The 70,849-nt window shown below is 48.4% G+C and overlaps 2 protein-coding genes across 3 annotated transcripts; both read right to left on the reverse strand.

Moving 5' to 3' along the window:
• Window positions 1-337: 337 nt before the first annotated feature.
• ETF1 (eukaryotic translation termination factor 1) lies at window positions 338-28,377 on the reverse strand. 2 transcript variants are annotated; one of them, XM_082490042.1, is made up of 10 exons: window positions 28,180-28,377; window positions 12,626-12,801; window positions 11,663-11,802; window positions 8,298-8,436; window positions 7,151-7,341; window positions 6,493-6,622; window positions 5,567-5,722; window positions 4,909-4,973; window positions 3,518-3,665; window positions 338-2,479 (listed from the first exon to the last, which is right to left on the reverse strand). In XM_082490042.1, the coding sequence occupies exons 1-10, from the start codon at window positions 28,263-28,265 to the stop codon at window positions 2,397-2,399; spliced, it is 1,314 nt and encodes a 437-aa protein (XP_082346168.1). In that variant the 5' UTR covers window positions 28,266-28,377; the 3' UTR covers window positions 338-2,396. The 2 variants fall into 2 exon arrangements, with proteins under 2 accessions (XP_082346168.1, XP_082346169.1); XM_082490043.1 differs by lacking the exon at window positions 3,518-3,665.
• Window positions 28,378-34,487: 6,110 nt separating this feature from the next.
• HSPA9 (heat shock protein family A (Hsp70) member 9) lies at window positions 34,488-56,275 on the reverse strand. Its single transcript, XM_082489945.1, has 17 exons — window positions 56,123-56,275; window positions 54,902-54,960; window positions 53,426-53,513; window positions 53,128-53,309; window positions 52,484-52,608; window positions 50,843-50,916; window positions 50,649-50,755; window positions 49,664-49,826; window positions 48,901-48,993; window positions 46,989-47,198; window positions 44,318-44,545; window positions 43,393-43,497; window positions 42,234-42,351; window positions 40,255-40,349; window positions 37,907-37,999; window positions 36,040-36,180; window positions 34,488-35,271 (listed from the first exon to the last, which is right to left on the reverse strand). Exons 1-17 carry the CDS (start codon window positions 56,207-56,209, stop codon window positions 35,212-35,214), a joined length of 2,028 nt encoding a protein of 675 aa, XP_082346071.1. The 5' UTR covers window positions 56,210-56,275; the 3' UTR covers window positions 34,488-35,211.
• Window positions 56,276-70,849: the final 14,574 nt, after the last annotated feature.

Here is a 70,849-nt window from a genome sequence, read left to right on the forward strand (position 1 = left end):
ACACCACAAACGAAAAAACCCAAAACAAACCTCAAAAAACCACGCAGGAATCTTAACTGCAAGGTATTTTTCCTCTGCCTCGGTTGTTCAGAAGACCACCCCAGGTAACGCTCACAGCACAATTTTCTTTGAACTTGGGTTGTTGGGTACCCCCCCTTCTTAAGTTAGATTTCTCCCGCAGCTTAAAATACCAACTCAGTATGATGAAGAACCGCGACGTTCAAGCCCAACTACGAAACGGCTACCTCGAAACTCAAGTATTGAGCTGAAGCTGGCGCCGAGCTGAGAGGAAAGCAAGCGTTTCCTGCACTAAAGAAAATAAGTCAGGAGTCCGTACTATATTCTTAAATATGGTTTAATACTCTTCTCCATTTCTGTACATCACAACACCAAGATATCACTGCTTGGGATCTCTCTGCAGAGGCTATATAGTATGCGAAGGCTAGGACTTTTCACCCCCGTTTAACGTGTTTGTATGTGTAAGTGTAATACATATCAGTATATATTGATATACACATCAATATATAATGCAATATATATCACCGAAGAGAACACATTGATTAAAGAAATACAAAAAATTTGGCATCATTTCCAAACTTAAATAGTAAAAATAAAAACTACAAAAAGGAGCTGCATACCCTAATGTATCATGTGAAACAACAAGCAGTATATTCAAAAATGTAAATTTACATCCAATTTTTTTTTCTGGTCTTGTCATGTCACATTAGACCCATTTACAATGGCAAAATCCAGAACATACTGCTGTGAAGACCGCAAATGCGCTCAAACCTGGGTTTGCACAAGTGTACGGCGGACCCAGTCACACCTTCCGTGAGAGATTCCAGCTTAGATGTGAAATCACCGGCAAAGCCACCCGCCAGGTTATAAACCGGGGTTACAAGTCGTATTGCTCACCATGACAGTAATTTTGGACCTCAAAGAACAGCGTGGCAGAAGTTTTACGACAAGCTCCCCCTCCATTCAAGTGAAACAGGATTATCAGAAAAATAGGCAGGTATGCAACTTGGAACAGAAGCTGCTTTTGATGGCCGCACCGGGAGTGATGGAGCCAGTGAAGAAGAGAGCTGACGGGCACTGGGATGTGGCAGCGCCCGTCAGAAAACCCAGTAACCCCCAAAAAGAAGCCAGCCCTGTGCATCATCTCGTGCCAATGTTCCCTCCACCCTCCGCCTGCCAGACCGTCTGAAAAACCCTTAGCCGTTTTCTAGTAGGTTGAAATGCATTCTATATAGCAGGCGTGACAAAAAAGCTTTCTCGAGTCTTGATGCAACCAGAAGTTTTAACCCCTTAAGGGCGCGTTAGAGTTCAGCATCAGATTTACAGGACACTTGTGAGCCAAGACACCAGACTGCCTTAGTGCTGGGAGATGGATGTCCCCAGTGGGTTGTGCTAACATTCAGCGTATCGGTATCGAATGCTCCAAATGCACCAGCACTAAGGGTTCCGTCAAGGACTCCCCTCACTAATTATTCCTGTAAAATACCCGCTTCCGTTAAAGAACTGTGGGTTCAAATTCACATAATCAAGGAAACCTTACGCAGTCCTAAAGCAAAAAGGAAAAACTTAACTGAGAAACAAAACAAAGTGTACCTTACTTCACTTAAATCATGTTTATTTTTGTCAAGACTGAAAAAAAAAAAAAAAAAAAAAAAAAATATATCCTGAAGGCTGCACTGCTCAAATCCCAATTAAGCCCAAGACTTCAGCAGCATTTTCCTTGCAATCAATGAAGTGCGTTTCCTAGATTGTAAGAGCAGGGCTTCTGCAAATAGATTAAAGCACGTTTGGCTGGTAAGCCTCCCCAAACCATCTGAATTTGCAAGCCACACGTTATAAGCTAGCACTCTAGGTAAGTGCCTTCTCATTCTTTTGAAAGGAATGAATGGCTCCGGTTTCATTACGTTTCTTCTTCTGCAGTCTAAGCTGAGAATGCCATGTAAATGGGTCACGATGCTGCAAAATGCAGCGATTGATTTCTCCAATCAAAGTAAAAAGAAACAAACCAGTAGGATCTTACTTCTATTAATTTTTTTGAAGGAAGAGGTTTACAGCAGTTAATGTATCATGAAGGTTAAAAAAATCATTTTCATAAAATACAAGAGCAACCAATTTCACCATTGAGTAAAAGTAAAAACTGGGATTCTTTTTAAATTAGTCCAAAGTGGCATATAGGAACTTAGTAGTTTGCTGCTGTACTGACACTATGACAAATCAAAGTGTAGGGTTTTGCTTTTTTAAATCCAATGCTCGTGGATCAAGTTCTGGAAATGTTCCAATTCTAAGGCAGGGATCTGTTGTGTTTTCCACCATGAGTTTGCTCCTTGGGTTGGATGCTGGAGGGGCGAGGCACGTTTTGCCGGACCCAGGTCGACTACCTAGTAGTCATCAAGGTCAAAAAATTCATCGTCTCCTCCTTGGTATTCCATTCCCTGGAAGTCCACTCGGTACCGCAAGATACCTGGTAAAAACAACACGGTTTAGCTTCTTCAAAATTCAAAGACGTAGAAAGGCATTTTAAGCAGTTTACCAAGCCCTGTCTTGCACATCAAGAGTTTCTCAATTAAATTTGCAGAAGCTGACTTAGCGCTCGTATTGCACCTCAGGCTCAGACTGACGGCAGACATAAAGCTACGGTGAAAACGCCACATCCACGGTACAGCCTGATGTAGCTTATTGCCAAAAGGAAGAGATACCTACCTGCCCAGCACAGACCAGCTTTCTTCGGCAAAAGCTGAGCCTGTTCTGGGAGGACCGTATCTCCAAAACCCCAGTAACGGATTATTTAGCCTAATATAACCGCTCAGACGAAGGCCTACCAGTTAAATTCAGGAGGCAGCTGGCACTGAAGTAATTTTTACAGTGGAGTAAAAGCAGTATTTAGGGGCTGTCTTCCTGGACTCTCCCCACCCCAAACACCAACCTGTGTTTCTGGGAAGTTTTTACCCCTGAAAACATTTACTTAGGTGAAGGGTATTCAAGGAGTGTTCCCTTCCAAGTCTACAAGGACTGGAGCATAGTAGGAAAAAGCATCCCACCATGCAAAGAGGCTGGATCTGGCGGGACAGGAAGGAGTGGAGTGGAGCATCTCCCTTATGAGGAAAGACTGAGGGAGCTGGGTCTCTTTAGTTTGGAGAAGAGGAGACTGAGGGGTGATCTTATTAGCGTTTATAAATATATAAAGGGGGAATGTCATGAGGATGGAGCCAGGCTCTCCTCAGTAGCAACCAATGATAGGACAAGGGGTAATGGATTCAAGCTGGAACACAAGAGGTTCCACTTAAATTTGAGAAGAAACTTCTTCTCAGTGAGGGTGACAGAGCACTGGAACAGGCTGCCCAGGGAGGTTGTGGAGTCTCCTGATGAACATGATAGTTTCTTAAACTGGTATCGTGACTAACAGGAGTAAGATTAATCTGCTTAGCTTTCCACTTGTGTTGGCACCAGATTATCATGTCAACCATTAAAAAGACAAACACATTTTTCTCTCGCAGTTTACCTCCAATTCCTCCAAATCCTTTCACAAATTGGGATCCTTCCTGTGATTTGTCTGTAACAATTTCCAATGTTGCTCCAAATTTCTTGTAGTTGTTTGCAAACCACTCCAGAAGGGGCATACTTTCTATCAGTTCATGTTCCTGGCCAGTCTATGTAGACATTTGAAGGGGGGGGGGGGGGGGGAGGGGAGAAAAAAAGTTATGGTCACTGCATGTTAGGCACTGAGAAAATTCCTACCAAAAGTTGTCTTTAGCTTAAACATCACTCCTCTTTTGAGTCTTAAGACAGAGACACCACCCTTCGTGCTCTGCAGGCTGGAGCAGCCCCACACGCTTGCCAGGGTCCAGATGGGAAGCATTCCTGACACATGTATCAGACAAGCGCTGGCACAAGCAGAAGGCTCCTGGTGCTAAGAAATTAAATACTGACAGACCTTGTTTTGGGCCTCCATGCTACAGAATTTAGAGCAGAAGCAAGAGAGAAAATGCCTTGTTTATTCCTCTGCTCAACTGTCACCTCAGGCTACACTCTTAGTTTTCACTGTTTCTTTGGATTTGCTTTATACCCTGCAAACAGTCCATCGCCACTCATCTAAGCAGGCAGTGTTTACTCTAGGAAACACTGAACTAGGCAAATACAGAGGCAAAAAGTAGAGTTTTATAAGCAGAAGGTCAAGTGATTATTGGCATAGAAACACCACATTGTTGCAGATAACATTGTAAAACTTCCGTGCACAGAAGGAATTAGCAGTTACCCCACCAGGAGGGAAAACAGCTGGCAACGGCTGCCCTGGCAGTCCTAACCTCAGACAGAACCACCCTTTTTACAAGGGACAGGCTTTTTTGCCCAGCTTAATCCACAAAGTAATACAGACCCCCCCTGCCCCACGAGGATTTTTTTGACCTGTACAGGCAAGAAACTCACAGGCAGTGAATGACAGATCCACATTTCAAATATACTGAGAAGCAAAGGCTCCCTTGCGCTTAAATCCATGTAATAGTTTCTAGCCTCACAGTTGTTTTGTATTGAGGAAATCAGTACACAATAAGCATGGAGTAACAGTTTGGGACCTTAGCCTGCATGTTGCGTGGTGGCTACTGAGATGTTCTAGCAGATGGTTTGACGGCAGTCAAAAGCCCCATATTGCCTGTCACTTCAACTCATTTACACAGCTTTGGAATTGGCAGCAGGAAATACTGGAGAAAAGCAAGCCTAGAATTCAGGGGTTACGCTGAAGGTGAACAGGAAGAGCCACAGGCTACAGTCTTGAAGGCTCATCTGAGTGCCATAAAGGTCATCACGCTCACGCGCTTGCAACAAACTAAGCTCAGATATTCAGAATGCTGCACCAGTACACTGAGAATAAATCTACAAGCCCCAAAGCCGAAATACCTCTTTATCTGTGAAGTGGGATTTATCCTTCTCTTGCTCTGGTGTCAAATACAGAATCTTCTCTTCTGCAAAGGGAGAGAAAAAAAATAAATTACATTGGATAAGACTACCAGATGTAGGTTCAAGACTGCAAGAGACTGACAACAGTCAGCAATTACAACAGAGAGGGTTTGGTCATTGACACTGCCTTCCTTCCAGCTGAAGCTCTAAGGGAAACCAAACAGGGCACACCAGTAGAGAATAACTGTAGTGTCAAAACCAATAAAAAAAGGCAGAGGTCCTGCTGTAAGCCTGTGGTTTGTCTACAGCCAGTAAGAATTGTGTTTCTGGCCACCGGGGTCAAGTCAGCCTTCCCTCTATAATGCACTGGTAGTACATTTATACTTACACAACTGAAAGTTGGGCTTCATGCTAGCTCTGTGACAAACTGCCACCCCAGCACGGCGATTCTTTCTCCACAGTGGAAGCTTGCTAGTTTCAGACTTTTCCCCCCAGAGTAGCTGGGAAGCTGCAAGCTAGTGACCCGCCTACACAACATTCCCTTGATCTAGTCCTTCAAGATCTACTTAGGGAATTCCTCCAGCGTAATCTACCCAAGTGAAACGGCTTAGGTGTTAAACCCTCATGGACCTTTAAGTCCGGCAGAAGCGCTACCTACCCTCCGTGCCTTGGCAGTGCAGAACGTATCTCATTATATCCAGATTTTCATAGACTATCAGTATCTCTACTGCTCCCATTTCCAAAGCTTTTAATGTATCTTCAACGCCAAAACAGTACTTCCCCGTGTCCTGACTGATTTCATCGAAGTATCGTCCTGCAGCCAGGATAGAAAGAATGAGATTGTCACGAATACTGACCTTGCCGCATGGATTTTTAACAAGCCTGATTTGAATGTGAGAAGAAACTGGAAAAGGAGACTGCAATGCTGCTGAAGGAAGCACAGGATATGATAACATGTCAAAGCATGTAATTTAGAACATTCATCGGCAGAAAGTCAACTCCAAACACTGCCCCGTTCAGGAATCTCACTCCATTGAAAGGCTCACCTTCGCTATGACACAATCAATTGGACTAACCCACCAGAAGGCACTATTTAACTTCACTCTTTTCAGCATAAGGTAGCTACTGTTACTACTGCCCTCTCGTGCTTTTAAATTAGCAACGTGTGTCTGCTGACAGTCAAACAAGAGACCATTTCTACTGCCATCTTAATGCAAAAATAAATCTTAACGCTCATCTTGCTGAAGATGCAAATGATCTCAGGAGATACTTTTTTCCCCTCCCACCCAAAAGTCACCTAAAGGCCTGAAACTAAGGAGATCTCTGATGAAAAGGCAAACAGAGAAGATCCAAGAAGTTTTGGGGAAGGGGGAGGGGGGGGACAACAACAAAAATCCCCACTCCTTTAAGTCTCATTAAGTCCTGCAGCATTTGAGGAGGAGTCCATGTAACAGAAAGAATCGCTACAAGTCACGCTCTGTCCAACTCAGAAAGCATCGCAGGGCTGAGGCAGCACACAAAGGCATCAGCATATCTAGTCAGGCATATTTGGCTCAGGAGAAGGCTGAGCGTGTAGTCACATACCTATTAGTTTCTTCTCTTGAATGAATTTCACATTGGAGAGGACCTCAGTTGACAACTCAATTGCTTGATTGAATCCATTTTCTCCTCCATATGAAATGTCAACTAGTTTGAGCACTTTGGATTGCAACCGCTGAACAAGAAAAAGAGGAGACATGAAAAAGTCTATTACACAGCACTGCCACAAGACTACTTCACAATGCCACAAGAGTAAGTACCTGGCAAGAGTCACAGCATTAATCTATTTTGCTTCACTTGCAAGCAGAGGTTCTGAGTCAGAGGGACCTCTGAATGCTTAATACTGAAGTACAGTTTTCAGGCAACAGGGACACAGAGATTAGGTTTAGTAGAATTAAATTCCAATACAGCTTCTACTTTAGATTTGGGAACACAAAGAATGTGAATGCCAGTTCCGAACCAGGGAGGACAGATTTCTTATTAGCACTGTTATTAAGAAAACGAGATCTTACCTCCTCACAGTGGGTACTAGGAAAGGGAGATCTCTTTCGGATACATCAGATTTTTAGTTTGGATCAACTTGCTTAAGACACCAAGATTACGTTCCTCCCAAGATGCGTCTTGTATCAGAGCTACTGCTAATATCACCATCTTACTACAGACAGCTTAAACATTTGGGCTTTGCTCAGAAAAGGTCACTCACCTGATCAAACATGTCAGATTGACTTAATTCAGTTTTGAAGTCAGCTGATCCAGCTAAAACGAGACCAGCCACGTTCACCTTGTCGCCAGAAATGAACAGTTGCACAGCCGTCTCTGCTACCTTCCTTACGTAGTTGTGTCGTTTTTCCATTCTCAAACGAGCAAAACGCAAGGCAGACTGACCTCCTCTACCTTTATGGAAGAACAGACATGAAGGTAGCAATTTGGAAGTCATTTCATTTCAGGAAGGTTATCAAGTACACGGTCCCAACTGGGCCCTGAATAACTTGAAGGCAAGGGCAGACGCAGCCTTCAGAATTCATTGGCCACAAGCGGAGCCGGGGGCACTCATTGAAACAGCAAGTGAATAAAGAGGGTTCATTCACAACAAGAGATTTTTCTCCATGTATCCCACAGAGGGAAATATGTTAGAAAAAAAAAAAAAAAATCCCACAACCCTTTTCTACACACTCGCATCTCCCTATAGAAATTCTGAACATCTGTGCACATTTTCTATGACCTGTACCTTCATTAAAAGCCATTTCCTTTGTTACACTGCCCCGCATACCTTTCTTGTTGATGCAATGCATCCCAGCAGTCTCTGCTGCAGAAACTTACCGGGGGAGACGTTTCTATTTCATTTTGTCCCATCCTATTCTACAGAGAAGGACAGTAAGCCAGGAGTAGCTAACAGACTATCTGCTGAATTCGTCAGTGGCTCACTACAATACAGCATCAGGTAACAGAACTAGAACTTCGCTTGCTCAATTAGGCATCTGGGCTTCTTGCAAGCAACAGCTTCTTGCTTTTCACTGCAGTTTGCACGCAACACCATCAGATGCAAATTTTACAGACGCTACCAAGCGGTATTACTGCTCGTGCTAGTCGTATTTAGTTAAGACTGTCCCAAAATCAAGTAAAGGGTCACACGCGCCAAGAAATACAGTGCCACTTTAAGAAGATCAGCTGCATATTACAGTGATTCATTAATTTTGACAGAAGGCTCAGACTAGAAGCTTTGCTGTCAGATTTGAGGGGAGCAAAGAATTGAGCAGAGCTAAACACCTACAGGCCAAGTTCCCTGCTTCTACCCTCACATCCCACCCCACGATATTCTGCTGCAGTCTAGAGAGAGACTAGTGCGTTACCATGCTTCTTTGGAAGATCCACAGTGAATTTGTGCAGGACTTCTCTTGTGTTTCCTTGAAGAGTTCCAAAGAGTGCACCGCTACCATCTATTACAATAAAGCCAAACTTGCTGTCGTCGGAAAGCAGCGCTGTAAGAGCCTGGAACAGAAAACGATGTCGTCAGCAGCAAGCACCAGTTTATTAAGGACCCGGGTTCAAAAAGGCTACCAGAAACAATACACCTCAATAAATTTTAGTTCCATAGATGTTCACCGCTGTTTTTTCTTTTTACAAATAAACTAGAGGAAGAGCAGCAGATTCAAAAGTTGAGACTATCCAAGATTACTGTCTCAAACAACGCTGCCAAGAACAGAAAGAAAACTAATGTTTAAGCTTGATAACTATTTTCGCAGCATTACCAGTTCATCGCATGATGTCACAGGCAGGTGTCAAAGCAAAACCCTAAAGATTGGCTCTGGAACGTGTTAAATGAAACAGATCACACCTCTACAAGGCTGCATCACCTCTCTGGTTGGCAAAACTGGAAAAGTAATTTGCCTGGAAAGCAGAACTTGCTTAATTCGCTGATCGGACTATTTGTCAGTTCAGTTTTATACTACAAAGCACCAATACAGACCCGCTTTCAACTTGCCAACTACCACAAATACTGGTTTGCTGCACCTGCTTCAAGAAGTCCCAAAGGTAGAATGACGAAATCTACAGTGGCTATGACAAATTCAGCCTTACACAGCAGAATTAAGTTACGGCAGCAGTAATTATTCTGTGCATAACTGGCTATAGAGAAGACAGCCGTAATATTTGCTGGAAAATGAAGCTATCCTTCAATCTTCTTCCCTTTAAAGGCAGCAGCTAAATTCAGCCTGTAAGGTCACTTAAGTTGAGTAACAACTAAAGCGCTGCTTAGTATCAAGGCTTTTGAGTTACTTTTGTCCAATTTCCTGTCCAGCGAAGATTCTGGTGGAGTGGGACATCCCCAAGTACCCAAACTCTGCATCCTTTTTCCAAGGGAATCTGTCAGCTACTGCTCCCTCAAGGGCAGGTAGGCACATTCAGCACACATGCCCAACAGACGTAACAGCAAGAATCCTCTTTCTGGCTGGCAAAACTACATCAGCAGGACAGAGAACTTGCCAAATTCCAGATTGTTTTAAGTCACAAGTTTAATACTGAAAGAGCGATGGCGTTGGTTTACTGCACAGGACCTTTAACTGCCTGCATGCCCGATTATTGGGCTGGATGGAAAGAATAAAAACCATCAGTCATCTTTATCCAAAATCCACACAACCCAGTCTACAGCTTTCAAGCTTAAAAGAAACAGACACTAAGATTTAAAGGAATCTACTGGCCAAAATAAATATTCTGTATTAATTCCTCAGCAGTGGGATGAATGAGAGGAGGAAGTGGCATATTACATTGCAATCTATTTAACTGGGACAGAGCCAAGCAAATCGTGTGACTGGAATGAATGCTCCAGCCAAGGTATCAAAATAAGTCATTGTAAATCCTACCCTTCAGACACACATCAGGGTTCATATCCCTCTTGGGAAGTTACTTTGGTTTCACACAGGCAATAAAATATCTAGAGGAATTCTTATCAGATACTCTTTCCAAGCAGCAGATGACTACAGCTCTGATATTCCCGATTCCCTCTTATTTTAATAAAGTATCCAATGATCATCAATTCCCCCAGTTTCACCTTCCTTAATTCTAGGTCAGCAATTTCACTATTTGACCTATCAAGCACAAAAAAGAGACTATTGCTTTTATTCTGTTCCTTCAGCCTGGGCTGAGTTTCCTCTTCGCAGCTTCAGCCTAAAGGTGAAGATCATGTCCTTTTTCTGCTCCTTGACATGTCCTCACTTTCATAGGAAATCTGTTGATGTACTGAGCCAGATGCTCGGTACATCATGTTGAGTTCTAGTTGCACAGTGAGGGGAATCACTGGGTGTAAAGCATGGCTCTACAACCAAACGGGACAGATATCATGTACTCAAAAGACACAGGAGAGCTAACAGCCCATGGAGAAAGATGCCATTAGTAATCACATCATCAGTAGTAACAATTACCACAAATTCCTCTCAAGTTATTGTCACTCTCTTACTGAACAATGCTACACACCAGCAAGAGTGTATGTACAGCTGCCTCCTGGGAACAGCCCGCTGGGCAGCAGCTACTTTTTTTTGTTGTATTGAACCAGTGCCCCGAGGCAGTAGCTGCAGCCAAGACCAAATTAATGCCTTTCCTGATAGGGCAGAAGGCAACCTACCACTGTCCACCCACTGCCAACAACTGTAAAGACAAGTATCCCACTTGGCTTAGCACCTCTGGCTCTCTCCCGAATTCTCTTATTTACCTCTTGCTTTCAATTACCTATGGACTTATGGGCTCAGCAGAACTCAAGGGCTGTACCTGTGCACAGTTTTGTTATTCCTGCTAGGTCAAGCATGCATTGGGATTCCATCCTTGGTGAAGAGACAGAATAACAGGGACGTACCTCCCCTGCGCAACAAGCATACCTTTCCTTCCTGTACTCCTACCCTTTGAAACCCAATCATGGGTCAGACCTCCAAAAACCCAAGCAAACAAGTAAAACTACATCACTGAAGGGCCCGTCGAGCCCATGTCATAGGGGTTTGATCACAGGCAATTAAGTCTCAGTCCACATATTCATCGTGGTGAACGTCATGGACGTGAAAGGCAGTCAGTCAAGTCATCTGCCACAAATATTGAGACCTCCGCAACTGCCAACACAGCCAAAACAGACTTACATGCAATAAACTGACTTCATGCAGTCAAGACTACTGTAATCCACATTAATTTAACTATGCCTCAAACCATTCATTTAACTAAGATAAGTAGATGTTGGATAAAAGTAATCCCACTTTACCCCAGATAGATTAGGCACACGCCAGTTCTCCTTCAAGGGTCTCAGTTAACACATCTGATATCAAGACTGGCAGCACTAATATTATCTTGGCATTACGTTAAGGCCTGGCTTGGAATAAGCTCTATGGGCCTCCAAGGTTAAGAAAAAAAAAAAAAAAACAAAACAAAACCTTGCCTCTAGTTAGAGAGAAAAGCTCATGTCTGTGGGTTACACAAACTCAGCAGTTACAAGCTGGGCCATAAAGTCAGCTTTAGTAGGAGCTGGACAAGATCTCAACTCCTTTCAACAAATATCACACATTTCTGAATAGTGGCCAGTCACAAGCCATCCAGTGGCTTCACCAGCAGGATGTCTTAATTAAAGCCTGCTGTTCTACAGACCGTGGCCTCAAGCACATCAAGGATTGTTCCAGCAAGTCTAGCAAAGCAGCCTGACTTTGACTACTGTAAGACCAGCAAGCAAGAGGAGACTTCTTACCTCTGTGTGGAATTTGTTGTCACACAAATACAACGACGTATTGATTGGTTTGAAAGGTTCGAAGTCAATGTTGACTTTCTTCTCTTTTCCTTCTTCTGTCACAATTGTTCCACAGTAAACAACCAGACCATTTGGAGGTACTATAAAGGACACAATGCAATTTTAGATCACTAGGAAATATTGCAAGCTGTACCCATCAAAAGCTAACTACTAGGCCTTGACACTTAAAGCAGAGTTGAAATTCAATTTCCCAAGTTTTTTTTTTTTTTTACTTTCCATTTCCCCCACCTCATTCCCTCCCAGATCTCTACAATGGAAAACAAACTAATTTAGTGCACCTATACTGAACAGCTTGGAGCAGGAAGCTAAAAGGTAACACTGATGGAAAGACTTGCAACAAAGCTGCAAGAACGTGTACCTGTCTGTTAAACCCATGAGCTTGCATGCTCACAGAATCCAGGAAAAGGCTGAACATCCCCGTGAAGCTTCCCTAGTTCTTATACAGCAATTTATAGACTGACCATCTCAATGAAAGTCACTTGACAGTGTAAAGACAGTAATGATGAACTCTTTTTCCAGTACTCATTTTAGATGGCCAGGGTCTATTTCCTCCCAAAATGATGGTAGCTGCACAGCAGCACGCATAAGGCATATGTAAGTTTGTGCTTGATGCAAACCCACTAGTTTAATGCACTAAACTACAGCTCTTAAGACTGGCCAAGTTTAGAAGAATCAGCACTGCTAAGGACAGAATTGCAACCCCGCTTAATACAGCCAAGGACCATTCTAGTCTCAAGGTCTACCCCTGAAGTAGCCATCCGTGGGCAACATACCTGGAATATCAGTGCAAAACAGCAGCACAGGCCAACAGATTTGATTAGCAGAAAAAGTGCACAATGCAGGAACTTAAAGCTGCTTCCAAGTAAGGGAAGTTTGCCAGCATCCATACAAGCTAGGAGTTACCTTTGTTATAGAGTTTCAGTCTTTGCTGTACAGATGTAATGGCTCCCAGTACTGAAAGGCGATTCACTCGAGACTTAATGTTGGAGGCGGTGCCAAACTCATCCGCTAACATTTTTGCCACTCGCGAAATCTGGTCTTTGGGGGGAATGATCAACGATATCATGCTGGTACCATTGCTGAGAACGGAAAAAAGAGGGGTTGTGAGCAGCCACCAGACAAAGCAACAAGTATATTCATACCATATTCCGTGCACGCAGCCGTCCCTCCTCCCTCCCCCCAAGGATGCTCCACTTCACTGTTATCTGCATAATTCCCCTTCTGCTGGAAAATAATGGGAGAGAAAAGAAAATAAAAAACACACTCTTCAGAGGATTTGAGTCCATAACCAAGTGTTCACGTTAGCCAATACCAAGCAGGTCCTCCAAAATCTGCTCGTCTGACCTGGGATACTACTCTGGGAAGAAGAACATATGTACAAGTTAAGGGCTGCAAGCTAAAGGCATGTAGGCAGTCCCCAGCAGAGATTATTTAAAACAATGCATCCACATACTTTAAGGACATTTTAAAGCCCGTTCCATTTGTTCTCAGACAGCTGGAGCACTAGCCAGCCCAAGTGCTGATTTAACACTTTGTTTTCCTCAGATTAAGACAGAAAACCGAACTGGAAGGGTCCTTTTGGAGCAGTTAGTCTTTTCTACTTTCCCACTGGCATTCTGCTTTATAGACAAGCTCACCCACTCTGGCAGCTGCTTTAAATAAAGCGTGCTTAAGTACATGACTGCTAGCTCAGAAGCGCCAACCCCAGGCACAGAGTCAAGAGATAAGACACCACAAATCACAGAACTGGCTTAAAGTAAACGGGAGGGGGGAAGTAAGTTTGATATTAGTTTTTCCTATGGCTTTGGGGTGGGTCCTGCAGAGGTCTTAATCCCCAAAGTAGCCTCATGGTTCAAATCCACCCAAAGCCAAAATGAAAATCAGGGAAGTTCCTGTCTGCCTTCCAGCAGGTACCTCCCATCTGCCATTGAGTATCCCAGATGTGTGAAGTGCTGCTTCTGCATTGTCTCAAATTTAACCCAGACCTCATACTTCACATTAGAGTAATGGCATAAAAATCAAATACCTCATCGTGTCCTCCAGCACTCTCAAGGGCAAACCACCTAAGCTCTGTGAAAAGACCTCTACTCATGATTCTGAGTCAAAGCACCAAAGCGCTCTTCAGCCATAAAAAAAAAAATAATATGGGTTTTGCTCTTTTACATTTCTTACAGTAGGACAAGACTAACACAGTACCTGCCTGCTGCTGTTTCGGATTGTCATGCACTAGCGTCCTGAGTGAAGTGTTTGGGCTACAGAGACAGCAGGGAAGTGCTTTAAAAAGCATCACTTCATTAGCCTCTTTACAAAAGTTGTACAGCCCTCTTCCAAAGATCTTCAATTCAGGCCAAGTTGAAACGGATGCTGGTAGGTCAAATAAGTCCCTGACCTTAAAGACAACTAATTGGTTTTAATATCCAAGATCCCCATACACACTAATCAAGAAAGTCGCAAAGAGACACTTGCATGCATTATTCCCAGAAGGAGCTTTGAGCCATGCTGACAGTTATCAGACTTCCAGGTCACACCAGCCAAGAATACTCCATATACCACTCAATTAAAGCAGTTAGCTACCCCAGTGAATGGCACAAGCCTTAGGGGAGATATAATGGCCTATCATCCCCAGCAGGCTCCTTTGAGTAAGAGGCTGATCAGAATGAAAGCAACTCTTCCTGACTTTTCTGAAAGTAGCACTCTTGAGGTAAGCTCACGCAGCTCATTTCTTCCTCTGAAAGAAGAGATTCTCAACCTTCCCAGAGATTAGAAAGCTCTGCACATCACGCTGAACTTGCTGCGTGAACTAAAGGCATCCCCATGTGGCATGTGGGGGACGGGACCGTTATGCCCCTTGGGCGCTCCATGGCTCGCCTGCTAGGAAGAGATTCCATGCAACTTTGCTGTACTGAGGGTAGAGGGGAAAAAGAGGGGAGCAGGTCACAGTAGCACAGAGGAAGACTGGGTGTGCCCCCCCAAGACCAATTCTTCAGTAAAAAGGCACTTGTAAAAGTACATTTAATTAAACACCCCTCAAGTCCCAGTCCCCGGCCTCCTGCTATGTTCCACTGCCCCAGAAACACCGGCACTAACTGAGCCACTGGCCAGAGCACAGCTCTGATTTCTGTGAGCCGGCGGGATTGTACCTAACCCAGACCTTGAAGGGGCCACCATAACCGGTGATTATTTATATTACACACAGCGTCTTATCTATAAGGTAGAATCACGTGTGTCCGTCAAATCACCGTTCCTTAGCAACACCCTGCCCAAAGCACCCTGCCCGAGGTAATACAGCGGACTTCGCAAGCCCTCGTGATTTATTACTGCAAACAAGTAAATGAAAAGGGTCTCCTAGATGATGCATTCTCCCTCATTTAAGTGTCAAACTAGTTTAGCACAGCACAGTACTGTTCTTGGCCCAACCCTTCAGCAAATTCCAGCTTGGATTTATATCCAAAAGCACCTTCCATTACCAACATCAAGTGCATTTCTTGGGTTTGACGTGCTTTAGCCACTATTTACTCAGCCAAAGCTATTTTAGGCACTAACCGATTCCTGCAGAATCCAGCAAAAGAGCAGGCGTGCAGCTTGCCACGGGAGCAGCGGCAGCCGGAGGAGCACCTCGTGGCACCTGAGGATGCCAGAGCCTGGAGCACAAGGAGTCAGCAAGCTCGTCACCCCGTGTCCCCAAGCACCTAGCAGCCCAAGGGGGCAGCCCCCGCTGGCATGCTGCTGCTGCCGCCTGCTGGGTACAGCTAATCCACCCAGCCCAGGAGTTCGTTAGGCAACCTAATTGAAGGTAACAGTCAGCATCCCCTGCTCATCTCCCTCTTCCTTAAACAGGCACATGGTCAGAATCTGATCACTAAATTAAGACCAGTTGAGACCAGCAAGGCACCAGCTGAAGCAGATCTGCACACAAGCTACCAGGATGGCTGCAGAACTCTCTTGCACACCACGAAGACCATTTTATCCTACCACAGAAGAGTGGGTTTTCCCCTCTCAAAGCAAGCTTGTACCTGTATGTGACCTTTCCACAAGATGGCAAGGTCTAAAAAAACAAAAAAAAAAACCCAACAACAACAAAAAAAAAAAACAACACCCACACACCAACAAAAAACCCACAAACAAACTAACAACCAAAAACCTGTGGTTGCATCTGCTAAATTCACCACAATGAGAAAAAAAACATAGCAGAGAGTTTCTAAGGAGGCTGCTGTTCAAAAACACTTTGAAAAAATAGGTTATTCTGCATAGTAATACAATTTCCAGGTTTCCTATCAGTCTTCGCAGCCACTGTGCCTGAACAAGACGACAGGTATTTCTGCAAAATCCCATGCCTCCTCCTCCTCCGCAGCCACTAGATGAGCTGCGTGCTGGGTTCTAGAGTACCTTACCTCTGGGAGCGAGGCAGGGGAAACCATTGCTGACTACGGCCACCAGAAAAGGGGCCTTTCCAAACAGCAGACCTAGAACCACCAGGCTCTGCATGAAGCACATGGGACGTTTGCTGCCTGGCAGGCCACCGCCAACCACCAATCCCCCGGTGAGCACACTGCCAGACAGAACTTCATTACAGAATTGTTAGAGTGAACAATTAAGTAATCAATCCAGATTAAAGGCAGTGCTCACACTGGCAGCTTGGGAATCAGACGCGCAAGGAGCCGGTTCTTCGCTGTATCATCCCCAGCGCTCCCCCAGGATGGATGGACCTGAAGCACTCCAGATTATCTTCTGCTCAGCAGGATCCTGATTTCAAAATGAAGCATTGCTAAGAGGTTTCCCCCCGCAGTTTCAGTGCACCCAGGACAAATTATACTAGACCAGCTGGAAGCTAATGCTTTCAGACTGAACTGAGCCAGGGAGTTTTAAGCAGCTAGAGACAGTTGCTGTCCCTATTCTGGGCTAAGGAGTGCCTGCAGAGCAGCCAAATAGCTGCCGTTGTAATGCAAGTACGCACACCAAGACCCGAAATGCTGGGAGAAGTTTGCTTTGTGAGAAACCGGCACCCTGGCCCACAAGAGCACAACACGTGCCACTGCACAAGAAACCGGAGAGGAGAAAACAATTAAAGGCATTAAGGGCACATGTTCACACACTACAAAGAAACAAGGGGGCAATTAAGTGCCAACCTCTGGAAAGGTGGAAACGCTTCACTGTCTGGGTACTGTGGTTACTACTCACGCTGTGCCAGCCCTGCCAGTAATTGGCAATTAGCTCAGATTTAGCATGGCCTGGAAGGTATCAGCATCAGGCATCTCTAGGATAGATGATGATGATGATCAGGGCTCCGGCTTTGCTCCCAGACCACTGCAAGTGGGCTCCAACAGCCTGCCAGAGAGCTGTTTGGGGGAAAGGGAGAAGCAAAACCAAGCATGTTTTCCTCTCTCGAAACAGCAAGTTCTTTAGAAAATTGAGGTTTGTGGGTAGGACAGCCTGTTCTATTATTAAAACTTCAATGTTACTACAGTTTGAATTTCAGACAACTGTAGCACAAAACAAACAGCCCTCCCAGTCGCGGGCAGACCTAAGAGCAAACGTTAACAAGTTATCACAGCGAGTGGCAGTTGTGTACCATGCCGAATCATCACTGACCTAGCCCCGAGAAGCTGAAGGAAGCTTTGCCACTACGCCACGCGCAGTTTTGCAAGCAGGTACTACAGCATCCAAGCAGCTCATTTTCTCTGCAAGATCTTCCTGCGCTGCCTAAGAGAGATCACCCGACAGCATCTCACCGCGCCTTACAACAGCTGCGGCACTGCAGACCAAGAATGGTACTGTTGGGTTCTTTTCAGAAGAGCAGGGATTTCACAGGAGACACTTAGACCAGCTGGATTGCTGCGCCGAGTCCCAAGCCACGTTTGGCACCAGGCACGGTGCCCACTGTGTACACATTTTATGGTTCAGCATGAGGAAGCCACCACAACAGAAGGCAAGTGCACAAAGCGAGCAGTGTATCACATTTGAAATAAGCTGCCAAGTATACCCCACGGACGGTTTTCATTACAGCCGACAGTTGAGCCTCCTGTTCTGGGTGGCCACCTTCATCTACTGGGATTCGGTTTCTACCCTTTTGCCCGTCAGAAGGAACAGCTGAGCAGATCCCTAGACTTTCAGCTTTCAGCTGAAACTAGAAACTGGTCTAGTGGTTTTCTAACTCCTGCCATCTTACACAGCGTTATGTCAGTAAACAGTTACCTGCATGGCAACACACCACACAAAGCACCAAACGCAGCAAGCACCACCGTAGCATGGCTACCCTCGACTTGACAGACAAGAGCAATCCCAACCAGAAGTCTGAGGAGGAACAGTCACCCAACCTGTCTCCTGGAATTTGGGATATGTGCTGGCAAGGGAGAGCATTAATTTAACAGACGTGCCATATAAATAACAGTAACTGGCCTATCCTGTGGTATCAGAGGAGACTTGACAAACAGCAGCTGAGCTGTAGTTTTTCCACAATGAAGCATTTTACACTAATAGCACACTGTGTAAAGTGGAGATACAGAGGCATGGAAGGTCAGCCATTCTCTATGACTCAAAACGAGCTCATTTTTACAGGGCACTAGCTTCATGACGTCCTGCTTTCCCCAAGAACCAAGGGCAACACAAGGCCTATATGCAACTGCCAGAGACTGGCAGGAACACGGAGCAAACAGATAATCCGACCTTAACCACATACCACAGGTAGGAAGCTTTCTATGAAATAATTGTTACCACATACCGCTTCAAGCGATGTTACCTTCCCAAGGTAACATCTGCTGGTCTCCATCTAAGAGCATCACAGATTACTGGGCAGCCATCACACGTACTGAGGAGCCCAAGCTGCCTGGACAGCCAAGACTACTGGAGTTAAGCGATGGCTAGGCCAGTTCCATCACTGACACATCCACAGCCAGCTGCAATACCTATGTAATCCAAGACACAACTTCACCAGGCACATACCACAGGTCCAAGATGAGAGCGCTGCTTCTGAACAAATACCCACATAGTCTTCGCTGAAGTATCATGCATCTGTAGGGCTAAGTTTAGAGCACAGTCCACAGAAGCAATGATCCACGTAAACAATATTTAAGGCTTTTTTGATCCTATATCCGAGCAGAGATGTTGGATGAAGTGCTATAAAAAGTGAGTGTCCTTTGGTATAGGCAAGTACAAAATTGCAGGTTTGGGTTCTCTTACAAAACATAGGCCATTAGCCACTCCCTATTCATATACGCCCTGTATGCAACAGCGTTGACCTTGCCGCAGGCAAGTTCCACGCATATGCTCTTACAACTTACAAATTATGGCTGTGAAGTACATAGACAGGTCATAGCTGTGCCCTTTAAAGACTTTTTATAAGGCAAAGCCTTCATCAAATAGGAAGTGGCTCAAGTCCACTCGATATGCCAAAACTAAAGAGACAACAGCAGATGCAAAAGCTACATAACTTTTCCTGGAAATCCCGTCAGCCTGCTACAAAATAGCAGAGACAATCTCAAGAGCCTAGGATCCCATCAGTGCTTCAGAGCCAAAGTCATCTGGAAGCTTACCCAAAGACTGCATTGCCTGCATGTGAGAACATCGGCTGAATGCTTTGCAAAGAACACAGCCAACATGCCTCAGTCTAACTGTTCCTTGAGAAGCAACAGCTTTTTGTGATGTCTCCATCAAAGAAATGAAATGCCACTCGCTGTTCAGATGGTGTGCTCAAAGCACAGCTCGAGCAGGAGACAAATGCTGCACCAATACCTAGACAGAGCACACAACACCGGTTGGCTGACGATAGGACGTACCATTAGCTCCTTTGAAGTTTAATGTAAAGTTGAGCTGAAAGCCATGCTGTTGGCAGTACTTTTTAAATCATCATTTCAGCAAGAACCTCACAACCCCCATCTCAGAGGCATTCTGCATTTCACAGCATACACCAGAACTCTGGATCGTCTCCTAAAAGGCGACATCAATACAAGTTGTTCCTCAAAGGCTTCCAGGTCATCCAAAGAAGGGTATGAAGACAAGGAAGAGACCGGTTCCCAAGCAAAAGAAAGGCAGAGATGACCTCTCTGGATACAGTGCCACCTCAGAAGCACAGAAGAAGCACAAGAAAGGGGCAGGGTGGATAGGAGGGGAGGATTGCAGAGCCAGGAGATCAAGTCATTCTTTCCTGAAGAGCACTTTTCAGCATAAGCATTAATTGTAGAAAGTGAGCACCCCCTCCCGAGTTGAAGAAACACTCCAGATAGCTAATTCCCTGTCAGTCTTTGAATGCCACCTCTGCCCTGGACAAAGGAAAATCACTTAGCTGCACAGCGTGAGGCCGTGCAGTTATTGCCACCACGGCTCACACAATGCCAAGCTCTCGCGCTGTAGTTCTATCCCAGAGCCCTAGACAGGAATCTTCTATCGCATCTGCCAGCATTACAGGAAGATGATACACAAAAAGCACTGTAACCAGAAACAGCTTGAACACGGACATCAAGACTGTCCTGAAAAGGTATTCTGCCCTCCTACTACTAACCCACTGACCTTCTCAAAGAGGAAAAGCCCCCAGATGCCAAGCAAGCTTTCCAAGGGCAAGCTAGGGAGCGAAGCACCAAGCCAGAACCCACCCTGGAAAACAGAAGTGAGCCTGCTTTCCTCAGCGCACCCCCTGCTTCGGCAGCAAGGGAAACCTTCCCACAGGGAGGCAGCACATGGCTGCTTCAGCAAAGGAACAGAGGCAAGACTGGCTAGCGTCTCACCAAGGGTCAGGCAAGGTAGTGCTTCCCCCCCACCCCCCCAGCAGTCACTGGTCCTCTGCCAGGACCTGCCTCCTGAGCTCAGCATGCATCACTCCCCAGGGACAGAAAGGAGGTGAAAGAAGAACCAGGTCACAGACCTCTGTTTCTCCACATCGCAGAGAATTTGGCCAAGTATCACATGTCCGGAGGCTGCAGAGGTAGCAGTAACAGTGAGCCCTTGCCCATCGGTCCACCACGCGCTACCTGTGCGGAGGCCAACATAAGCAGCTCCACGCTTCCTCCCATCCTCAACTGGAGCCAGCTCCGACAGCGTGGCCGCTGCTCAGGCAACCACTAGCACTCAGATCCCAAATCAGTTCTGCAGCTCCGGGAGCAGATCCCGACTTCATTCTGTACTGCTGAAGAGCACTGAATCAGCACGAGTGGATACTGCACATCCCACAGGGAAGGTGAATCAATGCCACTCTGAAATCCTTGGATCAAAGGCAACACATCACAAAACATAATTGTGTAGGCATGTTTTGAATAGGCCTTATTGGCTGCATCTGACCTCATGCAGAAAGCCCGGATGCCCAATTACTGGTAAGTGGAACAGACATTTCTGCACTTCAGACATTTGTGACTCACTGGGAGGCTTGGTTTTGCCACAGCTCCCCAGCTCTCCCCCCTCCCTCTCCAATTATTAATGCTCCAAGTTTAAAAGACTTGTTGCATTATGCTAATGGGCCAGTTGGGTACAAGATGTACACTGAGGGACTGAAGCAACAAATCCAGATTTGCTTGTTAAGATGTTAATGCCTCAGAGCTACATGGGAATAGGGAGCTAACAGGAGGGAGAAAAAAAAATCCAGTTGCCACAAAGCCAAAAAAGTCTGTCCTCTTTTGAGGTGCTCATTCCCATCTTCTACCACGTCATTTGTCTTCACTAGTCAGGGGCTCATTCATTAGCTCTATGTGAATGATGATCTGTGTATGAATCACACTGCTCACTAATGATTCACACGGTTGTAAAAGAGGGTATCAGGCTGACAAACTACCAAAGGCTATAAAACACTTAGTAGAGTTCTTGTCTGACACGTAACCATTCTCCCAGATCAGGTCATTTTCTGCCACTTGCTAGCGTGTATTCTCAAAACAGCACTCCCTAATTGTTGCTGTAATTCAAAAGGAACAGGTAGAGCAGGCGGATGAGAAAGCCCGGGAAATGTTTTATGACAATTAGAGACAGGCAACCAGCAGGGTGTCAACAATCCTTTGGAGATTCTCCCCTGCTCCCGCTGCCTTCTCACCTGGCAGAGGGAGAGGGCAACTTGCTCAGACCACCCATCCTCGACACCACCAAAACACAAGCTCTTCACAGACGCTGCCTTAGTCCGGAGAGGTCTGATCAGCGCCGCTCACATGAAATCCACGTTTGGCTTCCAACCCCAGCACTATGGAGAGTGGCAGCCTGCAGAGACTCAAAGAGTCAAAGCGGGGAATTGGCGTGTACGCAGCTGCAGTACATCCTATGCGATTACCTGCCACAGAGCCCTCAGGTATCACTTCTGCCCTGGACTATTTCTATTCTGGCCCCTCTCAAAATTGTCCTCCTTCTCCTCACACTACTGGAAGCAAAAGGTAGTATTAATACTATAGCCTTCACCTCTGTAACAGAAACATGACCTCCTTTAGAAACCACCCTTAAGACAAGCGGGCTGAGAGCGCGCTACTTCGAGGAAATAATTCGGCTTGGGTAAGAACTTAAAACACAACCTCTTCCCTAAACACTCCACACTTTAATGATGGATCATAAAGCCAGAGCACAAAACTCACTGGCAGTAAAGATAAATTCTACATGCCACCCCACAGATGCTACTCTTCCAGTCCTTGCCCCACTCATCTGTCTCACATTCCCCACAGAGCGAGAAAACTGCCATTTACCCCATGGCTGGCCCAGCCCAGCGTCCAGCAGAAGCAAGAGACTTTTAGCAAAGGCAGGTCCACGGGAGACATCAGCTTGCTCTGGAGAGATCCTCAAAGCTATCCCACGACTGGCACTAGTATGACATACCAGCACTGCAACCTAATTAACACAGCACAAGTTGGAAAACCAAGCAGTACCTTGCCACAGCACTGCCCCTTCACAGATCGACCAGCTCACCCAGGCCCAGTTCAAGGTCTCCATCACACTCCACGTCCTAAGGTGAAAGCTTCAGCTCTGCAGAAACAGATCCTGTATCAATGCTTAAACTGTTTCCCAGAGCCCAAACCCAAGGCACAGCCACAACGACAAACTGATCCTGATCAAGAAGGTAGGGGAAGAGATCTGCTGCCAGCCTGGGAGTAGGGGAGGGAGCCTCTGAACCCACACATCTCTGGCAGCGCAGCCAGAAACCAGTCACAGCGATGAAAGACCACACCAAATCCTCCTGATGTATGACATCACTTAAAGACAAGATAGTTATAGTGGTACTTGCCTAGACATGGTGGTATTGTTACACTCACATAAGGTAAAGTACACCACTATATATGGTGTACTACACCTTACATGCATATATGGTGCAGTAGAGGAATTCACACCAGAGTTAAGACTCAACTATTCAACAGTTACTCCAGCCCAGTTACAACTTCAGTGGAACAAAGCTGTACAGCACCCGCTACCAGCGGAAGCGGCCATCTACAGTCAAGTGCTGCAGACGCTCCCAGGAGCGACTGAGTATTTGCACTGCCTAATTCAGGAGAGAAATACAGCTCACCGACGCAGTGCAACGTAACCCCCAGCACCACCAGCTTCCCAGCACTTCGTTCAAAAGAAATCAGGAACAAGGCAAACCCGTACAGGACATCTACTTGCAACTGACCCCACTCATTCTCTAAATGCGTCCCAGCAGCTAGCGCTGCTGCAGCATTCACAGCTGCAGTGTTAACCCACAAGAATGTGGGCTTTCAAGTCACTTTTGGAAAGGCCCACCACACTAACAGTAAAACAGGCCAAGACTGTCTCGTTCTCCAGAACCACCAGGTTGTCCAAACAAGTCTCAGCCTTGCCAACTTGCCTGGTCACAAAAGCGGAATCATCCCAGGACACCCCAGAAGGAGGCGCGGAGGTGCGCAGCCTACCACCCACCTTCACCCAAGCAACCTCCCATCCCTGTCGCACAAGGCTGGGAAACAGCAGCAGCTCGAGGCTAATTCCACAGTTGGGCCCTTCCACCAGGAGACCAGCAAGGTTCCAGACGGACTGCAGGAGAACACAGCTGCCAATGATGCTTCCTGCAACACAAGCTGTACACATCATTTATGTCTAAGCAACAGGTCAGTTTTTCACCCTCAAGAACAACTGTATGGTTCACTTTGCAGGAACTCCCACGCATTTTCAAGCCTCTGTCCTTCCTGGTAACTTTTTATTTGCCTCACGTTTGGTTTCTCCCATATAGCGGATGAGAGTCTCAACTTGGCAGAATCTAAACCCTAGCAGGAAACTGCATCGCTTTGCTTTCCCATGGCTCTGGAGACACCAAGACTTCTCCTTCTCTGCCATCTCTGCATTCTCCTGCCTCAATACGTTTCTTCCAGTTACAACCAGAATAAGTTACTTGTTCAGACTTAGTTTCTGCATTTACTCTGAAGCCTGCACATGCCCCCACCTTCCAAATTAGTTTGGAAAAATGTTCTTTGACACACTCTGTCAACCTTAGTCATGCTTGCAGACAGAGCCTTCAAAGACACCACTCTCTTTGCCTCCTCCTTCCCCGTTTCAGTAAAATAACTAATAAGGATTACTGCTCTGAACAGGAGTCTAGCCCTGCCTCTAAGTTCAAGGCAGGAGAGATGTCTCAAAGGAGCAGGTTCCTGAAGGTTTTACCACCCTAATGCAGCTCCGCACCCTACACCAGCACCTGCTGCACTCTCACTCAGGGTCAGAAAGTCCACCTGCACAGAGGAGTTAGTAAACAGTTTCCAAGCAGAGCCATTTGCAGGAAGGAAGCCCTCATTTCTAAGACTCTGAGTTTTCCAAACATGATTCGGATGTGACACCTCGGGCCTAAGCCTGCAAGGAGACTGCTAGTTGTTGCTGATACTTGACTTTGCCAAGCATTTACAGCTTAGATTAGCAGAAAAAACTGACCATAGCTCTGCTAACTATTCAGAACTGCAAAGACCAAAGGAACAAAGAGTGATTGTCAGTTTAACACCAACACTGGAAAACTGCATGAAGCAACAGCAGAAAAGCCCCAAGAGAGCAGGGATAAGGGGAAAAACACACTGGTTAATACAGCTTCTACTTGAGCTGCTGCAACATCCACATGCAAAGACATGGCTGCAACTTTGGGGGGGGCACAGTCTTTCACCAAGATTCTGTTTTACAAAAATCTAACTGCAGGCTGAAAGCAGAATCCCTTTGTAGGGGAGAAGCAGAGATGCTCAATGAAAGTCTGAGCACTCCAAGCTACCAGAGATGAATGACAAGGCTACACTTCTCACAAGGGCTTAACTTGTTTATCACCAGCCTTTTACCCTCATCTTCTTCTGGCTAGAAAGGTTAATTGCCTGTAGCACAGAACTTGGGCCCTTTTGCTCTCCCTCGTACATACTCTGCAGGTACCAGCTACTCCCCCTTCCCCTCTCACCACATCAGAAAGATCAACTCATTAACTTTGTACAGCATCAGACAGTTTGCAACTCGACTTTGGAAGAGCTAGGAGGAGATAACAGACTTCTGTTTTAGGAAGCAAGATACAGACAAAAGCTCCTTCTACTCCCTGCCAGCAGAGATAGGGTTTTGGGGTGGGTTTGGGCGTTTTAAAAATTATTTTTCATTGTTCTGATTTGCCAGATTCTTGCTATCCAGAGATCAGCGAGGAAGCCAGCTTTCCTAAACAGGGCTGGAAAAATAACATGGGACATTCTTGCTAGGACATTACATTAAAGTTTGAGAAGCAGTCTTACCCTCGCTGGCCTCTAGCTGATCTGGTACAGCTGAAGCTCTAGTCTTCTCCCTTGGTTTTCTGACCAACTGCTGCCACTTACCTCATCTATCCCAGACACGATAAATGCATTTCCTTGCTCTCACGCTCATTTAACATTTTGATAACATTCTGCAGATTTCATTGAGATTTTCCCAGAATAGCTGGGTAACGGGAGAGGTGCCTGAGCTGCCACATGTGAATTGAATGCCTAGCTCCAGCTTCCTCCATTTCCCATCCCTTTGATCCACCGCGGGAGCAAGCAGCATATGAAACTGGGACACTGCTGCTGGGTCACTATTAGGAGTACATGAGTAAGGGAAGGTGGAGACGCTGAGGACTCCCTGGCCGTCCACATCACTGAATTTGAAGGCTTTGCCCCCTAACCCACCCCAGAACAGGTCTTCCTACTTCACAGGAAGAGGAAGCGACTCTCCCAAAGGCCGGAAAAGCCTGTTTCACTGCCTCGCACCTCTTGTGCCAGGGAGCCTAATGCTTCTGGTGACAAAAGCCACAGCATCTCTTCCCCTTACTGGACCCAAACAGACTAGGATAATTTTAGCTAGGACTCTCTAGAAGCATGACGTGCATTTACACATAACCAGCATAACCTTGCTTATAGCAAGGATTGCTAGCATCAGCAGCCTTCGTCAGGTGGCGGTTTAGCAGCTAGCACACATATTAAATTAAGGAACAGCAGTATCACGACATCTACAAGATATGCTGGATCCAGAGGGCTCAGCTAAACCTCCTACACGTATTTTATTGTGCTTGCAGCACCTTTACCATGAAGTAGAGATGTGCCAGGGATCACTGTTGGGGAAGAGGGCAGACACCTGGGCTGTGGCCCCAGGAAGCTGTTACCCCTAACAGCCGCTTGCTCCAAGCCAGCCCTTCAGCCTCACCTCTCCCAGGAGCTCTCCAATACCAGCTTTAATCTTGTTCTCTGCAACATTCACCTATTATAAACAACACGAGAGCTGAAGCTGCTAAAGGTAGACACCTTTACCTTGCCACCACATTTTGCATCTGGGAGAGCCAAAATGCTAACTGTACGTTTCCAAAACACCGCTCGGCCTCCCTCAGCGCTGTTACAGGGACCGATAGCCCTTTTCACAAACTGCAATGGATATCCGTAGCTCCTCAAGTCCTTTCAACTTCACGGCAGAAATCATTTACATGCTCCTATACTTGCTGGGACCTCCCCACGAGTACAACGCATGCTGTCAACACTGTGTGAAGGCACAGCTGAATGATCAGCTTTGGCAGCCAAAGTCCACTCTACTGCAGGGAAGTAAAACCCTGGCTCCGCACTCCCGTTTCCCACACCCCCATCCCTTTCACAGCTACATTGTAAATCAGATTAAAAAAAAAAAAAAAACCAACTTATGGAGACCTATGGCTTGGGTTCTCCTCCTCTTTCCCCTCCTGCCTGGGTTAGTTTTCCGCTGAACAATTCCCCTGGCCTACTCTACACACAAGAACAAACGCCAGCACTACAGAAAGAACAAGACAGCATCTCGGCTTACGCAAGCTGTCCAAAGGCAACCTGCCTTTTGGGTGGCCACAGTATGATGCCAGCAGTGCTCCAGGTAGATTAACACCGGTTCAGATGAACCTATGGAAACTGGAGTGACATGGGTGGCTAAGGAGTCACCCTTCGTTTTTATTTTATTGCATTGTATACTGAGACACAGACTTTCTTTGGTATTTTACAGCTCCACTACCTATAGTTCTTACAGTTACTCAAGCCCGACTGGCTTCCCAACCTATGCAACAAGCCACTGCTGAGTTACCCGCAGAAACAGGCGCTGTGTCACCTTTGGCATGGGGCAGGCTGTAAGAACATCCAGCAATTTTACATCTGGTGGGAAAAAAATAAATCAAAGTCCCAGGACGACAGAACTGAGATTAAAGACTTTAAATTTAACGCTATCCATACTGTGGAAGAGCTTGCTTTCAGGGAAATGGAGCTAAGCACTGCCACTGGAAGGTGAAGGGGTGAGAAAGATCAAGTAAGTGTCAGTAAGAGAAGTAATAAAGTAACCGCTGCCTCGGCCCCTGCCTCCCTGCCCTTACCCTCCTGCCTTCCCCGAGCCCGCCGGTCCCCTGGGAGGAGCCCAAGCCTGCACGGGGGCCAGAGGAGCCGTCTACTCCAGCTGGAATCCGCCGTTCCCCGGTGCCAGCTGGCACGGGGCGGCCAGGGGGCACGGCCAGGCCGGACGCGACGTGGAGCTGGGCAGCAGCGGGGCCGAGGCAGGCACCTGTGACACCCCCGCGGGGGCGGCCGGAGGGAACTCATCCGCTTGGGGGGGGTATGAGGGGGGTGGAAGAGCCGACGAGCAGAGGCCAGGCCGAGGCCAGCGGGGAGCTCGGAGGCAGCGTTGCCCTTTTCCCCTGCGGGAAACACGGTCACGCTTCCTCTCTCCGGCCGAGCCTTCCCCGGTGTCCCGGGGGGAGGACTAGGCCCTCCCGGCCCCGGTCGCCGGGGTTCACACCCGCTGTTTTCTCCAAGCCCCTGAGCGGCCGCGGGGACCCAGCCGCTTCACCACGCGGCGAGACAAAAGGGCACCGGGGCCCGGGAAAGGGCGGCCGGGCCGGGGCTACGCCTCGCCCTCCCCGCGCCCCCGGGACCGGCCGGCAGCCCCCTCGCTCCGCTTCCCGCTCCGCTTCCCGCTCCGGCCAGGACACCCCAACCCTCCCCCCCGTCCCAACCCCGCTCCCGGGGCCCGCCGCCCCCGCTGCGGCCCCCCCCTACCCCCGAGGCGGCGGCGCAGGCCCCGCCGCTCACCCGCGGGCCGCTTCCAGGCTCTTGATGAGCTTCTTGATCTTCCAGATCTCCACGTTGCGGTCGGCAGCACTGGGATCGTCCGCCATCTTCTCCCTCCTCCTCCTCCTCCTCCTCCTCCTCCTGCTGCGGCGGCGGCTGCGGCGGCCTGCGGCGGGCCGGCGGCACAGACACAGCGGTTAGACCCCGGCCCCGGCCCGGCCCCGCCGCTGCCGCCCGCCCGCCGCGCCCTCACCTCAGGCCCGCTCCCCCCCGGCGGCGCGCGGCTGGCGGCGGCGCTGACGTCGGACACCGGCTGCTCGCGCTCCCCCTCTCCGCGCTGCATGTGTTGCAATCGGCTCACATGGGGGCCCGTGACATCACTTCCGGGGGACCGGGGCGGGGGGCGGTCGCCCGCCCCGCCCGCGCGGGAGCGGGGCGCCACGCCATAGGCCGCCCGCCCGCCCGTCACCGCCCACCCCGCCCGCGCCTCTATTGGCCGCCGCTCCGCGCGGGGCACTATGGGGCGCGTAGTCCGGGGCGGGGCGTAACGGCGGCACCTCGCGAGAGCTGCGAGACCGTCCCTGGGCCCGCTTAAAGGGCCCGCGGCGGGCGGGAGCAGCGTGGCCTGGGGTTGCGTTCCTGCTGCGGTACCCCCGGCCTCGGCCCACCCGCTGCTGGGCCAGGGTCCGCGGCAGCGCCCCGCTTGAGGCCTGCGCGACATCAGGGCCTGCTCTGCCCCGGCACCGCCACCCCGGGGCCTGTGCCACCTCAGGGCCTGCCCTGCCCGGGCCCTGCGGTTGGCTCCGGTGTCACCCTCTGGGGACACCTGTGTCACACCTCATGCCACCCTCTGTGCTGACAGCCCGCCGGACGGGGAGTGGAGCGTGCGTCCCCCCTCCCGGGTCCCCTGGGCCACCCCCCCCTCCCCGTAGTGCCCAGCATTGCTGGTTTGGGGGAGCTGCAGCCATCCCCGCACACATGGGGGGCTTCTCTCCCTCCCGCCAGGCCCTGTCCCTGCGGCAGCCGCTGCCCCACGGCACGGCCAAAGCCCACAGCCCGCATTTGGGAAATGCCTGGTCCCTCCTGGCCCACGGTCACCAAGGTGTGGAGGAAGCCAAGCAGGGCAGGAGGCCCAGAGAATGGAGATGTGGGCACACGGAAGTATTTTATGGAGCCACAAGTTATCTCGCGTTTCTCCTTTCCCTGGAAACATCACCTTTCTGCTGTCCTTACCAGTGCCACAAGCAGGAGTGACATGCGATGGCTACAGAAGTCTTGGCCAAGCTCGGATGTGAGCTCAAGGTGCTGCTGGGAAGGCACCCATGAAATGGTGGCTGTCTGGAGAAGGGCAGCGAGACTGGCCAGAGATTTAGGCGACGGTGGGGAAATGGTACCCAGAAGAGCCCCGGGTGGAGGTGGTGGTGGCTGGCGGGGGGGGCAGACGGTGCCCCCGCAGCCACGTTCTGGAAGGGGAAGATAAGCGCCGGGCTGGCTGGCGTCCCTGCGCAAGGGGTGAGGGCCTCCCTGCCCCAGGGTATGGCTGCAGTCTGGCCCTGCAGCCCTGCAGCCCTGCGGCACCCTCCTGCAGAAACTCCTTTTCCCAGTCCCCAAAGAGTGGGGGGCTCACACCAGCCCCTCCCCGGGGAGCAGGGTCTACTGCACCCCTCCACAGCACCCATGGGCTGCGGCTTCTCTTACTAATGCATTATTTGAGGTGACTCATAATGGCAGTCCCTGGCTCTTGGAGAGCACATCTTGGTTTGGTGACAAACTCTTGCCAGGACAATGGGGCTGTGCGGAGCTGACCCCCCTGCGCACATCTGAGCGCACCTCCAAGAACCACTTCTAAACACACCCACAGCCTCGCTGCCTGGGTTTGCAAACCCACAATCTGCCTTTTTTTGTCCCAAAGATGCTAGGCAGTGGGTTTGGGAGTGCTGCAGCCTACTGTTTCTGCCTCATGGATAGCCCAAAATGGGACCAGCTGGAAACGCGGTAATTAAATGATGCTGAAGCAGTTTTTTTGTGTTGTTTTTGTTTCTTTTTTTTTTTTTATTAGTAAGTGATAGCAGAGAGGCTGCTTCCCTGCTGCCACCCCAGAGCTGACACTCTCCTGGTGATGCTCAGCAGGCACCAACAGCTGGATAATGGGGGGGGTTCGTAGCCATGGTGTCTCCCCCAGCCCCAATCTGCCTCCCTGGGACATGCCATCAGCCTGGTCACCACCCCTGCCCTGCCCAGGGAGAGCCCGGCCCCTGTGCTGTGCCATGCCATGCCGCAGGGGGATTGTGCTCCTGGGATGGCAAACGCCACCATAGCCCGAGCCCGCTGCAGCCTCCTCTCTCACCTCTGCTGCCCCCGGGTCTGGCGCGGCCCCCTGATAGAGCAGCATGGAAGCCCTGCTGGGAGCTGGGCACTGGGCACAGCTGGGCAGCACGGTCACCTGAGCAGGGATCCGGCTGTGACTCAGCCTGGAGTTGGGTTTTTCTATCAACAGGGTCACACTGGAGAGACGCTGTGAATTTCTGAACTGCCTGGTTGGAGTCCCGTTTCTCTGCTGGGGCTGAGCAACTATCAGTTTCAACCCCATCAGGTATTGTTTTTCCACGTGCATCTGGTCCCACACAGCCCTTTATAATCCTCCTTGAAACAGAAGGATTATGCCTGGCTTTAGGAGATGATCTGCTGAGATGGAAGTTTGTGTCATATCCCTGATATGACAAGGCAGGGTGTACAGAGACGAGCAGGCAGACAACATCTTACCCCGTGCTTCCCTGGCAATCCCGCTTTTCCTATCTGATCCAGGGACTCTGCTCCAAAAAGCACCCGCTGAGCATCCCAGACCGATGCAACCACTTTGCCCTGGCACTTTCTGCTCCAGCCTCCCCGACGCGACAGACGCTGCCATCGGTTCCCCCCGCTGCTCTCCCACCGGCTGGCTGACACAGATGCCGAGCAGCGCCTGTCTCCGGCAGCCGGCACAGCTCCGCGGGAAGGAGGAGGGAGCCAAGAGCAGCGACGGGGGCAGAGCCACTGAATTAGAGAGAACTTTTCCGATAGACAGCTGCACTATTTAGAGAGGTGTTCTAAAAAGGAGCCGTGCCTTCACAGCGCGCTGGCAGTCACAGGCTTGCGGAGAAGGGGGAGAGACCCCATCTCGTTTTCCTCCTGCCGTCCCTGGGGACGCCGAGCATCCTCTGCCTGCGCAGGCAGCGCAGCAGGTCCCCATCCTCAGCAGGGGGAAACACACTGCGGCTGTCCTCAGCCGGAGGAAAACACTTTTAGGAAAGGAAAAGAAGGCAGACAAGCAGAGATAACATGCACCAGATTGAAATCTCAGCCTTCCCTCCCCTATTAGAGTCAGGCAGGAGCTGTGACGCTGGAATCCACCGTCCCAGTCCTGTTTGTGTTACTGACCGTTATTATTTTAAGGCATTCTGACTTGCAGAGCGCAAGGACGCTGTGCCTTGCGCTGACCGTCTCCCACCCGCAGAGGACACGGTGAGAGGATGCAGGCAGGTGGAAACACGCAGCACAAACATCCCTTGGTCACCTTTTTCCCCCAAAGAACACATGCCAAACTTTTCTTAATCACTATCATACACAGACCAGCAATTTATTCCAGACCTGCAGCACTGCTGGGGCTACGGGCTTCCTAAGATGAGTATCGGCCTACGTGGGAAATGACAGCGGGCAATGAACCCCAAACGCCCTTTCTCCTGGTGCTGACAGATGCTTTCCCAGCGGCAGGACGGCAGCAGTTACTCCTCAGGACAGGAGTTGCTCCGTCTCCTGCCTTCCCGGCACTTTTTCACAGCAAGAAGCTGTTCTTAGCATGACACGCATCACCCGATTTCGCTTTTGCCTCCCCAATTCAATAATTTAGCTTATAAAGGAGGAGCTAAGAACAGCTCATTAAAAAATAAAGATCATCTATGAAAGATGCATTTAAAGTGTGATAGGGAAAATAATTCATTGAAGAAGTAAAGGCCAACCCCGGTCAATGATTCAGGACCCTTGAGGCTGCGAGATGATGATCCATCGCCTTTGCCCCGACTACAAGCCCGGAACAGAGGTAAAAGCGTGCGAGCGGCAGCAGCACTGTCCCGGGCTGCCCCCGACTCCGCTGCAGGAACATCTGGCTGCGGTTTCAGGCAGACAGCAGGAAAAGCTTCCACGGAGGATGGTTTTTAACCTGTTTCACTTAAGGACGTTTCCTTTCAGCACCTGACATACCCAACTGGCTTTGCCGGAGAATCCCTCCTCTTTTTCAGACTGTGGTTTTATACAGGGGATCAATTTTGCCAGGAGCAGCAGCACAGGGAAATTCAGGACAGAAACCACCTGCGGCTGAGTTTTGCAAAGGAGATTATTCTGAGGAGAAGCAGAGCCAAGTGCTCCCGACCATTACCAAACCCCCGTATAGGACAGGAACAGGGCTATGCTGTGACAGCATGAAACACGTGGTTTCACACATAAGGCACGTGCAGTTGCATACCTAGATGGCACAAACAGCCCTTGGGAGCAGCAGTAGCTGTGAACACGCAAATCCTCGGCCACATGTTCCTCAAAGCACCCAGGGAACCATTCTGTCACGCGATCCAAGTATCTCTGAGCCTGCCATGACCCATCTGTGACAAATCGAAGCCCTGCCACTTAAAAACCCAACAAAACAGGACCTGGACCCATGCGTGATGAGCTTGTAACCACTCAGAGACCCGTGGAAGACCCACGTTCACATGAAAGCCCCGCAGGCTGGCCTGCTGCACCGTACAGTCCCCCTGTAACCAGCCGTGGCAGTTAGGAGCCTTAGATCCCACTAACTCCCCTGGTGAAAGCAAAGCGCTGAATTTTGGGTTGGAACTCCGCAGTCTGCCTGACGCCAGGCAGCTCAATGTTCTGAATGGCTAAGAACCCCCTCTGCACACCCGCTTCCCTCACCATGGCACACCGAGCATGCCGCAGGCTGAGCACTGAAGGCATTGCCTCTTACTGCCTCCTATGGCTACACCAGGCCCCTTCCTCACCTTCTTTTATACCCAGGCCAAAATGCTTCAAGCTCCATAGAATGGTTTAGGTTGGAAGGGACCTTGAAGATCACCTCATTTGCAACCCCCCTGCCCTGGGCAGGGACACCTCCCACCAGCCCAGGTTGCTACAAGCCCCATCCAACCTGGCCTTGAACACCTCCGGGGATGGGGCAGCCACAGCTTCTCTGGGCAACCTGCACCAGGGGCTCACCACCCTCAAAGAAAAAATTTCTTCCTAATATCTAAATCTCCCCTCTTTCAGTTCCCCCTTGTCCTGTGGCTCCATTCCCAGATCAAGAGTCCCTCCCCAGCTCTCCTGGAGCCCCTTCAGATACTGGAAGGCCGCTATGAGGTCTCCCCAAAGCCTTCTCTTCTCCAGGCTGAACACCCCCAACTCTCTCAGCCTGTCCTCCCAGCAGAGGGGCTCCAGCCCTCAGAGCATCTCTGTGGCCTCCTCTGGACCTGCTCCAACAGGTCCACGTCTTTCCTATGTTGGGTGCTCCAGAGCTGGATGAAGTACTCCAGGTGGGGCCTCACCAGAAGAGTAGAGGGAAAGAATCACCTCCCATCTCACTTTACAGTTAGATCACCCATTCAGCTTTAAAGCAGGGTTCCCACCCCCCCCCCCCCCCCCCCCGCTTCAATGTGCCAGGCTGATTAAAGCAGAAGCTGCTTCCAGTCTTTCTTGCTAGGACTGCCAGGGAGGGCTCAGTCTTGGTTCCTTCCAGTCCTGAGCTTAAAAGAAAATTCACAGAATGAAGACTTGCTGCCTTCCCTAATAGCTTCTCTTAATTAGGAGACTGTCTAGAGTGCCAGACAAAAGGAATCCTTTCCTCCCTCCTAAATATCTGAGCTGTCAGGACAAGGCAGCTGTAAAGTTTGCTTTTTCTTTCTACAGAATTAACAGAGGAAAAAGGAGAAACAGATAAATCCATTGCAGCAAGGAGACTGCACCCCCTTGGAAGACGTGGTTTGTAGAAGCAGCAGTGGGCAAGTGCTGCTGAGTCTACAGCCGGTTTCAGAAGACTGAGCGCAAGCACAAAGTGCCTGAAGGTGAAGTCCCACTGCTACAGCAGATCACAGCAGGACTTCCAGGCACCTCCTCTGAGCACAGCAGCGATGCCCTCCGCAGGGACGGACCCTCACCTCACACCAGCTTCCTTCTTTTTGCATGTGAACAAAGCACAAGTTCCACAAAGCCGCTGCCACTACAGCCGGCTGATTGTTCCCCCTCCCCAGGAGCTCTCACAGGCAGTTAACTTGCTCATGTTCTCCATCAAAGGCCAGGATACCAAGAACTCCATGTAGGACACTTTTCTGCTTTTATTTTAAAAAAATCCAGAACGGATCCAGTAACAGTTTTATTATCAAGGAAATTGTTTTACCATAAGCAGAGAACAGACACAGGATGGAGCAGAAGGCTCAAACAAGCAAAGTACTTAGCTTCCGCATAGCCCCTTTTGTAAGAAATAACGTTACAGCTAAATTTGAAGTAACCCCTCTCCTTGAGAACAAGGGCACTAACCTAGCTGCAGATCTGAACGTTCTCTAGCAGTGTAACCAGCCTTCTCCTTGCTGTTCACAGGCCTTACTGCCTGCTCACAAGTACTCAGATCCACAAGGAGGGTCCGTACAAGTGTTACTCTCCTCCCGGTTCCAGCAGGACTTCCATCTCCACCCTTTGATTTAGTGACATGGTTTCCAAACTTTGATATCAGATTTAATACACCATCGTGTCAAGTATCAGAAATAAATGATCAGTGAGTCCTCAGGTGCCTCAGTTGAATACCACAGGGCCAAACACTTAGAACTTCATCTGGCATGAATTAACTTTCATCAAGTGACAATTTATCTAGCAGACACATCACTAAGTTTATACATTAAAGAATTTTATATATAGAATACTGCAAAAACACAGTAAGTCTGAATTCTGCCCATTGCTGCTCAGGAAGGTCCTTTCTCTCCCAAGCGTCAAGAAATCGACCTCTTCTTCATACTCTAGTCATGGCAAGACAGAGACTTCTTATTGCTTCTCTTCCTTCTGATCCCCTGGACTTCCAGAGCCCTCTCGTTCGGAGGCCATCTGTGAAAGAGTTGGCTTATTAGTTGTAGTAACAGCAAAATGCTTCTCCCAGATTTTTTTCTCCTAGCTAGCTGCTTAGGTTCATTCTAGGCTGAAGCAACCCTTCCTTCAGTGAGAAGTGGAGAGTGGAAACCATCCTCATCTCTGCATGACATCTACTAAGAGGCAGGAAATTATCTTATCCAAGCTTACATCGCAGCGCTGAACGTTTTCAGTTTGACATCAGGAAAGCAGCTTTCCCCAGTAAGGAGAGCTTAGCACCACCAAGGTCACCTGGGCAGAGTGTGCCACTTCCATCCCGGGAGACTTCCCACAACAGCTGAAGAACACAACTGCCAGGGCGTGAATGGGTGGGCCTTTCAGCGGGAAGGAGAGCGAGAAGTAAACCCCGATGGCCTTACTACTGTGATTTGAGCCAGACTGAACGGGAAGGCTGTTATACAATCAGCCTTAAAGTAAGTCCAGGCATTACTTTACTTCTTTAGGCACTCTACATTCTCTGTCTGTGCTCTTCTTGATGCTCCTTTTGAGTTTCCAGTACTTTTTCATACAACACCGGACAGAAATGTAACACACCGCCTGAGAGACAGGCTACCTACGGCAGGATGGCCAAGACTTCAGGCCTTCAACTCTACCCAACTTTCTACAGCAAGTGGCACTCTGAGGGAGCTGCACCGAGACTCAGCGCCACCTCCAAGCACAGCTCTTGCCTCAATGTTTGGTGTCCCCACTCCAAGGGCCATCAAATGGAAATGACCGTGAACCTACCTTCTTGTATGCCATTTCAAAGAGTTTCAGAGAAGCCTGCTGCAGGCTGGTTGCTGCCTGCCTGATGTTTTCTCCCGTCTCAGTATCTTTACGAGCCAGAAGTTCCCTCATTTTAGCGATTTCTTCCTTCAATTTGTTGCACTGCAAATAAGTCACAAAGAAACACAATGAAATCCTGCACTTTATTCACAGAGAATCTCGTTCCTGTCACTTCACCCACCTACTGGCCACAGCAAAACTACCGCTTTTTTTGCCAGAAGCCCTGAAATTAAGTCTCAAACTGAGCCATACGCTCTGCCAGGACTAGGGCTGTGCTCAGTTCCCAACGGGCACCTGTCCACTTCACTAAATATGCCACAGTTGGCATTAATCGGTCCCCTTGTTTGCCATCTCAGCAGAGGCGCCAAGGACAGAAAGCCCTGCAGAGACTGAAAAGCCCGCCAAGGATGTGAGCTGCTCTCCCTGGCACACCTCCTCAGTGAGTCAGTCACCCCAGGAGCCGGGGTAAAGGGAAAAGAAAGCTGGTTTTCATCTATATTTAAGGCATGTCAGAAAGCCAATGACTAAGGCTGTTCACCACCCTGGTTAATCCCTTTGTTGCACGTGGGAGAAGGAGCAGAGAGACAAATAAAAGCAATACGGTCTCATCCCAGCCCCTGTAGCCATCTGTCAAACGCTCCGCACAGTCTGGCGTTTCTCCGTCAGACTGGCATGCTGCTGGAGAGGCAGGGCCTGGAGAAGCGAGGTTACTGGGGGACAGCTGCGCTGGCAGTGCTTGCTCAGCAGTGTTCACACTCAAAACGTGGGCAGAGTTCTCATTCAGACCCACGGGAAGGGGAAGGCCATCGATGCCTTGTGTGTCAGGCCCCCATCTCCACCCAGGCAGCACAGGGCTTCTTCCAAGCTCTGCTTCCCACTTCCCTCTCGGTATCCCCCGAACGACATTACAGGGAACAGCAGCCCTTGCAGGGAACAGGGATTTAGGCTCTGTGCTCCTGAGACAAAACTCCAGTGATCATAATCCCAAACACAGTCATCCAATATCCACCCTGGAAGAGAGGAGCTGGTCTGAAAAACAGCGTTTGAACTGATCAGAGCCTACTTACCAACGAACTATAACCTTGTTCCCTCAAATGCCTCGCAGAGGCCCTAGGAGCTCTTTAATTCTTCTTCCAAGAGTTGTTAAGTTGAAGATTGTGCAATCTGTTTTAAACTTGGTTTTTGAAATTCGTAACGCAGAAATTAAACTGTCACTTCGAAGGGTATGAGAAAGCACTCCCTTGATACTAAATATCCACTCCAAAGATAGAAGAAAAATCAGAATTAAGTGGATACAGTAATTTTCGTTGCCTCCAAGTTCTTGGGTGCTGTGTTTGTACTACCGAGGCTGCTGGGACTGCACAGCAGCTTTGCCTTTGTCCCTCTGCTATTACACTGGTAGGCTCTGTTCATAATCTCGAGCTTTTGAGCAAAGCTCTCCTCTCACACAGGCCACAGAGCAGCTCTTATCAAATCACTGCAAGGCCAAGTCAAGGACATAATTCAAGCAGAAGCCCTTCATTAACAGCTTCTCAGGCTCTCAGATCTTCAGTGACACCGAACTCGCACTTTGAAATAGGATATTTGCTATTATCCAAACCATATTCTTCTAAGTATGTCCTTACATCCTCCTCTCAGCCATGCTCATCCCACTCATCAAATGCAAAAACCAGAAGAACTGATGGCTGTGCCATCTTTCCACAGCATGGAAATACACACGGAGTTGGTGCCACTGGCCAGAGCCAGCTATGAGTCAAGTGAGAATTTGAGCCAAGACACAGTAAGGAATCTTACCTCCTTTACTGCTGCGGGATCAGAAACTACCTACCTCATCTGCTGGCAGCTGATCCTTGAACTCCTCCATCTTAGACTCTGTATCATGGATGATGCCTTCAGCCATGTTTACAGCTTCCACACGTTCCTGGGTAAGAGAAGTCATAAGTGACTACTGCATACATCACTGAGTTGGCTACACATGAACAAGCAGCTGACATTTCTTTCCCCGAACTGCCACGTTCAATTCTAGCTCCCACCCAGGGCCCTTCTAAATGGCAAGGCAGGAGGAAGAAATGCAAGCAAACCATTTCTAGATGCATTCTGGCACCACAAAGCCCAAAGAGGCAGTCTTTGCAAGGCAGTCCTCACGCTTTCACATGTAGCGAATCCCACTTTCCTGGAAGCGGAAGCGACTAGTACAGCACTACTGCTGGCACGCTGGAAGAGCCAGCAACTGCAGAGACAGTGCTCTCTGCTCTGCTCCTCGGGAAAGCAACAGAAATCTCAGAAAATATTCTTCAGCTTCTTCATCAACAAGGACACCTGAGACAACTAAAACGCTGGGCTGTTTTACTCACCTCTCCTTATTACAAATGCCTGAGGCATCTCAACAGTGGAAAACCCCCACTGTGCTAGGTAAGAAATACCAGTTCCTAATGTCACCGTTGCAAAGACAACGGGGTACTGGGTAGGCTGTAAGTACAGAGGAGCAGTACTCCTGCTGAGACGTAATTCAGTCCCAGAGTCAACATGAACTATTTCACCAGCAGCCGTCTCTGGGACACCTAACCCTCTCCATCTGGAAGAACAGTCTACCCAAAACAGGGTTTGATAACACTCTCAGGAAGCTAACCACTTACAGTGGAAAGCTGATGAAAAATAATTTTGTTTCTACACTGTGTCTTCACTCTTTGTGGGATGTCAAAGTTCACAGCAGGATGCCGAGTCCAGCAGAGCGACAACTCTGTTTATGCATTCATGATACTTCCATGGCAGTTAAACCACGATCAGAAAGGTGCAACAAGGCAATTTTGACCATCATAATTATACGTTAAGCAAAGAGAAGCATTAGTTAAGAAAGCAATCTAATCACTCTGATAGGTCACTCAGCAGAGATGAGTCCCACTTCGGAACTATGCCAAGGAAGAACTTATTCAGCGATTTAAGTTACAAAATCAAAGTAAGGCAACAGGAAAAAGTTTTCAGTGCAGCCTCTCAAAATGCTAGGCCAACACCTATGCTTCATGGCAATGATGCAGTTATCTAAACAGTGGGACTTTCAGACTGAAGTCTTAAAAGGTTCTCCATCTAATCTAAAAAAGCTAATAAGCCAATGTTATGTGGCTTTAGTGCTTTCGAGGCAAGACGATGCTGCTTCACATGAATTTATTCCATGGATTCTCTCCTTTAGTCCTCTTCTGATGCCTTCAGTACTGAGAGTGAGATTTACAGCACTGCCTGAACACCTGAGACAGGTTTCTACAGGCTAGGAGAACACAGTGTGCCACTTTCAGCAATCACTAACTATATGCTGGTGCTATATCCCAGAGTAGGACTTCACTGTGTCCGCTTAGAAATCGATGCTCTATATTTAGCAGCATAATTCATTAGTACTACCCTCATTAAACCAATTAGTTCCAACCATTAATCCTATGTATATCACAGGTTCAGTCACTCAACCATAGCAAGTGTCAGTCTTTTCCTGACAAAGTCAGTGGGGCTTGCAAACACCTCCTGATGGCTTCACCTGCACTGAGGGCAAATGCCGCGCTCAGGTGAATACAGCATTCAAGATGCCACAGTGAGATTTTAAGCAGTATGGAAAGCAACTTCCCACTTACAAGGGAAGAGGCTGAAGGACAGCTTTGCTTGGCAGATTCTATAAATCAAGTTTTAAAATAAACTCTGAGAAAGTAACTTAAATATCCCCGTACTGCCTCCATTTAAATAGAACATCGCTGTGAGAAGCCAGCTGTAGTAGGCTAGCTTCAAATAAACAGCCAAGATAACAGGCAGGTGGACAGCAAAGAGCATTGATGATAAAAAGCAAACTAGAATTGCAAAGCTCAAAGCTGTTTGTCATGGGTAACAGGCAGGCGAGTTTGCTTTCAGCTGCCTCCATGTCCCAGTAATTCTTCAGGGAGGAATTAAAACGCTAGTCCCGTAGGGCAAGTTACCTAACCCAAACCCAAGATCCAAATGCCTCTGCATACATCTTCTTACAAGTCTGGAGCGTAAACTGGATGTAAGGAAGCAAGCAGATATTCGGGTAACCGCACAAGCAAACAGCTCAAGACTGTACAGACCACCTCCTTCAAAGGTGGGCACAGTTAACAGCACACAACAGTAATAACTGGCAGGTACGCCACTAGCTGGAAGATACCATAATGATCACATTACCTTTCTTCGCCTGTCTTCCTCTGCATATTTCTCTGCATTCTTCACCATGTTCTCAATTTCATCTTTGCTAAGGCCACCAGAAGACTGGATAACAACTGCATTAGAGAAGAAGCGTTAATGTCCCCCCTATATTTTTTTTTTCCTCCATTAGTGGCAAAAAGTATAGTCTAAATTTAAGCTAATTTCTGCAGTAAAGCATAATTTCATTGCAAGAGAGGACCAAAAACCAGGATATTGCAAAGTCCAAAAGAGGATATACTGATATCCTCATTAGAAAGAATTTTCTTACATAGTATTTGTCAACGGTACAAAACCCTGAACAGAGACACACACACATGTCCTTTGGATGTGGATGCGGGATCGGCAGTTCAGCTTTATAATCAGGAGCACGTTTGCACACAGATAGGCAGCTAAAAAATTCTGGTTGCCTATTATCAGGAGACGGCTATTCAGAGGTAGAAGGCTGCCACACATTGAAAATCTACAAGGAAATCAAAGCAACAAGCAGCGTGGTTTTGGTAACAAGTTTCTGCCACAAGCCAAGCAGCACGATGAAGGAGAGCATATACCTTCAAGTTGCCAATACAGCGTTAACTATTTTTCTTAACTGGAGCATGCCTTTGATTGCTCAAGTGGTTGTCTCCAATAAACAACTGAAGGACAGTAGAGAGACTTCCCAGTTAGAGGCACAAAAGAGATCTATTTTGTATCAGGGGAATCTACAAATGCTTCAAATTAATTTTCTGAGCCCACAACAGAGCCTTAGAAAATGTCAACAGTGTCATTAATTACCCCAGACCAGCAGGCCTAACACTTCATTGCACTACAGAGCAAAATATACTGACAGCTTGAAGTCCCCAAGCCTCCTGCCATTTAGAGACGTTTCCAGCCTAAATGGATGAAAATTAACAAGGTGGTAACGCAAAATACCTGATGCTTCAAGACACTTGAATTTCAAGACCTTTGTAATGAAGTAATTAGAAACAAAACAGGGTCTCGGCACAGGGCTGATCTGTTCAGCTGTGCTTGACATGCCTTGAATTCAACAGAGATCTTCCCAATTTGATTTCTCAGTGAAAAGTTGGCACCTTCATGCAGGCAGCCTCAGACAGCAATCTCTTCATGTGTTAGCACAGTGCACTCCCAAAGGAACAGAGTGCCCAGAAACACAGCTCAAGAACAACTCTCATAAGGTGCCGGATTCCCAAACCCCAATTTCTGCCCTCTTCAGGGTAATGTAGGGCAGAATGTCACCGCTCTGAGTTCCTCAGTGACACGGGACACCCCTGTAAGCAGCAGGAGCACTGCTCCACAAACACCTGTGAGCCCTCAGTTAGCCAACCTGTATGCCCAACACCTCTCTGGGGACTGCAGCACTGCTGAGACATACAGAAAACCCCAGGAAACGGCTATGCTCTGCTGAAACATTGCTATAGCAATCGCAGCAGAGAGCAAGACCAAGGACGGACTGGCATATAGTGCAAAAGTGACTTGGAATGTGGTAAAATCCTGCCAATGAGGCCTTCTTTGACCTTGGTATGGACAGATGCTTCATTTCTGCCTAATGTGCAAGGACAGAGCATCCACTGGTGGCAATCTCTGTCGGAAGGGGCAACAGAGTGCTATGTGTTTACAGAGGCTTTAGTTCCTTAAAATGAAGCTACAGGCCAGTTGTCACTCCTCCCTTTCCCTATTTAGTTTTGCAGTAACTTTGTCCCCCTTTCCAGAGGAGGCTGTCTAAGACGACTTCAACTGCGTCTATGCTGCTCTGGCAACAGATTGCTTGTGTCATCCTGACTCTTCATCAAGTAAGATGCACCACAGTCCCCACTCCTGGGCTGTGGGATGCCCAGCAGGGCAGCACTCCATTACCTCTGCAGTCACCTAGTGTTACCCTCAGTGCCCAGCGTGCTATGGCACCATCACTGCCCCACACCTTTCCTCCTCCTCCTCCCTGGGCGGCATCCAAGAGCACTTACTTTGCTGTTCGCGTCCAGTGCCTTTATCCTTGGCCGACACGTGAACGATACCATTAGCATCAATATCAAAAGTGACCTCAATCTGGGGCACTCCACGTGGTGCTGGGGGAATCCCAACCTGAGAATGAGAAGTGCTTAGCCATTAGCTACCACACAGACACGAGCTCAGGGTACATCACTCCAGTTTTGGGCACGTTATCTTGGAGATCTGTCAGTTGAATTAACTATTAACTAAGCCCGCGAGCCAAGTCCTCTAGATGTCTGTTGGCATCATGTGGTGAATTAGCAGTATCTAGATTTAACAGGATACAGATTTCTACCCAGAACAAGAGCATAGAAACCAGAAGAGGTAGTCCCCAAGTTTGGTTTGGAGATGACACAGGTTCTGCTTTATTGCTAAGCAACCCACTCTTCCCCTCCAGGACATGGCAGGATGCTCTACTTCCTCAGTTCTGGACATGACTGGACTTCACTGACTACCTTGAGGCTACCTCGAGGATACCATATTAAGAATGACAGGCAGTGCAGCTTCCTTCAAAAATACAAAAGAAAGGCAAAGCCCTTCCCTTCTGGATGGCTCTACCTAGCAACAGCAAGTTTAGGCAAACAGTGCCAAACTTTGCCAACACTGACCAAACCAATTCCGCACAGGGAGCTGGTTAGGCAGCCACACACTGCACACAGGAATTCTCCAGTAAGCAGGACGGTTCCACAGGCCTTCACAGAAAAGCAGGCTAGAAATGAGTTTTCACTAGGGACTGTGGGTTGTCTTTGCAACACCAGAGGAAAGGCCCACGTTCAGGTTATCTGCTGCACAGGCCTGGTACTACAGAGCACTTTTTGCCCTCTGTGCCCAGAAGTGGGGACAGCCCTTCTATGTGATCAAGTCCTAATGCTGCAGTAGCCCCTGTGTCACATAAGGCTTCTTAGAAACTCTGAGCTCCGTCTCAAATGCTAGTTGCTCCCCTGCCACCAAAAGGCAGCCCCAGAATCAGGCTGTGCCTTTAGAGACTGCTTTTTTACTACAAATAGGGTTAGATGTCTTTTGTAAGATGACTCTCCCCAACACTGCCTTCAGGGGTCAACTGAAATGGAGAAGGCTTTGGACCTCTCAAAGAAGGTCAACTCTAAGGTTGTGAACACTGAATCGCCAACGTACCAATGTGAACTGGCCAAGAAGTTTGTTGTCACTAGCCATCTCTCTCTCCCCCTGGCATACTTTAATCTCCACTTGAGTCTGCCCATCAGCAGCTGTAGAGAACACCTGTGCAAAAGGAACAGAAAGTTATTGGATAGGTAGTAAATTGCAACACGTGAACAGCTGCAGTTACAAGCTGACTAAACAACATGAAAAGGAATAAAGAGAAGCTACGTTGAAGAGCTAAAGAATCATTAAGTGTCTGTTGTTCCCCTGTTCCTCTTACAAAACACCAAGGCACCAAGACTAGCAACGGCCAAGCTCACCGGCATCTTGTCTTATATGCACTTGAGCACATGAAAGCTGGCAATGCCACGCCAGCAGCAGGCTCCGGTGGCAGCCAGCCACATTACCAGAACATTTCCTCCTGAAACTGCAGGGCTCCTGCCCCAACCCCACACCCCAGAGAGAACAAGCGTTATCAGTAAGAGCACACACTCACAGACCCAGACAAGGCAAAGCGAAAGAAAGGATCACACCCGAGTCTGTTAGGGCCCTACAATACAGGGAAAAAAGAATTCCTTCTGAGGTATGCAGACTAAGAAAGGTGGTCTCAAAGGGTGCGGTGCTCAGTTACAGAAGGTCTTCACACAATTCTTCTTCAGAATGATGTGTTGACAGTTACATCATGGCACACACACTGCAATCATGACCAGGCCACAAACATCCTGGGGTATCTTGGCACACATTAACCCAGCTTACCTCCCCTCTTGGGCACACTAATAATCAACAGAGGTACACAGTGGCTGACAGCAAATCTGATTTCTACGGTGCTTCTCCTTGCCAGATGAGGAGACAAGACTATATACTGGGATGCTTTGGGTAGCCTTCACTGGGTGTTTTGAGACCACCACAAAAGACCCCCCCATCTAGAGTCAATTTGTACCTGGCTCTTCTTAGTTGGTATGGTAGTATTCCTGTTGATGAGCTTTGTGAAGACACCTCCCAGTGTCTCAATCCCCAAGGAGAGGGGAGTTACATCCAGCAGCAGCACATCAGTAACATCACCAGCTAACACGCCACCTTGAATAGCTGCACCAATAGCAACGGCTTCGTCAGGATTAACTGCTTTGCTAGGAGCACGGCCAAACAAATCCTGTACAGTCTGCTGAACCTGAATGGAGAGAAAGCACAACTCATATGCAGAGTGAACCATTACTACCCAGTGCTGTGGCCATAAGAACACGACAGCCTTGGCTAAAGGTCAGTATCTTTATGCTCCTGCCGCTGTATAACCCTGTGGCATGACAGAAATACTAAGCTTCAGGCTTGTGACTGCTCCCTAATTCCCTATCTTCCACGCACCCTGTTAAATGCACTCGTTTCTGTCTAGACAACACCTTCTCTGGAGACTTTCTTGCAATCAAGTTTGCCAGCTGCCGGTCAACCTACATCAGTCCTTTCACACAGCCCAGCGATATTCAGAAGGGATCACTCCATGCTTATCAAGCAGAAGTCAAGGACTGCTCTCCGGGAACTTGTGCAAGCCAACACTGGGCAGAACGCAGCTGTCAAGGACAGTACAGCTGTGGAGGCAGAGCACAGGGAAGGTAAAAAAGATCCAGAGCAGAAGGACAGTTCGTCTTGTTTGTGTGTAATAAAAAAAAAGGGGCGGGGGGAGGGGGGGAATTGTATGAAGTGCAGTATTTAAAAAATATTTAATGGGCAGTTTCACCAGATAAGTAGATCTGCTATGTCAGCTGATAGTCTGTGCTGCATTATTATCTTTCCAACTGCTCTGCCCTTTTGGAAGGATGTGCTCACGATTGCAACAGATTTACTGCTGAAGTATCCAGATGGGAGCACAACAAGGTGTCTACACCAGCGCACAAGCAGTCTGCTCCTCTGCCTTACCAGAGAAGGGTAGGGGACTTTGTTTTCCCCAAGTACACCCCTTAAGCACACATGGGCACAGGTCAGCACAACGCGCCTGGAAAACTGTGCCGTAAGCAAACGTCCAACTCCTCTGCACTTAAGCCAAGACACATCTGCCAGGAGTCATCATTACAGAGGAAGACACTCCGTATGAGCATATAATTAAGTGCGAGTCTTTCCTTCTGGAGGCATATTTTACAGTACAAAAGAAACATTACTTCTAACCACCCACTGTATGTTTCCTGGAGCACTGGCCATGTGAGCGCTCCAAAGAAAGCACGTTCCCTCCTAGCGGGGTGAAGTGAACACAGCAAGGTACAGAAGAGAAGGCTCTGTGCTGTGCATAACATACAGGCACTAATCTCGGAGCCAGAGCTGTAACTACAGGCACGCAGGAAACCACTGTATAAGCTCAAAGCTATTGGGGGTTATAAACAGGGCGTAAAAAAGTAAAAGTAATCATAAAAAATTAAAGTCAATATTTAAGTACTGTCTCCTACCCCCAAAGGATACATAACACTTCAGGAAGGGCTTCCCCACTTCTAGAAGTGTTTTTCATCACTTTATACGTAGCTAATCACACACAATTTTTCCTTGATCCAGCTGGAACAGCAGGGACTTTGGGAAGGTACAGCACAGTTACTCCACTTGAGCTTTGGCCAGAGCAGTAGCTTGTTTACCTTGTTGCTCTGGTTCCCCTGCCTGGGTGACCTTCTGCACACACACTAGTGTCACCTCCAGCCACCAGGCTCGTTTAACAGTTAGGGACGAAAAAACCCCCATGACCAAACCCCAAATCAGTCCCAAGCAGGACGATTTACACACCGAGCAAGGACCTGCAAAACACAAATCTTAAAAGCAAACAAATAGTCCAAGCCTAATGGATCCCTACGGAATGAGATTTTGATGATCTTGGTAGAAAAAGGACAAGCCGTACCCTTGAAGGGAGCGTGTACGTACATGTTCACCTCTGACTTCGGGGGAGCTGAGCAGTAGTCTGCATTGCTATGAACAAGAATAGTAAATCACCAGCAGACAGCACCTTATCTGCAAGACTGTGCATGTCAGCAGAGCAAGCTTTTAAGTTACCTGTTGGTGCTTATCACCACATAACACAAGGGCCAGGTATTAGGTAATGAGTGTTTGGAACAGCCCGTTAAATATGCTTGACAACACCCAGCCTCACACAGGTAGCCGAATACAGGCAATCAGCAGGTAACAGAGCTGTTCTGCTTGGGCAGCATCTTCACAGCTAGCTGTAAGTGCTCTACACAGGGCAAGAAATCCACTGGAAGGAGAGGATTACCGACAGGTTATTGTTGACGTGTACCTTTATCGCACACTGAAGTCTAAAACAAGAGAAAACACCCTATGTATCTGAACGATGCTGCTTGTGTTTGGTCAAGTTGAATTTTGAACTCCTGATACCACCCACTTGTCTTTGTAAAGTGCAACTCAACTACAGCCCCCAGATTCAAACTGAGCTAATTAAACAGGATGAGAGAGTCCCTTGCCACTGCTTTCATGTGACTACTTAGCACATCTGCTCTGCTCTGGGAGGTCATTCAGCTGCTGGAACTTTGATGTTACCAGACTCCCAACTTTTCTGTTACAGATCACCCTTGACAGTAAGCACCAGCTAGCTGTACCCGCTTTGCCCATAACAGATGCACAGCTCATACCTTTGGCATTCTGGTCATGCCGCCGACGAGGATGACTTCACCAATGTCACTCTTGCTGACTTCAGCATCCTGCATGGCTTTCTGGCATGGCGCTACTGTCCTTTTGATCAGATCAGCTACAATGCCCTCAAACTGCGAGCGACTCAGCTTCATGTTCAAGTGCTTTGGTCCAGAGGCATCCATCGTAAGGTATGGCAAGTTAATATCAGTCTGCAGCACAAAAACAGGCATGGAGTGAAAAAACAGGAATGGAAAATAAGGCAGCTACGTACAGGTTTTAGATCAAGTTACAGGTTCTGTTCTGCCTGCACTGAAACATCTATGTGCCTGTTCACACTGCAGCCCAGTCTTTAAGTGGCAGCAGGCATAATTTTATGTTTGACATTTCAGACAAGAGATAGGAAAATTATTTTGTTACACATCTCATGGTTACAACAAAAAAGTTCCAATTTTAACACTGTGTTATTTTGAGGTCTTCTCTTATTAAGAAAAACAATTTAATTTCTGTCACAGCCAGGAGGTAAGAGGTGAAATATTAGAAGTGACAACCTTAATCTTCTTCCTTTAGCACAACACAGAAGAAAGCCCATCTTCAGAGTCCCAAAAGATTTTGCCAAATGACTAACATTTCATGCAATGTAAGCTACTTGAAGGAAAAAACTCATGACTGTTTTCTAAACGCAAACAACTCGTGTTCAACAGCCAGTCCATTGCCATTTAACAGAGTTCCATCAGTACCAAGGACCATAATCTCCACTTTTCATAGCTATTTGTGAACAATCTTACAAATTCACATGCTGGGTTTTTAAAGAAAATCTTATACTGAAACCATCTTATTCAAGTGCTGAGTCATGCCGACATCAAAAGATATTGCAAATCAAAGCAATTAAAAACATTAATGCTTTAAGCTCTAGAGATTAAGTTTACACAAGAACTAAACCCACATTACTGGCTAGAGGTGTGCATTCACTTTATAAATAGCATGGTCAAAAATATTAGGAGAAAATAGGGCCAAAAGCAACTTGTTTTCCCTTCACTGCTAAAGAGTTAAGGAATTCAGTTTTTCCTGGTACGAACAGACTGCATTTGCCAACTCTTGAGCTAGTAAAACAGAGCCTGCTATGTCTCTGGCAGAACTATGCATCCATTGTGACTGGCCTAAACTCCTTGCTATGAGCTCCCCATGGCCAACAAAAAGACCACCATCAAAAAAAAAAAAAGTTTATTCAGAACCTAGAAATTGGCAGAGACCCCATTTCAATTACTATATAATTGACCTTAATTTCACTTAGGCAAGACTATTACACCACCAACTTGCTGCTTCTCCAGCTCCTTATTCAGTAGTGAACAAAGGACGTGCTTGAATGCATTAATATACAAAGTGAATGGAAAAAAGAATAGGCAACATATACCCCCTTTTTCTAGGCAACTCTTCTATATGCAAGTAAGTAAAGATTCTTTATAGAAATTATTTCTTATTAGACCAATTAGCTGTTTCAGTGGAATGAGTAGGTTTTGGACCTGTTTGCACAAAGCCACAAGGGCTTTGAGTAACCCAGCAGTACTAGCTGCAGCTGAATTCCCCGATTCCCATCATACTTCTAAAATACATAACAAGTTGGAAATAAGGTCACATTCCCTGAAAGATCAGAAAACAGTGTCAGAAGAAAGGCAAAACACAGCACCCACTACAATTCTCACCTTCCGACAACTAATTGTGCTCCTAAACAGTCCACCCTGCTAAAGGACCGTCTGTTAAAGTGATGCCATTTGGTTACACAGAAGCTTGTTCTGCCACCACAAGCAAAAAAAAAAAAAAAAAAAAGCAGCAATTTCATAGAGCTTTGTAAACAAAAATAATGCAACATGTATCACAATGTTTTACTTGTCTGCTTTGAACCCAGCCACCTACCTGCACAGATGACGAAAGCTCACACTTTGCTTTCTCTGATGCTTCTCTCACCCTCTGAAGGGCCATGTTGTCTTTAGTCAGGTCAACACCCATCTAAGTAACAAACAATATGGGTTAACAGACTCTCAGCTTTTGCACAGGAGTCACGGAAAGCTCCTCTTCATTGCAGTTCACCTTCCTATCACTCTTGACTGTAAATGTGTTTGTAGAAAAACAGCCCAATATGTGCACTTCTGCTGACATCTCTCACTTCTGGCAAATGTATTTAGCATTTCAAAAACATCTGCTAGCCCTCTCTGCTCTGGAAGTGATTATACAGTAAGCTTTTCCAAGCTTTAATCTGTAACTGCTGCATCACAGAATACAAAGGCAAGACTGAATTAGCAAAGCAGTTGGAATTACATGAAGTTTCCTACAGACAGCCAACCCTGTATTATGTGCATCTGTGCTGACACATTCAATTGGACCACATATTTTTATTATTAAAAGTAAGCAGACTATGGATAAAATAGTCCTGCTATGCTAAAGGAAAAAAGGCAGAAGTCCTGCTATTCTATGTCTTCCAGGAGAGGAATATTCCACCTCAAGAAAACAAGTGTAAGAACTGGAAGCCAGGCTAACATGTAATACTCTTAAATTTCAACTGTGCCACAGATTACTAACCAAGTCCCAGTAACTTAAGAAAATTCCTCTTCTTCTATAGAAGTTAAGCGAGGTTGGAAAACAGCGTAATGCAAGATTGAATTCCGGTGAGACACCTTACCTCTCTCTTGAACTCTTTAACAATATGCTGTAGCAAAGCCTGGTCAAAATCTTCTCCACCTAAGAAAGTATCACCGTTGGTGGACTTCACCTCAAAGACTCCCTTCTGGATTTCCAAAATAGAAATATCGAAAGTGCCGCCACCCAAATCGTAGACTGCAATACTACAACAACGGATACAGAAAAGCATTACTTTCTAGACAAAGTTGTGTGGCTCATCAATTGTTCTCCACAGGAAATGAAGTGTGCAGAATTCATGTTGCTGTCCACAAAAGTTAAAAGCCTCTCTAAAGACAGCGGTAAACAAGTTACACAGCGTTACATGTTTCTTGAGCACTGAGTCCACGTGGAAGTCTTCTCTGAAAGATGTGCTGCACGATGCTTAACCTTGTCTGTTATTTCAGAGAGGGCGGTTCCTCCTTCTTCAAAAAGAGATGTTCACATCCAGTGACAAGGACAGGGACACCAGAACCATTATGAAACATGTTTTTCAAAATGTGAGGCTTTCACAGCACTATAATCTACAGCAAAACCACAAAATCAGTAACAAACCCCCTGCATTTATATAACCACCCCTGACAGCGACAGAAGGATGAATGCAGTCAGGGAAGAAGATGCAAGCTGTGGATACCATGCACCAAACCTCAGCAAACCTCTTGTGCTTCACTTCAGCACTAACAGTGACAGCCTCTCACCCAGTTGCCCTTAGCCACACCTATCACTGCCACTAGTAGGTAAGATAATTAAATTGACACTCAGCTTTGATAATGAAGTTGTACCTGCAAGTTATGAACTCGCTTTCTTTAATAAATATGGTTGGCATAGAACAGAGGTGACATTACACAGCACTGACTCACAGCTGTGAGTCTACTCTGGCAGAATTCCAACCAATGATTTTAAAAAAGCAGAAAGCAGAAAATGCATTTACAAAGCAAATTACAGCATGCTTATTTAAGAGAGGGTAGGTGTTAGGAATGGGCACTTACACTTTGTCTTCAGACTTGTCCAGACCATAGGCAAGCGCAGCTGCTGTTGGTTCATTGATCACCCTCAAAACATTCAAGCCAGCAATCTGCCCAGCATCTTTTGTAGCCTGAGGAAAAAAAGAGGAAGAGTGCTGAGTACGGAGAGAAACTAAATGGAATTTGTAAGTCAGAAAAGGTTACAGCTTGGTGAATACCTGTCTCTGAGAATCATTGAAGTAAGCAGGGACTGTGATCACAGCATTCTTTGCTGAATGTCCCAAGTAATTTTCTGGAGGAAGAGGGAGACAAAACAGAAAGTTATCCTTATAAGAATACCACCAAGTTGTTATTACTTAGTTTGAAATCATTTTCCTGAACAGACAGAAGACAGGCTTGCTGCCCAAGCACTTGCTGCTTCCTGGGAAGATGCAGAGGGATCTGCACAGAAATAAAGTCCTTCTATATAACATGGAACAGTCTCTAGACTTCTGACTAGAGCACCCCCGCAATTCCATCGGTAACTGGATGCCACTAGTGAGAATTTATCTGAGAGCTTAAATTTTCTTCTTAGTGTGAGAGACTGAAGTTGTTGAACACTCCAAAGAAACAGAAAACATGTGATGCATTTAAAACTTACTCATTTTCATCCTGTTTATAGTCTGCTGTTGGTAACATTTATACAGTACAATATACTAACTTTATAAGCATCTGAGACATCAAGTCAGGAAAAATATGCATTACACCCTAATTTAAGGTCACAAATTTCTCTCAAAAAAGAGAAGGATGTAATCAGATTCAGACCTGCTAAAAAATAAGAATGTGCACGATTCAGTGAGAATGAACAGACAGGATTTATGCCTATGCGTTAGCGCCGCATAGACCTTACATGCTGTATTATTGCGTGTGGTTTGCAAAGCCAGATCATTCCATAGTTGAATTCATGTAGCATCCAGGACAAAAGCCAACAGACCTACAGGAAGCAGACCCCTGCTTAAGGCAGAGGAACACTATCCTCAATCAGATTCATCACATCTAGATGCTCACATACCACGTACTCATATTTTACGCTTGGGTGGAGCTTTAGCAAGTGTCCAGGACCTCACACTGAAAAAAAAATAATCTTTGCATGAAGCTTCAGTAACAACCTTTAGTCCTGCCCTCCAAACACCCATCACTGGATGCACAACATTTACCAAACAAGCCTGGGGAAGGCAGCTACTGACTATTATCTCTGTATATTATACTTGGTTTCCACAGAAACCACATTAGGAATTGAAAAGGAAAAAAAATATTTCTCCAGGCCAATTGATATTTTCTGCTAATGAAGATTTAAACTCATCACTGGCTAAGAAGCTATGCATTCAGCCCCCAAACTGGGTCCCTTGAACGCTCCCTTTCTTGCTACGTATCTAGCAGCTGATACACAACCTAAGAAGTGGCTAAGAACACAGCCACTCAAAACCCTGGCTGCCACAGCCCGTGCTCAGCTGCAGCCAGGGAAGCACAAGAACTGCAGCTTACAAAAAAAGGAGCTCCCGCTTCTGAGTAAGTGTGCATTCAATTCGATTAAAATTCAGTATCAACTCAATCGGTATTCAATTTTGATAAGAGTATGTTTTAAGTAAAGCACTAATATCTTGCCAAAGATCCGAGATTGAGGTAGGCACTGATCTTCCCTGAGGCTTCGAAACAGCCCATCACTGTACCCTTCCATGATCTGCCCCATATAAGGGACTGCTATACAAGGATTGCCACACCCAAAAAGTACCTTTAAAGCTGCTGCGCTTCCATTTACCACAGGCCAGCACCAAGGTCAGACTTGTGCTCACACATGGCAAAGATCAATCTGTACCAACCTGCAGTTTCCTTCATCTTCATGAGTACAAAGGCACCGATCTGGCTTGGAGAATAGAGTTTCCCATGAGCCTCTACCCAGGCGTCACCGTTGGAGGCACGGACAATTTTAAATGGAACGTTCTTACTAGAAAAGAGAAGAATTCTACACTCAATTTCTGTGTCAGCATACAGCACAAAACCCCCTACAATTAGTATCAGCGGATGAATATCTACAAGTTCTAGACAAAGAATACTGAGCTTGCCAAGAGCAGCCTCAGATCCAGGGAGTCCCAGAAGTACCAATACACTACTACTGCTTTTAATCAGCTACATCATTTAATCACTAGCCTTAGGTATGATCATACTGCTTTGATTGTAAATGCCCCTAAGAATGAGAAAAGTCTTCATGAGTAGATGCTGACAATTCTGCACTGCCATCAGGATGGCTTTTGTCTTCTTTGCTGAAAACCTTAAGATGATCAGTAACTAATGTAGTAAAATACAGCTAGGCCCTCAGAACATAAGCAATGAATCCTTGAGACTCAAGGGCATAACTACTTCACCCAGAAAAGGGTTATATTCTAAAACATAACATGTCACGTTATACAGCATTGTATTTTACACATTCCTGCTGGTAGTGGAATTGCTCTCAATGCTCACTTACATATCCTTCTTGACTTCAGAGTCATCAAAGCGCCGCCCGATGAGACGTTTGGTGGCATAGAAGGTGTTGTGTGGGTTAGTTACTGCCTGCCGCTTTGCTGGCATTCCAACCAACCGTTCGCCGTCAGCTGTAAATGCAACAACCGAAGGTGTTGTCCTGGCACCTTCAGAGTTTTCCAGCACCTATGTAAAAAACATAACAGGATGCCATCAAAAAACATTGCCTCTGAGAACAGTAATTTGGGACATTCAACTTCTAATAATGCTACTGCAAGCCAGTATTCATTTTCTTTACTTACTTTTGCTTGCTTTCCTTCCATAACTGCCACGCAGGAGTTTGTTGTACCCAAATCAATTCCAATAACGGCACCTTTAATTGCTTCTGAGCTGTAAAGCGTATTATGGGAAAAATAAAATTACTACTAAAGGAAAATAACTAGCTAGCTAGCAAAAAAGCCTTCTATCCTGGAGACATGATTTCTTTTTTTCCACCAGATGTTGAAGCAAATATGCATTGTATTCTGACCTCAGGTGTTCTGTCGCTGACTCTTATACAGGAATTTAACCTTGTGCCTCTGTATTCAATCAGATCACACATAGCTAAACCCTTGCTTGTTTATTTAAACAAGCAAAACACTATTCTTCACCAGAATAATCTGTACTACAAATATTCTCCACATCCCTTAAGATTTTGACAAAAAACAAAGTCATAACTAATACTGTCTGAAGTTTCCTGGACTTGCTTTGGGCTATTTTTGATGTTTAAACATGTCTGAAAACATCCACCTGGAGTCAAAACGCTAATAATAAATTGTACTGGTTTATTTACCACTGCTTAGCACGAAGAGAAGAATACAAGAAGACAACAAATTACTAAATGCATATGCAGGGTTCTCTGAGCCAGAGACCATCTGAGCCAGATAACCATCTTTTGATCCCGAGGAGCAACAAACTAATTCAGTTCTGAAAATTGGGAGTGGTTCTTACATAAGACAAATTTGAATTTCCTCCTTCTTTCTAGGAAGTCCATATTACCCTCTTCAAGGCTACAGAGAACTCCTGAATCATAATTTTGCCTTACAAACAAAGCCATGTTCTGGGATGAAGAAAGCATACAGATGGCAGAGCAGGATCATGTTTATTACCAGGCTATCACCTTCTCACTCCCCAAGATGCTAAGTTGCACTAATTCCAGTGCAAATAACATGAAGCAGTGATCTTTGAAATGTGCAACTGCTCGGTTTCTGTGTACTAACCAGAACTGGGCAGTTTTCCTAACACAAACAGATTTCCCATTCTGTGCCCTGAATCAGCATCAGCCACAAAACATCTGACTAAGTTACACAACTAACTACTACTCTTTTCCCATTATCTTGCAACAAGAAAAGCAAGTAATTAAAACCCGAGCTGTTTGAAATAAACTTTATCTGTAGTGAAACAGAGCCACGCATTATTCTTGTTTCATGCCAGTGTAAAACAATTTGTTCCACCAATTTTTAATTTATTTTTAAATCAAACAAATCTCAACAATCCACATTTTGTGGATGCTGCTGATGGCAAGAGAATGGGGGAAAAACAATTCGTAAAGTTCCTCTGGAAAAAAAAAAAACAAGTAAAGGCATGAAGACACAGCCTTAGGAAAGTGACACACATAGGTACTATTCTTATCTTGATGGTTTTGCTCCATTACTCCACCTCTGACTCCTAATTAGTTTTGGTATCAGGAGAAGAGTATACATAAATATGAAAACATGAAAATGGAAAGAAATACTTACGCGTATTTTCTACTGGATGCTGCTCTGAGAACATTTTGACTGAGGCCATTCCAGAATGTCTGCAAAATAAAGACATTCTACTGAAAATTTCATTTTAAACATCAAGTGATCTTCAAGTCAAGACTTTCACAGGTAGACACCATAGCGACACCACCTACTACAATGTTTTATTTTTAAAAATTTATGGGCAAGCTAAGAAAGAATTTAGAAAAGATTCAGACTGCCATAAAACCCCAATTACTACACTTACTCATCTGGCATAGACCTGATTTGCATTACCAGAACCAAGCTATTTCCCCTCACACAAACCAGTCCATGAATATGCTACCAGGCAAAAGGCATTTCAGTAAATTAACTCTGAACCTTCAGCTTTCAATGAGCAGCAGCAGATAAACATTAACCCCGTTTCTCAGAGCTTTATGCCCAGTCAGCAGCAAACGATCTACTACACCTCCTGAAGAATGCGCAGTCGAGATTTTGCATCAACTCTTAAGATTTTTTTACAGTGCCAAAACTTCGCACGTGCGAATCGGTGGCTCGGCGAGCTCTGAACGCGTTATCCCTTTTTCTGTTTTGAGCTTTTAATAAAAACGCTTTAATATAGAGAGGAACGGGACACGGACGTTTCGCTCGTTCCTCAAGACACTGGGCCTCGCCGCGCCCCCGGAGCGAGTAAGGGCGTAAAGGCCCGGCCCAGCACCGTGCCCGCGGCGGCGGAGAGCGGCCCTGCGCGGGAGACAGCGACGAGCACGGCGGGGCCCGGCGGCGGTGCCCGGCCAAGAGCTGCCCTTCCGTGCCTCCCCCAGCCTGATCCCCGCTGCCATTTCCACACACAGGGGGAAGTGGGGGGGGGACGACGACGACAAATTGAGCAATTTTACCATAAATCTCCCTGAAAGCAGGCCCCGGCGCGTGCACACGCTCCCCCAGCGCCACCCCCTCCTCACCCCACCGCCGTTAAAGGTTTTCTTCACAAAATCTCCTCAGCACTTTAAACAACCCAACGGGCCGGCGACACAGGCCCGTCACTCCCCTCCCCTCCCCCTCCATACCCCCCCTCTGGGCCTCCCCCGTCCCCTCAGCGCCGCCGACCCCCGTCCCCGTTCGCCCGGGCCTCCCCCGTCCCCTCAGCGCCGCCGACCCCCGTCCCCGTTTGCCCGGGCCTCCCCCGTCCCCTCAGCGCCGCCGACCCCCAGACCTCCCCCGTCCCTCTCCCCGCACCTGGACCCGCCCGGGGGGCGCGGGGGCGGGGGCGGCGCGCGGCAGGAGCAGCGGGAGGCGCGCGGCGGCGCGGTTGGCGCTGAGCATGGCGGAGCGGCGGCGGACCAGGCCGGCGAGAGGACGAGGGGGGAGCGCGGTGCCGCCGCTCTTCTGGAAATCTCCACCCACGTGGGCCGCGGGGGGGTGTGGAGGGAGATGGCGCCGCAGGACCTCCGCCGCAGGCTGTCCCGATGAACGCCTGATCTTTCCGCTCGCTTTCGGCGCTCCGCTGGGGCACCAGCACGGGAGGCGCGGATGCACGCTGCCTCCCTGAGACCGTGAGAGGGGCCGCCACCTCGGCCGCCGCGGACTGGAGCGGAACGCGGGCGCCGAAGGGGCCCGGTATAGACCGGCACGGTGGGGACAGCCCAGGTCCTACGGGCGGCCGCGCACTCAAGGTCGGACAGGATAAAGCGCAGGACGATTGCAGCGGCCTTGCGTCAGGGTGGGCGGCACGCATGCGCCGTTCGTGCCGGAGCGCCGCATGCGCTGCTGGCGCTGCCCAGGCGCATGCGCGGAGAGCGCGCGGTGGCCGCCCTTCCTGTGGCTGCGCAGGCCTGGCGGTGCTGAGGCATGCGCGGGGTCCCCGTGAGGGGCCAGGCCCTCCTGCTTCGGCTGAAAGGAGCCGCGGGGCCCCGGAACGCCGGAGAGGGCCCACTCTGAGGCCTTTACCTGCAGGTGGGGGCGAGCCTGCGCACAGCTCCCAGGGATGGTGTAGGCACTACCGCACCCAGTGCTGTATCAGCTTGGCACGTAACAGGCCTCTCTGCTGCGTGCCCTCATTTCTTCCCCAATCCCGCCCTTTTTATGCCCTTTTCCCAAAGGCACCTTCACCTGAGCGTCTCTGGCAGCAGAAAGCATGGAGCCCTGCTTCAGAGGAGGCTGCTTTTTAGTTTGTGAGGGACTCCTGGGTTGCACAGGGGCGCCCGTGGTTTCACGCGGCACTGGCTCTCCAGAGGAGGCAGCGTGGGCCACGGCGGCCTTTCCCCGCCAGCGCTGTGGGTGTGGGATCTGCCCCTGGGGAAGGGCACAGGGCAGGTATGGTGCCATCTGCTCGTTGCCGGCTTCGTTCTGTAGGGTCAGGAACCGTCGTGGGGGCCCGGTGAATACCAGCCAATGTGACCGAGGCAGGATTAGCGTACAGCCACGATAACCGCACAGTCAGATCGTTTCAGCGTGGCTCACAAAAGCCTGACCTCACCCCTCGGGCATCTTTGCCTCTGTAAATACGGAGGTTTGGGATGGGCCACCTCTAATCCAGCAAGGTAGGAGGGTGCGTACGAGTGTCACCCTCTCCTGTCACCAGAAAGGGGCAGCAGCCAGCCGTGCTAGCGCTGCGTTCAGGCTGCGCCTGTGAATCATAAGCCCGGGAGAATGACAGCTTAATTCACATCACTGACAACTCCCGAGTGTTGGCAAGGCTGCAATTAAAACATTAACGCGCTGAAAAGCGGCTCTCCGGGAGCTCTGTCTGCACCATTCCTCCCCGCTCTCCTTTCCACTGCGAGGCAAGAACAGCGGGCTGTCCCATCCCACGGCAAACAAGCCCTTCACCCCGGGCTGCGACAGGAGCCCCTCAGACAGCTACCAACAGCGCAACAGGCAAATCTGTTTCGGCAGTCTCTGAAGAAGCGGTAAAAACATGAGAAGAAATCCTCTTGCTCTGAAGGTGACGCCTCCACCTCTGGCTGCTTGTGAGAAGGCAGACGTGACCAACAGTGGCCTTGGGCACAACAGCCTGGGGTCTGGGTGACTTTAGATGTGCGTGTCCACCTTGCAGGCACAGCAAACTCAAGGCAGCGAGAGCCCTCAGAACCCCCTGGTGAAAGGCCAGCAGACAAGTTCAGTCTCCACTCCTGAAATGTGAGATGCTCACCTTCTGCTCACTAAGAGCCACAGCTTTGGGCTTCAAATAGCCCCTAGTTGTTGCCCTCAGCTGCACCACTTGCTGTGTCCTTTGCACCTTCTGCTCTCCCCTTTCCTCCCACACACATTGATCCCTCAGAAGGGATCTGCCTCTGCTCCCTAAATTGTGCTACACATCCCATAGTGCTGGCAGGACACACAGCCATGCCCCTCAGTGCTCAGGCAGTGGGTTGACATAGTGAGCACCCTTGGCTTCAAGTGTCCGCGAGGGTGCTCTGTATCAGGCAGGATTGGCCCCTGAGCCTGCACTTCCCTGCCCTTGAACCTTCCTAGGAAAAGGGGAAAAACTGCGAGGGCCTGGCAGGGAGGGGACTTTAGGGCAAGGTGATGTGATTCCTCTCGGACGATCTGCAGTGAGGACCAGGCACCAGCTGCCCGCAACACAGCGACACAGAAGCGGTGTGAAGGAGCTGCCCTGTGGGGACCCAATTAATTTCCTTCCTGTTAACTGTTGCCAGACGTGAGGCTGCTTTGAAGAACCACAGCGGCTGGTCTCGCAGCGGGGCAGCCCTTTGGCAGCTGCAAACGCAGGGCTCCACGTGGATGTCCTGTCCTGGCTCCCACAGAGATCAGCAGCGGAGCATTTGCTAGACTCCCATAGGAGCAGAGCAGGGCCATAACTCCTTTCCTACAAAGCCTCAAGCCACTCGGCTACGTTTGGCAGCTCCGTAGGCATCCGTCTCCGAAGGATGTCACTGTAAATGGCAAAAATGCAAGGAGGTTACACGCAGTTTTCAGTGGAAGAAGCACATCAGAGGCATCTGCCAGCGCTGAGGCAGGCCGGGGCTGCCAGCAGCGTGACAAGGCCTGCGGGGAGCTCTGCATTAGCTTCTCCACCTTCATTATTTCCCATCAGCAGGGATTTGAAGGCAGCTCCTGCTCTCTGGCTCCTAGATGCTTTGGAGTTACCCTGAGGAATGCTGGTATGACTTTAGGTGACCCAGTGTGAAAAGGCTCATCGAAGCAGCTGCCAAAACAGCTGCACTTCAGTCACTTTCCTGCTCACCAAAATGGAGTTTAGCAGAAAAAGCAGTGATGGATCAAACACAGCATGGCATCAGTCTGCGCCCTGAATTAGGGTGAATCAGAAACCAAGTCCCACCACGCTTGGTGTGCAGGAGGAGAAAGTCATATTTGAATCCAGGGTTATCCTTAAATGTTTAGTGAAGTGCTGGCTGGGGCAAAGGCAGGCTGCAGCACGTAGAAGCAATGAGAAGAGGGCAGCAGGGCAAAAATAAGCCCTCCCATTTGCAGGGGTGGAAGGGATGCAGGCATTTCTCTTTAGCTTGGGTATTTAATTGTTCACATGCACCAGTGTCATAATAAACTGCCAGCCAGATGCTTGGCTAGGTAATCATCTCAGGGGGGAACGCAGCAGGGACATGAGGGTTTGGGGTGGGCATTCAACACAGAGCTGGTCAACCCCACGGCATCCTCCCAGGCTTCCCTGATTTCACGCCCATGATTCCAGTGAGGCTGGCAACAAGCATCAGCCTGTAGAGCATCACAAAATAAATCAGAAAGTAACACAGAAGCAACAAACCAGCAACCAGACAGTTGTGAAGGCTGCCTGCGAGTCTGCCAGCAGCTCACCAGACCTTCTTCCTACAGTGCGTGTGGCAGAGACCTGTCACTCAGCCGAGGATGCAGGCGACCGCAGGGAGCAGCAAACCGCATCTCACCCCTACACAAGTGCAGCTGCCGTAATAAGGATCTGAGATGCCTCCAGGAACCATAATAATGAGGGCAATTAGTGCGTTACAAATGAAAACTTCCAAATGCTGTACTCTGCAGATTTTTTTTTTACCCTGATCTGAAGTGGCTGAGGTACAAAGAGACAGTGTTTTTGGGAAGGATGCTGCGGCTCTGGAGGCTGGTCTCAGCCCTGCTGGGAGGACAAGGCTGGCTTGAAGGTCACCTGAAACCAGGCCATGCCATGGTGGGAAGGCTGACGGGGCTCAGCTGGCCAACCTCGCAGGCAAGAGAAGGCCCTGGTGACCCCTCCGTTAAGGGTTCACATTGTACATGCATTGGCACAAGTCTCCCCTCTGCCCTTTGCTGAGCAGGGCTGGATTCGTCCTCTCCCCCTGGCTCACAGTGGGGTTTTCCAGCCCATGCCAGTCCTCTGCATTGGCCTGGTGTCTCAGAATAGGCTCATCTGCTCTCCCTCGTACCCTCCAGCATTCCAGCATGAGACTCAAATGTGTTTCCCCATTTCTACGTCCCTAATTTCTCCCTCATTAAATGGCTTTAGAAGGATCACTCCTCTGCTGGCACAAATCTCTCCCTTGCTGCTAGCCTCCTGTCCTCCCCAGCCTCTCCTCTCCTTTTGCCCTCTCTGGTATTTTCAGAGCCACCAAATTTACAGCCGTGGAAACTTGTGTATGTGACCATACTGTTTCCCCTGAGCCAGTTCCTTGCAGCGCGGGTTGCCCGCTGTCCTTTTACCTATGCTAGTTTAACCTGCTCTCTGGATTTGTACCCACCAGCCGAGAACCATCACTTCCCATTCCCGATGCAGCTCAAAGGACACAAAGCTCCCCAGCCAGCACGTGAGTCCCAAGGCAGCATCTTTCTCTTCTAAGAAAGAATACAGCTTTTTATTCTGATAACAATATAAATCACTCCATTGATACCTACTTGCTATTTCCTTCGTTATTTCCTAACTACATGTCCTTTCCTTTGTAAGCTACAGTGCTGGGAACCTCGCGCAGCTCCTCTGTGCAAACACGCTTTGCTTTGTGCTGACTGACTACAGAGCCAGGAGAGAAAGACCCTTCCCTGCCTGGCAGGAGCTGTGCCAGGAAGATCCTGTTGGATCAGCTGCTGCCAGCACACCCGGCCCAGGTAGAGCCTGCAATTTATTTAATAAATACAGTTCCAACAGTTTCATTTTGAAATGAACCTCACGAGACGGGCACAAAACAAAAGGAGGAAAAAAATTTCTGATTTGGGCTTAGGCAGGAGAAATGTTCCTCCTCTGCTACCTTGGCAATAAGACAACAAGGGGGGGAACATAAAATCATTCACATGCCCGACTCCCTGCTTTCCAGTAGCACCAACATATATTTTGAAGAGCTTCAATGCAGGTTTTTACTGCAGAAAATAAACAGTGAGTTGTGTCCCCCTCCAAGCAGCAGCAGGAGAACACATCCTGACTGCCTCCAGCCTCAGCTCCTCACCTCCTGCTGAGCCTTCCCCGCTCAGCCAAACCTCACCATCACCATGGGTACAGATGTGTTTAGCACAAGCCAACCCCTTTGCTGCTGAAGGACACATCCAAGACCTCCATGTCTTGATCTCCAGGAGGTCCTGCAGCCCCCGCTTACCTGGGAGCAGGGGGTGCTTGGCTGGTGGGCTGCGGGTCACACAGGGACTGGGGTTGCTGGAGGGCTCTTTGCTCCTTCGCCTTCCACCGGGCTGGCTTTCCCTAGCTTGCTTCCCCGAGCCAATTCCCTGCACAGACAACTGCAAAACAGGGTGGGCACAAGCAGCCAGGGGTTAAAGCAGGGCTTAAATTGAATTAAGTAGCACTGCAGCCAATTACAAACCTAAAGTCTTCGCACATGTTTTTCTCCTGCAGGAGAAGCCAAAACCCCTGGGTGTAATTAGCAACACGCTGCACAGCTGAAGGGCCAGCTCAGACCACTGCACTCTAAGCTGCCGCTCACAGGTCACATCCTTTCCTTCAAAATCCAGTGAGGACGCAGGGCAGGTGCTGCCTGGCTGGTATACCTGCACACGGCTGCCCTGCTGCAGAGCAGGAGGCGCAGAGGAAGTCTGATTGCACCCCTGTGTCCTGCCTGTGACCCACCAGCCACATCCAGGCACAGCCTGAGGTCGGTGGGGCAAGCAAGCATCACGCCTTGGCCCCCAGCAGCCCTGTCCCTGTGCTGCTGTCCCCGCGGGGGTCCCAGTCCTGCTGCAGCGACCGCTCCACGGGCACACGTCCAGGAGCCTGGGGACAGCACAGACACCCTTGTCCAGTCTGAGAGTGTCCTGCCCAAGCCGGGGCAGTGAAGGAGGGGATGTCTGTGTCCTCTGGCGCCCTGGGCACGCAGGGGAAGCCCCGGGCTGGGATTTCTGCTGGTCTCAGCAGTAACCAGAGAGCTCCAGGGTGCTCCGACAGCCCTAACAGCACTGCCTATCAAACTGTACCAGAATCTGCTTTCTGGGCACTTTTTTTTTTTTTAAGCAAAGGAGGAAACAAGACATGCAAACCACGATTCGCTCAAACTCACGTGGTAGGTCAGGGATAAGTTCTCACCTAGGGCGTTTTCTCCTTGGATCATGTCACTCGTTTTTCAGTCCATCAGCCCTGCCTGTTTTCAAGCCTCTCAAATGCTCTCCTGACCCAGAATGAGAGAAACCAGCTGTGCCCTGGGCTCGCGGGCTTTCTGCTTCAGTCCTTCCTCAGCGACGTGACATCCACACCTAACTGTATGCCACATTTTGGTCTCTTCAAGACCAAAACTCTTCACTCCTTGAAGCCGTGAACCTGCAGCCCTGGGTGCGAAAGATCAGAAAAGGACAGGGTGGGGAAAAATACGAGCAAGGAGCTCAACACCAAGTGTGTTATTTCCATGGAGGCATCTCAGATGTTTCCTATCCCTGTGTTTTTTGGAGGGAGGGCATCGTTTAGCACATTGATTCAAATGACCTCCACCGTTAATCTTTGCAAGGCTGTTTTGGTTATTTTTTTTTTTTTTCCCTCCAAGTGAGCAGGCAATTTTAGCCACAGCATCATTCTGGGGGGAGGGAGAGGGACGTGGACAGCTTTGAAGGTACCCGACTCAAAGACCTAGTTATTCTGCCTGTTTTTCCCTCACCAACTTCAGCAGCAAGAACACATAAATTGTGTGTCATAGCTGCCTTTTCATCTGTCCCAGGAGTTATAGACTGCACACATAAGACAATTCATGTTCCTCTGCATAATGAGGTGAGTTTTATAAATCATAAATCTTCACTTAATATGCAGGTGGTGTTTGCTGCCAAGTTTAGGAAAACCGATGCAGTTGCCAAGTTCATGAATGTCATAAATCATTCATGCTAAGGTAGTCTGCAATTGCTCAGTCCTTTGAGACAGACCAATTTCAAGGTGGTTGTTTAACACACAAACGCGATCTTCATTGATTGTTTATACAAATATATATTTTCATTAAGTTTTTCCCTCTCCATTTTTTTTTTCTTCTTTAGGTGCCAAGAGCGATGCCCTGAGCAGTCCCCGCTAGTGGCTTCTTTCCAGTTTCCAAATTCCATCAGAAATCCATTACCAAATGCATAAAAATCCATGGATTTGTAATAGAAAGAGCCTCCTAAAGCTCAGAAAAGACGGCCTGGATGTCTCAATAAATCCCGATGCATGTGATTAAAAAAACAGAGCGAGGGAACGTGCCTCAATTCTTCACAGGGTCGTTTTGGACACACGGTATTTTCTGCAAAATTGCCATTAATTAAAGGTGCGCTGATCCCAGCGGGGTTTTCATCTCTGCTCAAATGGTAGCTGCTGTGTGCAGAAGAGCAGGTAATGCACCCCCCGTGGGGAATACCGTGTGTGCTTCTGGATTTAGCTTAGCCTATACATACCGGAGCTTGCTGGGTGCTCTGCGGCCCCCTGGGACGTGCAAGATTCAGTGGGAAGTCTCATGGGAAAGCAGCTTTCCCTATGTGATCTGCAGTTTTTAGTGGGATGGAAAATTAGAGCTGTGTAAATCCTGCAAGTACCCGGGAAGAGATCCCCCCTCAGTGCCAGTCCCGAGGGGCCGAGCGTGGACAAACCTGCTCAGGGCTGCGGGGAGGTTCGGTTCACCAAGCTCAGCCCTGATGGGAGATGCTCCTTCTGGCTGCACATCTCCCAACCCCCAAATGTCCCCAGGAGTTCTCAGCTCATGCTCTTTGTGCCTCATCTTCCTCTCCCACCACCTCCTGCGCTTTGCATTTTACTTTCTGGTTTCATATGGCTGCATTATTTCTAGGCTGCTCTTACAAGGTGAAAGCTCCATCCCATCTTGAAGTGTTTAGGGTCATCTAGGGAGGGCTGTCGCCTCCCCTGCAGAAGCAGGACCTTGGGTTATCAAAGCCTTTCACTTCCCACCTGATTTACATCTTGGAGAGATCCCAAAAAATTAAGGCACAGTACTACTGGACAGAGTAGTAAATCAAAAAATGTTTAGGCTCAGAGTCACCCGGCACTTGAGAGGGTCTGATATTGAACACCACATTAATTTTGAGTGGATCTAAGAAAACTGCGTAGGTGGAAAAAGGCAGAAAATTTTGACTGCTGCTCCTATCTTCCATCATCCTTTGCCGGCATAATTAACTCATCACAAATAATTCAGGCACTGAGTTCTCTCTCTTTTTTTTTTTTTTTTTTTCCTTGTGATCAGCCAACAAGTGCTGAAGTTTCTCAAGTTTATTCCTTGTTCCAAACTACTCACTGAATAATTCTTGCTAATAACTCCCCAGCTGCAGATTATTCCTCAGCATCTCGTTGTAATCATGTGCCAGCCAGAATTTGAGAATTGAGCCGGGCTGGCTAGTTTAGGTCGGATGTGGAGGTCTCCACATCCCTCTTGATTTAAAGAGCATGAAAGCCAGAAAAGGCTTTTAGGGAAAAGATGACTTAAAATTTGACTTGCCACAAACGTGGCATTGGATTTGGCTCCCAGCCTGCCCCAAGATTTCTGTAATTTCAGTGTTATTCGTCATGATCCTCCACCGATCTCGTGGTTCTCAGTACAGGATCAGATGGGTAAAAACGTCCTGTTTGTACTAACGCTCCTGCCTGCAAACCAATTCACTGGGATATTAATGAAAACTCAGCCCTGGGCAGAGGTGCTGCCAAAGGGAGCACAACCCCTCCATTTCCGCAGCTCCAAGGTTTCCCACCTCCTCGCTGCGAGGTGCCCTTCACAGAAGCGTCTTTCTAACGAGAATGGCAGCTGACACTTCCCACTAATTTGGAGCTGAGATAAAACCTAGGTGAATCTCAAGAGCTATGGGACCTTCACGGCCGTAACTCCTTCCTCCGGGAGTATTTATGTTCTCAAGACTGATTAAGCTGGGGTTGAGCCATCCCTTGCGCTCCTCAAGGTGCTTTCCACCAGTGAGCCTGGGCTGGCTTTGTGCTCAGTGTGTGAGCAAGCCAGCGCAGAGACGGGGTAGTGGCGGTGCGCTCGGAACCGGATAAGTTCAACCCTGGTGACCGTAGCCTAAAAAGGAAAATAAAACGTTCCCGGGAGTATTGAGTTCATGGGCAAGAGCCATCGCAGCCCTGCCCTGTGAAGGGCAACCTCTCCTGGGAGCGGTAATCAGGGATGTCTGAGAGCACGATCTCAGGGGCTGAGACCCCACCGGGAATTATTAGCGGTGAAACCTTGTAAGCAAAAATTTGAGCTCACCCAAACCCGGCGATGGCAAAATATGGAATTATCCGAGTTATTCCCACCCGGTTTGCCAAGGGAAGGAGCTTTGGGGATGGTTTTTCTAAGGATGTAGAGGGGGGATTCAAACCTCCCTTTAATTGTTCCTCCAGGTCATAAACTACAGAGATGGGGAAGATATTTCTGTGCAAAACGCCTCTGCTGGCTGCCTCTCCTGACTCGGGGCGAGCCCCCAGCGACGGGACGGGGGAAACGGGGGCAATACAGAAGAGCAGCTAGAATCATAAAAGTGAGGAAAGAGGGGAAGAAAGAAGGTAAAGTGAAAATAAGGAAGAGCAGAGCTGTAGCAGCATCCCTTGCATCCCTCGGGCAGGCTCGGCAAACCGGCTGGGGCTGCTGCGTGCGAGACCCGTGATACGATTAATAGGAAACCGTGTTTTTCCTTAACGTTTTGAGTTAAATAAGGGAAACTTTGCCATAACGTGGGGAGTCGCACACACCCGGTGGGGCAAATGGGGCATGTCTGTGTGCTGGATGAGCCGGGTGACTCTGAGGAGCGCCGCTGCGCCCCGGGAGCGGGCTGGTGGCCGGAGGGACGGAGGTGCCCGGTCCCAGGGACATCCCTGGGAAGCGGGCTGTGATGGGGAGCCAGCAGCCAACACGCAGCGGCGCTTTCTCCCTTATCTCTCATTCCTTTTGTGCACGTCCTACTTCTTCAAAGCTCCTGACCACCCCGGCTAGCTGCTTTTTTTCTTTCCCCCCTCTCCTTTCTCCAAAAAGTGTGACATTATCACCATCTGTAAAACTGCCAAACAAGCAACTCGCCTTTGCGTTTCCCTGCAGGGCTGTTCTTCAATTAAAAGCTTTTCTTGATGTTTTAACTTTCACCTCTGTTAATTGAGGTTCTTTTTCTCAGCCTCCTCCCCTTTTTTAATGAGGCTGCAATGCCGGTTAGAGGAGCTTCGTGATGGGCAGCGTTGGCGACCACACGATGTGAAACCCGGGGGCACATTTGGAAGGCAAAAGCTGCCAAAGCCAAGCGTCACGGAGCCTAGGAGCAAAAGCCAGTGGAAAAATATAGGATCCAGGCCACAGATAAAGTGATCCCGCCCTTGGTACATGCTCCCAGGCTCCATCAGTCAGCACTTCAGCAGCTGACACAGCACCGCGTCTCCTTTCTCTGTCACAAACACAGGGCAGGGACCACAGCGATGTGATGGAGGCGAGTCGGGCACAGCCGGGTGTGATGGTTGGAGAAACCCACAACAATTTATTGTCATTTAGAGAATTATTTTATCACCTGATGACCCCTCAGGGAAGGGGAATAAGGAAAAAACAAGAAAAGCCAGGGGTTGAAATATAAATAGATTGAATAGGATAAGACTAAATAATTAACATTGATAACACTAAAGAACCAATATTGATCCCGATACTGATATAAAATATACGAGGATTATCCTCGGCCCATTCTATCCGTAGAAGCTGTGCACTCCCAGCAAGGGACAGCAAATGCGGGAGCTTCGGGAGAACGGGAAGGGCTCCGGGCTCCGGTACCGGGGCAAGAAGTTCTCAGGATGGCAGCCGTCACGGGAGAGAGAGAACTCCTCAGCAAACTTCCTAATTTATATAGAATGTGCTGTTGATGGTATGAAATAACCCTGTTGGCCAGCTTGGGTCAAGTGCCTGGGTCTCGCTCCTCCTCATCCCCGCACCTGGCGAGCTCGAAAACACTAAGACCTTGAAACCCACACGCTATAGCTGGCTATAAAGTACAGATTTTCACCAATTCAGACAGTGGAGTCTTCTAAAAGTGTAGTCTTCTCAAGTATTACAAAAGAAATTAGTCCCGTGTTGCTCAAATCAGGAAGACACCATGTTTGCTGCTTGGCTGGTCCCAACCTCACGCCTGGCACCTCCCAGAGCAGTGTTGCAGCACTGCCACCCCCAAATATTTTAAAAGCATGAGCTGGGTGAACATAGTGAGGAGAAAAAAAAAAACAAACCCAGACGACTGAACATCCTCTTTAATTTGTGTGCAAATTTACGAACAGGTAAGCGTCTCCCCTGCCAAGCTTTTCTTCACAAGAAAAGAAGGTTAGAAACACTTCATAAAAAATACTGAGCACTTCACAAATTTTGCAAGTCCTTCTCGTGCAGGGACGGGAATAATTTTCTGTGAATTACTCATTTTTTAAAAATATAGTATGCATGCAAGCAAAGCGACCGCACACCTTTATTTATTTTACATCCGACCTTGGCTACGTTCAGAAGCCTCTGATTATGTACACTCAGACATTTTTAGAAGCTGCTCATTTGCGAAGACCAATCTTCTTATAGTGTAATGAATTGTGAGCTTTCATGGGAATTAACTGCGTGCTGCTGGGAACCGGTACGTGGAGGATAACAGAGATATCACAGAGGTTTGCAGATGGGTTCCCTCCCAGTGCCTCTCCTGGACCAGACGGGCTGGTTCTTACTGGTTGCTGGAGATGCACCGACCACACGCTCCGAACTGGGATGAAGGGGAGATTTGTGGGCTCATTGTGAAGGGTTTCCTTGCACAGGGGCTGAACCCTGCTGCAGATGTGTCCTCTCGGTGCATGGTCCTGCTGCAGAAGGTCCCCCGGCTCCTCCGTGGGGCTGCTGCTGTCGCCGAGCTGCTCAAGCCCAGGTGGTGCCAGATGTCCTTGAAACACTGCTAAAGGGACAAAGGTCTGCAAAATCGCTCATCTCTTGCTGTCCTGACCGTTTTATTTCTTTCTTCATACAGTGAGCCTCATAGCTTGTAAATGCTTGAACTGTCCTTGCCAACTCTCGAGTGGTTTTAAACCCGAAACACTGCATTGAAATACTTTTGTGACTTCAGGTGTAGATTTTAATTCTGGCTTTGAAACGGTTTTAAGAATTTCTGATGTTACGTGCTCGGTTGTCTTTAAAAAAAATCGTTCATTTGCAGCATACAATGGCTTTACAGAGTCACAGTGTGGGATTTTGGATGGGGGGAGCAGGAGCTGGAGCAGAAGGGCCGCTGGGAGCCCGGGAAGCCCTTCTCGAAGCCTCACAGATGGGCAGGCAGACGCTTCCGCGAGGAGAGAGCAGCGGCACGAGCGCTTGGCTGAAAGCGATTGAAGTGAGGACAGCAGGACCGGGGGGAGAGCACAGGAGCGAAAGGCAGGAGCCGGGTTTCCCAGCCTGGAGGGTCAGAGGCTGCCCCACAAGGAGTCCGCGCACGCAGGACCACTAACGCACCGATGCAGAGCCACGGGCAAGCTGGATGGAGGAGACTGGCAGGCGGCACCCAGCTCATGCGCGGGCAGAGGGATGTAAATACAGAGCGAAAGCTTCGGGATAAATTCAGGAGGAGGTGTACGTATATTTTCATAGACAATAATTTTGATTAACAGACAGAAAATTAGTTTTATAGGGGCTTTTAGGAGAGTGTTTGCCAGTGTGAATAAACAACGGGCGCTTTCGCCTGGCTCCGAGGACAGGCTGGGAGCAGGTCTGAGGGCAGAGTGAGCCTCAACACGCTCAGCATGTGCCTGGGACTGCGTGTCCACCACCCCCTGCTTCGCGGTGGCCCAAAACTCGGCCAGCACCAGAACTAGCTAAAAAAAAAAAAAACCAAACCCAAACACAAATGATGTTTTACCCTTTACAGATCATTTAATGCTCTAATGAGATTCCTTAAAGATACAAACGAGCCACCTGATGCGGCAGGATGAAAGCCTATCTCCATGGCAGTGATTTTCCTGAAGACGCTTTTCATCTTTGGCTGCTGGAAGCTTCAACGTAAAAATTTATCGCACGCCCTCCCCTAATAAAATGTGATGGTTTTACTGTATTTTTTATATAAATGTACATTTAGTTTTGAATTATACCAAGAGGCAGGCGCTAGCTTCGGTCGCGCCTGCGACACACGGCATAAATCACGGCTCCCTAGCAACTTCCCAGGACCACAGTCTTCTGCCTAAGGGTACAAGTAACTTCTGTTGACTTCAATGAAAGTTTCTGGTATCCTGCAGTGAGAGAATAGGCCCCCAGAGACTCATTTGCTGTTGATTAAAAGCAAGAGACTAATAGCACCGGGCACTGTGGTGCAGCCGAGTGCTGTGCCGCTTCCCACCCATACCGCCACATCAACTCGAAGCCTGGCCCTGCTGCTCCTGGGAGTGCAAAGCTCTCCAAAATGCAGCTTGTTGCTGAGCCCAAAATCGCTTGTTTTGGCAGTTACACCCCCAAAGAGCGCCCAGTGTCACCCCAGTGCTCCCGGCCATCCCGCGCTGGTCCGGCCCCTCTATGTCTGCCACAGGCTGCCCATCCTCACCCAACCCCTGCCTCCCCAGGGATGTCCCACCACCTCCAGCTGACCTCCAAAAAGATCCCCAGGTTCCCTTCAGCTACAGCCTCAGTGCGCTCAGCAGCTGTGCAAGGCATGGAGAGATGGGGACAAGGATTTACAGGGTCACCAGCTCCCATTGCCCGTAGCGAGGAACACTAGCCCGGCTTTTCATTTCTTGGCCAGCATGTCCTGTCTGGGACTGGGGGATCAGCAGAGGCCCCCCCTGAGCACATGGCTGGTTCATCAGCCACTGGAGCAGCTGCCTTTGATCTGATTGAGCATAACGAGCAGCGCGGGACCTCAGGAGATGCACCATCAGCACGATTAGGCATGTTCTCCGGGGAAAGGGCTACGCCGGGGAGATGGGAAGATGACTGGTGATGGAGGAGTAGCAGATGGTCTCTCTCAAGGAGAGCGCTGGGACAGTAATTACAAGAGACAAGAGGAGAGCTGCTGGCTTGCTCACAAGAATTTGTCCAAGCAATCAAGGGAAGCACGAATCTCTCCAGAGAGCGGGGAAGGGAGTGCGACGGGGGAGGAAGACTTTCCTCCGCAGGCTCCCAGTGCCACAGCCAGAGCCTCTCCAAGGGGGCACGGGCTCTCCCTCTGCTTTGCCCCATGCCTGCAACTCCGTCTTCACCAGGAAAACCACAGGTTTATATGCTTTAAGCTTGGCTTTGCTTTCTCCTGCTTTACGTTGTCCAAAGGGCATCCCGACCACCATGCTGCTTGTCCCAGCTGCTTCCCAACAGGTCTGCGATAAAGACGCGACTTTGGTTCTCGCTTGTTGTGTGGGACAAGCTGTGCCAGGAAGGACGGGCTGGCTGTGACCCAGGAGCATCACTTCCCAGGGCTGCTCAGGGAAGGAGGAAAAAAAATAAAAATATATAAAACAGAGAGCAAAGCTCACAGCTTGCAAGTGTTTTCCATCCTCTTTCGCTCAGCTGTGATTTTACGCCTTATTGCCCCTCTACCCCATGCCCTCATTTTTCTACTCTACCATGACTCTTTATTCCCCTTGGAGTAGCTCCCTGCCAG

Source organism: Vanellus vanellus (assembly GCF_965231255.1).
Source record: "Vanellus vanellus genome assembly, chromosome: 13".
NCBI classification, from domain to species: Eukaryota; Metazoa; Chordata; class Aves; order Charadriiformes; family Charadriidae; genus Vanellus; species Vanellus vanellus.

Excerpts from the sequence above, each read along its gene's own strand:
- HSPA9 (XM_082489945.1), bottom strand. The coding sequence starts at position 56,209 with ATGCTCAGCGCCAACCGCGCCGCCGCGCGCCTCCCGCTGCTCCTGCCG. Across the intron at positions 53,514-54,901 it reads GCATCCAGTAGAAAATACGC|CTCAGAAGCAATTAAAGGTG; the intron begins GTAAGTATTTCT and ends TACGCTTTACAG. Across the intron at positions 44,546-46,988 it reads GCATGACCAGAATGCCAAAG|GTTCAGCAGACTGTACAGGA; the intron begins GTATGAGCTGTG and ends CTCTCCATTCAG.
- ETF1 (XM_082490042.1), bottom strand. The coding sequence starts at position 28,265 with ATGGCGGACGATCCCAGTGCTGCCGACCGCAACGTGGAGATCTGGAAG. Across the intron at positions 11,803-12,625 it reads ACTGAAACTCTATAACAAAG|TACCTCCAAATGGTCTGGTT; the intron begins GTAACTCCTAGC and ends TGTCCTTTATAG. Across the intron at positions 4,974-5,566 it reads GCACTGCCAAGGCACGGAGG|AAGAGAAGATTCTGTATTTG; the intron begins GTAGGTAGCGCT and ends CTCCCTTTGCAG.